At 35.6% G+C, this 72,089-nt stretch overlaps 2 protein-coding genes across 3 annotated transcripts; one reads left to right on the plus strand and one right to left on the minus strand.

The window, feature by feature from the left end:
• The first annotated feature begins 18,459 nt into the window (after nucleotides 1–18,459).
• On the plus strand, nucleotides 18,460–24,138 carry LOC142542638 (protein EXECUTER 1, chloroplastic-like). Of its 2 annotated transcripts, XM_075649385.1 has the most exons (12): nucleotides 18,461–18,880; nucleotides 19,104–19,220; nucleotides 19,338–19,403; nucleotides 19,917–20,023; nucleotides 20,346–20,427; nucleotides 21,336–22,028; nucleotides 22,119–22,239; nucleotides 22,349–22,518; nucleotides 22,895–22,969; nucleotides 23,051–23,143; nucleotides 23,253–23,396; nucleotides 23,560–24,138. In XM_075649385.1, the coding sequence occupies exons 1-11, from the start codon at nucleotides 18,503–18,505 to the stop codon at nucleotides 23,343–23,345; spliced, it is 1,995 nt and encodes a 664-aa protein (XP_075505500.1). In that variant the 5' UTR covers nucleotides 18,461–18,502; the 3' UTR covers nucleotides 23,346–23,396; nucleotides 23,560–24,138. The 2 variants fall into 2 exon arrangements, with proteins under 2 accessions (XP_075505509.1, XP_075505500.1); XM_075649394.1 differs by lacking the exons at nucleotides 23,051–23,143; nucleotides 23,253–23,396; nucleotides 23,560–24,138 and having other exon boundaries at nucleotides 18,460–18,880; nucleotides 22,798–22,925.
• A 15,089-nt stretch (nucleotides 24,139–39,227) lies between these two features.
• On the minus strand, nucleotides 39,228–41,372 carry LOC142506030 (uncharacterized). Its single transcript, XM_075619168.1, has 5 exons — nucleotides 40,781–41,372; nucleotides 40,478–40,687; nucleotides 40,028–40,312; nucleotides 39,576–39,784; nucleotides 39,228–39,236 (listed from the first exon to the last, which is right to left on the minus strand). The coding sequence occupies exons 1-5, from the start codon at nucleotides 41,370–41,372 to the stop codon at nucleotides 39,228–39,230; spliced, it is 1,305 nt and encodes a 434-aa protein (XP_075475283.1).
• Between the last annotated feature and the right edge of the window lie 30,717 nt (nucleotides 41,373–72,089).

Here is a 72,089-nt window from a genome sequence, read left to right on the forward strand (position 1 = left end):
ATGATTTTTATTAGAGATATTTTTATTCTTAATTTTATTTTTAGTTGATGATTTAGGATTTTATTTTATGCACTTGAGATTTAAATTGTTAAATTATTATGATTCATGATTATGTTGAATTATTTTATTTAGTAATTTAGAATTTACGATTTAAGATTAGAAAAAAAATCGAGGTCGTTTCAGTGGGTATCAGAGTCAAGGTTTTCCCCAAAGGGTTGTGTGCTGTTACTTCGAGAAGCTCAAGAAGTCACGCCTCAAATATGTGAGTTTTACTGCTTTATATTTTATATGTTTAAAATTCTTTTAAATGTTAATATGATGCATGATATACATGTTAGTTGCATGTTGCATAAAAAAATTTAAATGCATGTTGGTTACGTGGTTAGACGACGTGTACAGAGATGCCTCCTAGAAGGATTTTGCGTAGGACTGATGAGGTTAGACAGGAGGAGGAAGTTCCACAGCCTCAGCCTGGTCAGGATGCTAGTGCCCGTGTACTAGCCGGTATGGCCCGTTTTTTTGAGCAACATGTAGGGGATGGAGCAAGGGTTAGACCAGAGCCAGTTTATTAGCGTTTTAGGAGGATGCACCCCGATGAGTTTCATGGCACTGCTGATCCATTCGTTGTTGAGGGATGGATTCGATCCTTAGAGGTGATTTTTCTCTACATGGACATGGCGGACGCTGATCGAGTTCGCAGTACCATTTATCTGTTGAAGGGCGACGCTTCCTTATGGTGGGAGGGAGCGGAGCGAGGAGTGAATATGGCGACGTTGACTTGGGAGGAGTTCAAGAGGGTATTCTATGACAAGTACTTCACATCTGATGTTCGTTCTAGGGTTAAAAGGGAGTTTATTAGTCTCCGTCAGGGGGATTTGTCTATTGTTGAATTTGTGCAGAAGTTTGATAGGGGCTGTCACTTTGTGCCCTTGATTGCCAATGATGCTGCTGAAAAATTACGACATTTTCTAGATGGTTTGAGGACGACTATCCGACGTGATGTGATGCTCAGCGATCCTATTGATTATACTACTGCAGTTTCCAAAGCTTTTAGAGCCGAGCAGTCACTTAAAGATATAGATTGGGAGATGCAGCGAAAGAGGAACCGTGCTCAGCAAGCTAATCAGAGTAATAAGAAGCCCTACGTGGAACAACCAAAGCAACCAGAACCACCAAAACCACAAGAACAACCACCTAAGGATGATGGCCTCAAGACTGCTGTAAAACAACTTTGCAAGGAGTGCAATCGTCAACATCATGGCAAGTTCATGTGGGGCACCTCCAAATGCTTCAAGTGTTGAGAATTGAGACACAAGGCTGGGGATTGCACGAAGCCAAGGCAACCCATGACTGGAAGAGTCTATGTGATGCAATCTGCAGAGGATGAGACAGAGCCGGCACTGCACTGATTCCAAGGTAACCTAGCTGTTTATTTTTTCGATGCTTTTCTTGCATGAAATGTTAAATTGGGTTATGGGATTTGATTGGATATTGAAGAACATAGAGAAAAATGGGGTGCATGCACTACTTGAGCCGGATTTAGGAGTCGACTTTGGGAAATTTTTGGGTTAAAATTGCAATTTTCAAAATTTTGAGGACCGAATTGAAGGGTAAGAATTAAGTTAAAGGTTAAGTTTGAAATAGATTAGAGGATCTAAGCTTTGCAATCATCAAGTCACGGAAAAATTTCGAGGACGAAATTCAATTTAATTGCTTGTGTTTGGAGTGTATAGGTTAGGGTTTTTGAGTTTATAGGTTAGGGTTTTGGGATAGTTTTGATAAATAATAAGATACAAGTTTTAGGCCCAATAACATGGGTATAATAGTCCCATTAGGCCCATTAGATAGTAGATAAAATATTTCGTTTAGAGAAGTTGTTGAAAAAATTAGCCGAGTTCCCAAAAATTCCATATTTTCGTCAAAAATAGTATACCAGTTTAAAATGCAACTTGGCGCGTAAAACCACCTCAAAAAGAATCATTTTCGGAATTATCATTTAAAATATACCATATATTAAATAATTAAAATTAATCATTTATAAATTTTTCCTTTGTATGGTCCTCGATCTCCGTTCCTCGATCGCGTCTCGAATAATTTTTAAGATACAGTTTTATGTATTCTAGTGGAAAATCACATTTTAACCGTGTGAACATGTCTACCATATTCAATAAATGCAATTAAAATAATTTAATTATGCATGTTTCATTTTTCCTAAATTTACATGCAGTTGAATTACGTTATCGCATTGTGGACCTTACAATTTTATACTGGGGGGGATTACTGTGGTTATTGTTGGGCACCATGGTAAGTCAGTCAAATTGTAACGTCCGAAAAATCAGTCCACGTAAACCGCATGCATGCAAAATTATTTTAATTGCTTAATTGTTTTATTTAATTACTTTTAAACTGCTAGCATGATATTTTTTATATGATTAAATGTATGATTGCATGATTAAATGATAATATGACATGTTTTCATGAAATTAAGGATTTTACCCGAATATTCGATAATAGGCAGAGGAAAGAAGACCGGGGACGACCAAGACAAGAATATTTATTTTTAATTAAATAACGGAAAGGCTTCCTAATATGATTAAAAATGATTTAATTTTCCTAAAAATGTTGGAGTTCGAATTATTTTACGAGTCGAGCTTGATTTTTCTCGAGAAGCCGATTTTGGACAAACAAGGAGTTTTATAAGAACAAAAATATTATTTATGGAAACTAATTTTATAAACTTTTATTATTTAATTAATTAAGTGTTATTGGGCCCAATTTAATTAATTTAAGTAGGTCCAATTACCCTTAAGCATGTAAGCCCAAAATCAAAGCCCATTAGTATGTTAATTAATTTATAAATAAGGGTATTAGGTCTTCAAAACCTCACAATTCATCTCCATCAGCAGTCGTGCACTCCTCACACACACCACCATATTTTTCGAAAATATCTAGAGGAGAAAAGCTTGTGTTCTTCGTCGTCCGGTCGTCCAACGTCGCATCCTCGCCGAAGATCGTATATTCGAGCATTATAAACGCAAAGGCACGTTTTCTAAACCCTTTCAAACATCATACAAATCATAATATGTGTGTTTTAATTGATTATGCATGAAAAATATATGGATTCGATTATTTTACGGTACATTACATATTTTCAAAGTTTTTACGATTTTACGCTTGTTTCAAAAGAATCATTAAGAACCCAACGGAAACGCTGCCAAAACATGATAAAATATTATAAATTATGGACAAAAAATGACAAAATAATTGAGAAAACATGCTGAAAACCGTAGGCTAAGAATCAAAGAAGGAACCGTAGGTAATTGTGTGCATGTGTGGTTCAAGTAGCTCGTTTGTTTTGCATGGGTTGATGGGGCTCATCCAGGTCTCGTGCAAGGGAGTGGGGGGTCTCGGTCTAGGGTTAGGAAGGGTCCTAGCATGGCTAGGACCCCTCGCGCGCAGCCTTGGAGGAGTCCCATGGAGAAGGGACTCCTTGCGCGATCTGTGAAGATGACAGCAGCCAAGGGGGCTCGCTGCTGGGGCTAGGTGGTTCAGGGTAGGTTCATCGGGGTCCTAGAGTCATGAGCAAGGGTCGGGCCATGGGCTGGTGTGGCTGGGTCGCTGTGGCTAGAGCCAAAAAAGGGAGACCGTGAGGAGAAGCAAGTTGCACACCTGGTGTCTTCCGTGTACAGGTGCTTCGTGCTTGGGGTTCCAAGGCTGGGTTGGTCTGGGTAGGCAATGGGTGTGGTCCAGGGATAGTTAGGGACAGGTGGGCTCGGTGGTGGCTCGGCTGGGAGAGTCCTAGTTGGGTTAGGAGTCCTAGATTTTGCAAAGAGTCACACGCACCACACATGCAGGTTTGGGGTCCAGTTTCAGGTGAGTTTGAGCAGCTTGGGGGCTTGTTCTTTGGGCTGGGCTTGGTCAATTAGGTGCCTAGGTGGGTTGGCTATGGTTTGGCTCGAGGTGGCTCGAGCGTGGCTCGAGTAAATTGGGAGATGGCTCGAGTGGTTCAATAAGGTGTCAAATTCGAAAATTAAAAAGCTAAAATTGAATCCATGGGTTAACGGGTGTGGCTCATGACTTGGAACGGTAGAATAAATACTAAAAATATGATGTTTAAAATTTGGGATCAAAATAAAGAGTTTTGGATTTATCCGGGATTTAATTGCCGCACAAAACGCTAATTAAAGAATTAATTGAAAAGCCTAGTTTTAAGCTTTATAAAATTATGAAAAATTATATTTAAAATTAAATAATTATTTAGAATAATCTCATGTCATTAAAAGTGAGAAAAAGATAAATTCGAGAATTTTTACGTATAGGGGCAAAACGATAATTTTACACTTAGGAAAATACGTAAAAGCTTTGCAGCATCCCGAAGGTTTCATAACGCATGATAAATAATATTATATGATTTAAAATGATTATTTTGATGATAATATGTATTTTTATGATTTATGTTAAAGCTGTGCAATTTATACTGTCTAAAATGCTATTTTTTTGAAAGTTATCTTATTTTATGATTTTTAAATAAAGGAAAAATATTTTGAGGGATGTGAATTGACCGTGACCAAAGATATGATTGATGATATATGATTTTATGGGGATGTCGTGAGGGGAAAAAGCCCCACAGGGAGCTCATTTATGGGAAAAGGCCCAGAGGGAGCCCGTCTATAGGAGAAGGCCTCCGAGAGAGCCCCGACGATCGTATTTCCATGGTGGAGCCTAGTGCACACCCCCATGGGCCATGTGGAGCTAAAACTGCAGTCAACCAAAGGATCAAAGGTAGTTACTTTCAAAGATCAAACTTCACCCAAAATAATATATGATTGAAAGCTTATGATAAAAATAATTTTTATGATATATGATTCATGATGATGATTAAAGCTATTTTTAAATGATTTTTAAAATTATTTATTTATGCTCAAAACTTATTTTCAATGATTTTTAAAGGATTCATTTATGCTTAAGGTTATTTTAAAATGATTTATACGATTTATGATTTAATTATGCTAATTTATTTTAAATGTTTATTTATGTTCACAATCTATTTTAAATAAAAGTGTGATTTTAATGCATGCGATTGTATATGTATTATTTGTTATCCATGTTTAGAACGTGTTGAGTCTTTAGATTCACTGGGTTTGTATGATGCAGGATTTGATGATTTATGAGAGGTGCTGACGATTGAGTGGATTGAGTGCAGCAGTACACACCCGAGGGCCTTTATGTTTCCGCACTAGCTAGATAGATTAAAGATTTAAAGATTACGTTAATGATTTTTATTAGAGATATTTTTATTCTTAATTTTATTGTTAGTTGATGATTTAAGATTTTATTTTACGCACTTGAGATTTAAATTGTTAAATTATTATGATTCATGATTGTGTTGAATTATTTTATTTAGTAATTTATAATTTACGATTTAAGATTAGAAAAAAATCGAGGTCGTTTCACAAGTAGTTTTGCAGCACTAGACGTAAGGTCTGCCATTGGAGCTCGTGCTTGAGATAGGATTACCCTGTTGTCAGAATTGAAATTCTCAATTAGTCCACTTTATTATTTTGGAGTCTGGTCCGTTTTATGTCAGATTCTATTGAGCGGGCAGATGTCCGCGTATTTATATGGTGATTTGTAGATGTCATGGTGCATTTAAATTTATTTCATGTTGTTTTAAGCCTTGCAGACTATATTTGAACTGCAGCTATGAATTGTTGATTTGTGCCTGGTCGGCACTTATGTGTGATTATTTCTAAATATAGTAGGGTCGTCCTTGAGTTATTTTTATTTTACATGTATTTTGGAATGTCTTATTTATGGGGAGGTCATGCCGAAAATTTTCTAGGCCCTGAGGTCCATTTAAGTATTTTAAACCATTTTTCCAATGCAGATTTAAATTAAATCAATATTATTTGATAATCAATTGTAAATATAATATTTGAGCCTCACATTGAAAGAGGATGTAGCTCACGCACAACAGGAACAACAGGGAAGAGCTCGACTTTTTCTTTATGGAATGCAATCGAAGGACAGACTACGTAGGCTAGCAAATGGGAAGGTGGCGCGGTGGTTTCCGATGGCGAGAAGCGACTGAGATGGTGGTAGAAGATGGGCGAATGTGAAGAGGGAAAGGGCGATGGTTGTTCTGTTCCTTTCTTCTTTCTTCTTCTTGGCATGAATAATGTGTATATGTCGTGTATTATGTGTGTATACATATTAATTTATCTAAAAATGATCTGATCATATTACTTTCAACTCTCGTCTGCTAAATAATTCCAATTTGTATTTTTTAATCGTCTATAAAATCCAAAATTTTCTAATACATATTTTTTTAAACAATTTTATTATTTGACACAATTAGTTTTTTGTTTTAACAAATCAATAATTAACCTAAAAATTCCAAAATTACAGATAATTAATTACAGGATCTTAGATTTCTCCACCTCTTAAAAAAATTTCGTCCTCGAAATTTCTTTTTACACACATATATCTTACACACTACACGAATACAACAAGCTAATAATAAGAATCAAACATATATGATAAGATGCTCTCATCTTCTCTTCTCTCTCCCAACTTGATTTTTCTACCCGATGCCTTGACCACTGAACTCGAACAAGTGTTAAAACTTGTTACAAAGAACTTTATCATTGCGATCTAGGATACAAACATGATACTCTGTATACGACAAAGCTGGATGTAGTTCCAACTCATCAGGCTGAATCACATTAGATGAATCGGGCTCATACTTGCACAACATATATACATGAAATACATTGTGGATTATAGACAACAACTATAGCAACTCCAACCAAGAAGCGCAATTCTCAATACACAACAATCTCATAGAGCCAATGTATGTGATAACTTATCTCTCATAAAAAAATGAACCACCACCCTAAACGGTGAGATCTTTAGAAATAAAAAATCTCTAACTTGAAATTCTGAAGGTCGTCAACGCTTATTAGCATAACTCACTTGACAATAATGGGCATTTTTTGTTCTTTGACGAATCAACTGAAATTTGTAATGCATTTCTTGAACAATCTCAAGTTTAGTAAATTGATTTTCAACAAACTCATCCCAATACCGAGGTAATCAACATCTTCTATCATAAAGAGCTTCAAAAGGAAACATACCTATAGTCACATGAAAAACTGTTGTTTTAAGAAAATTCCACTAATGGCAAAGTTTTCTGCCAAATTTCATTAAAATCAACAACTATTGCTCGAAGAAAATCCTTGAATGTCTGGATCGTACACTTTTTCTACCATATTTTTTAGGATGGTAAGTAGTACTCATCACAAGTCGTGTTCCCATTTATTTTTGTAAACTAGTTCAAATTTTGAACTGAATCTAAGGTTACGATTTGAGACTATTGCAACTGGAACTCCATACAGTCTCATCACATTCTCTATATACAAACGAGTCATCTTCTTGTACAAATGATTTCTTTATAAGGGGATAAAGTAAGTCGATTTAGATAATATAACGACTTCTACCCAAATGACGAGAAGTATGTGGCAGATGAGTGACAAAATCCATAGTCACGTATTCCCAATTCCACTGAGGAACTTCAAGACTGTGAAGTAATCCTCCAGGTCTCATACGTTTTATTCTGACTTGTTGACAGACCATACAATGAGATACAAACTAAAACACATCCTTTTTCATGTTCTTCTAGAAAAACTAAGGTCTTAGAATATGTACTTCTTCCTACCTCCAGGTCGGATACTTTAACGAGCGATGAGCTTCTTAAGGATGGTTGTACGCAATTTAGTAGTGAGGCCCTTGAGCAACTAAATCATAAAACTTCTGAATTTGATCATCAGTTTTCTGAGCTGAATTGACAATATGAAACAATTCCAGTTCAACACAATCTATGACACACTGCTATTATCACTATGAAAATGAAACTCTAACCAGAGTGCGATCATCCCCACGTAATTCGAAATACGGATAGGAGATAATGTAACATTTGCAACTTTACAACTTAATCATCGGAAAATTCATTCACCTTGATTGGATGATACTAAATCTTCAGTTGAAATCTTTCGAAATATCTAAACAATACCTCTATGTCATATTCATATCAAGCTAGAAAATTATTGTTTCAACTTTTATGGTTTTAAAATAAGACCCACTGTTTTTCCCAGTATAACATCTCTAGATATTTAAAACAAAACATTAAATGTCAATTCCAAGTCACGAACTTAGTATCTATACTTGGAGTATTTACTTCAGATGATAGTCAACCCAAACTTTGAACTTAGATCTTTAATACGAAATTTATCCTATCTATGCCATTTGTTTACTCTCTAAGATTCAGTTTATGAGAAAACTACAAATCTCTTGTATTTATCTCAAATAGTACCATCATATCGTTGGAAAATAAATTTAAAGGTACGAGCATTTAGTAAGTATCTGACTCATGGCTGAGAATTTTATACAAGTCACTACCATCATTCCTCACCGCACAAGTAGAACTTAGGATGTCATCTAGTGTTGATCAAACACCAAATCCCAATGGTCAAAACATCTATATGGTTACGAGCCAAATTCACTTGATGCAAGAATCAAAACGATATATCAAAACACAATCCAGCTCAAAAGATAATAAAAAGAAATTGATACCAAGGTAATGCTACAAAATATAATAGCACAAACATTGCAGACAAGCCATTGGGCTGGAGATAGAATCTTATCGAATGAAACAATTCATTCACATTCCAATGCTAAGGGTGAGTGAATAAAAATCAAGGATCCAAGAACAATGGATACAAGCCAACAAGATTTTACGAAATATGGCGATCACCTATCCATGGGTAACAACATCATCCCCAACTAACAAGACCACCTAAACAATCAAGGGCAGCCAAAGTGACCTCCCACAAGAGGAATTCGCATGAAGGTCAACAATTCGGGAACTACAATCCCAAGGCATGATCAGATGTCAACTAGACATCATATGTAGATCACCATTAAGTTACAACAATGAAACTCACCAATAAACATATAGCTCCGAAATTGAGGAACAAGTTTAAAGATATATGAAATATGGACAACATCATATTAAAAGCTCAACCAATGCCTGAGTGGAAGGAAAGGACAATGATCGATGTCATACGAATCAATAGATTCACAAGAGATAAGCGAAAAGATTTTGGATATTCATATATAATAATATGATTCAATGGATATGAGCACAAGAATAATAAAATGATCATAATAAACTTTTTCGTTTAACCGAAAGGCTCGATCATTACCGATTTACTAAAGTAACAAATTTTCATATATTTTTTGTTCATCATGTGACAAATCAACAGCCTATACAACAAATCCTTCATGACTAAAATCTCATGACCAAGTCATTTCGATAGATAAACTAACAAAATCTTGGTTTGAGAATCTCGATCATTAAAATTCCACTTAGGAGAAAAATAGTTTGAAACAACTATTCCTCAAGAACAATCACCAATAACTCTGTTGGAAGTAAAAAAAATAAAAATATCTAACCAAACGTGCATTCGAAATTATACATCACTAGGACTATGAGGTTCAGATGCAGAACATTATATTTTAATATTGTCCTACGTACCATGATTCCATAATATTTTTGACTCATGTTAACCACAATTTGTTGTTACTATCCAAGATAAAGAATTTACTTAGGGAGCGTTTGGTACGCGTGATTAGGCGGGATTATTTTTTTTATCCTGCCTAGTCAGCTGTTTGGTACGCGTGATTATTTAACCAAGTCAATCCCTCCTATGATTGATTAGGTTATATTAGGTAGATTAAAATAATACCTCCTCACCCCCTAGGATTATTTATCCAACTCTTAATACCTTCCATTTTTCCAATTTTACCATTCTCTTATATTCAAACTCACCACCACTTCCCGCCACCGACCGCCGCCGCCGCCGACCGCCGCCGCCACGACCGCCGCCGGCCGACCGCCGGCGCCGGTCGATTTTTCCGGCCGGCCGTTTCCGGCCGCCGCCCCCGTCAGCCGTTTCCGGCCAGTCGGCCACCGCCGCGACTGTCGCCGTCGCCGCCGCCGCGTAGGGAAAGGGCAATTTTGTCTTTTCATCAAAAAATTCAAAATTATCCTACACTTAAAAATCTTACCAAACATAATATTATTTTACACCATATATTACAATCTTACCACAATCATTTTCTTTATCATTTACATACTAATCATTAGTTTATCTTATCCTTCTAACCAAACGTAGCCTTAAGATATTAACTCCTCGTGTTTGCTTTACTTAACATGTTATTTTCTCCGGAGTTAAGTAGATTAATCTGATAGAACATATCTCATACATCAACTCACGCTATCAAATCCTATTGAATTATTCCTTCGAGAACTTTTATACTGATACATAAACATTCAGTCTATTTCTTGGTATTGAGAACATTTGTCAGGACATGCAGCAGAAACGTCGAACATACCAACACTATCATATAACTAAATTGAGCACTTAGGTGTTTTCAACTTTTTGTCGACTATGCCAACAACTATCACAGTAGTTTTACTTGTACGATTCTAACCAAATCAATTAATCGGTACTGACACTTTCCGATAGTAGGTGTACAAAAATTTTTACTTTCCTTCTAGGAGGCAATATTTAATCAAGTATTCAGATAATCAACGACTCATTCAATCTTAGATAATCAATATATTCTACTATTTCAATAACTCACTAAATTTTTCAAACATAATACCCTCTAAATAGTATTCCATCCATCTACAATCTCTCGAATTGGCCTAAAAATCGATCAACTTTTAAACGAACATCATTCGCAGTGGGTTTCCATGACTGCGACTCCTGCCAGTAGTGGCTACACTTTTTCCTTTCATTCTATATAATATAACAAAATAGTAAATAGAATAAAAGTAAACAAGCCACATAAGCACATAAACATGGTGACAATTAGTATATATAAGCGCGACGAACATTTTAGTTCCAATACTCTAGTTCGAGAATATCTCGGTTTACGCTCTAATAATGAAACGTCTGATATTAGTTTTCTTAAAAAGTACTATAATATTTTTTTTAAACCTTTACTAGCATCGACCGAACACTTGCATAAAATAATTAAAATATTTTTTATTTCATTTTAAAATAACTCAACCAACTGACATTTCAAAATCCAAAGGAAATAGTTTAAAGCATAAAACCGTCAAACGTTTTACCAACCTAAAAATATTATTTGAAAAGTATAGCTCATACTATAACATTTCAAAAACCACTCATAAACATAAATAAAAGTCATAAAATATCTTTAACATAATCTTAAAATCATAATTCATAACTAGCGTCGGTCCTCGGGTTATGTGCACATTCAGTCCAGTCAGGTCAACCATCAAGACCTCCCATAATATTATTATCGTAATCACCTGCATCAATCACACCTAGTGAGTCTAAAGACTCAATACATCATATCCTTGATAACAAATAATATGTATATAAGTCACATACAACAGTGAAAAATAATTGTACTTAAAATATTCTTTTCATGAAGATGCATAAACTTTAAACATAACATTTTCGTAAATACTTTCATTATGCATAAACTTTAAATAAAAACATTTTCATAATGATGCATCAACTTTAAACATAAACATCTTCGTAAACCTTTTCATATCATCATAAACATATTCATATGAACATGCATAACTTAAACCTCAACATTTTCCTTTTCCTCATTTCACAACATAAATCCTTTTAGCATGAGGATAAACATTTTTCCTTTTTATTGAATTCAGATCGTTAATTGTGACTTTCCTCATCCTCAAAAAGTTGATGGATCCATCTACATGTAACCACAGTACTGGGCGGCGGGGACATCAGCGACACTCTCATCCGTCAACTGAGCCTTGGCCTATCCTCGTCGAATGAAAATACGATCGTCGGGCTCTCTTTGGGGCATTCTCCCATAAATGGGCTCCCTCTGGGGCCTTTTCCCTCACGATATCCCCATTCTTATCCTCGAATCCTCATATCTTCAATAGTCACAATTAGTTCACCTCCTCCAATGCTTCACATTTTCATCACTTTATAAAAATCATGCATTTAATATCATTTTCTTTTAAAAACAAGCATGCAACATATCTTTTAACGTTATCGTTTTATCATAAAAATCCATAATCGTTTAGAATAAACATTTTAACGTATTAAAAATCCATAAACATTTAAAATAACATTTTAACATCAAAACATTTTAAAATAACATTTTGACATTTTAAATCATAACATTTAAAATAACAATTTGACATATTAAATCATAAACATTTAAAATCAACATCATAAAAATTCATAAACATTTAAAACAATCATTTTAACATATAAAACAGCATTCAGAGCACTGCCATGACGTTTACTAATTTCTAGGTGTAAAATGATCGTTTTACCCCTGGACGTAAAATTTTCCGTTTTTTGACTTTTTCTTAATTTTATTGACTCTAACATGTCCCAAATAATTATTTAAGTCTACATGAATTTTCTCATATTTTTATTTAGCTTAAATCGATGACTTTTAATTTATTCTTTAAATATAGCATATTATTGCGTTTTAATTCCGAATTAAATCAAACATTAATATAAAATTTCCAAATTAAAAAATTAGACTTTTAATAATTATTTGAGCTTATATATAATTTTTCATAATTTTATTAAGCTTAAATCTAGGCGTTTCCATTAATTCTTTAATTAGCATTTCGTGCGGCGATTAAATCCCGAATATTTCCAAAACTCATTATTTTGATCCCAAATTTAAACATAGCATTTTTATTATTTATTCTATCCCTTCCAAATCATGAGCCACACCCTTGGACCCATGGATTCAATTTTAGCTTTATTATTTTCGTTTTTGACCCTTTATTGAACACACCGAGCCATCTCCCAATTTACCCGAGCCACGCCCGAGTCACCTCAAGCCAAACCCTAGCCAACCCACCTAGGGACCCTACTAACCATGCCCAGCCCATAGAACCAACCCTTAAGTCGCACAATCCCTGCTGGAACTTGACCCAATATTCTGCAGGTGTGCGTGAGTGTCTCCTAGCATGTCTTAGGACTCCTAGCTAGCCTAGGCTCTTCCAGCCGAGCCACCACTGAACCACCATGACCCTAACCGACCCTGGACGACGCCTAGACCCAGCCCAGACCAGCCCATTCCCTAGAACCCAGCAGCGAAGCTCCTGAATTCAGAAGAACCACATGCGCGACTTCTTGCTCACTCACGGTTTCCACTCTTGGTTCGAGCCAGAAGCGACCCAGCCCCTAGCCCGACCCCTGTCCATGACCCTTGGACCCAAATGGACCTACCCTGAGCCACCCAGCCCCAGCAGCAAGACCCCTTGGCTGTTGTCCCTTGAAACAGATCGCGCGAGGAGTCCCTTCTCCATGGGACTCCTCCATGGCTGCGCGTGAGGGGTCCTAGCCATGCTAGGACCCTTCCAGACCCTGAACCACATCCCTTAGGACCCATCACCTTGACCTGGTCGAGCCCCAAGACCCCATGCATAGTGATCGAACCCCTTGGCTTTGCACAACCCAGCAAACTCACGGTTTCCTCTTTGAATTGATGTCTAGGTTTCCAGCTTAATTCTATTCAGGTTTGCAGCGTTATTAGTTCATCCTAGGACCCTTTAAAATCATATAAAACATGCCCCTAACAAGTCCTAATCATGGCAGCCCCTTCAAGCATATAAAAATCATGTTTTTGGAACAAAGATCAAGCTTTAAAAATCACCTTGGATGCACAAACAAAAATATATCAAGGTGCTCTTATTTTTCATGCAATTTCAAACATAAATATATAATATGGTGTGATGATGAGTAAAGGAAGAATATAGCGTGCCTTTGCGTATTTTACGCACGAAAACGAAGCGACGATGCGAAGAACGGCGACGTACACCTTGGCCGAATTTTCCCGTGAGCTATCAAAGATTTTCCCTTGATTTTTCTTTTCTGTGTGCCGTGTAAAAGCTGGTGGAAAGTGTTTGTGTTGCACAAGGAAAAGTGGCATGAATTTTATGAGGTTTAGGGTGGGGTTTTGTACATTATATATCTTAATTAATCACTAAACAAGGCTTAGGCCCATTAATCAACTTAATTAAGTCCACTTGGCCAACTAGTGTTTAACTAAGATATTAAAAATAATTTTGTTTAATAAATTTTGTGAATTTATTAGCCGGGTTGCCAAAACATTATATTTTTGTTGAAAATCCAACACCGATAAAAATTACGTCTCGGCGTATAAAATCATCTCAAAACCACTTATTTTCAAAAATAAGAAAAGCATCACCCATATTTTAAATAATCAAAAACAATTATTTAATAAAATATTTTCCCTTATTCAGCCCTCGGTCTCCGTTCCTCAATCGCAACTCGAATAACCTTAAAAATACATTTTAATGCAACCATGTAAAAAAATATATTTTAAACATGTAAATATGCACAACATAATTAATTAATGCAATTAAAACATTTAAATAAAATACAAGAGAATTTAATAATTGCATGCATGTGGTTCGCGTGGACCTTCCAATTTTCGGGACGTTATGTGAGGCCCAGTTATTATAACAAATTAATTATCAAACATTATTTATTAAGTTCAAGGATGACGCTGCAGTATTCATAACTAATTGGGTGACCTACCATGGTGCCCGGACAGCGACCACATTGGCTCTCCCAGAAAACAGCTGAGGTTAGGATTCTAGTATGAAACAATTCAGCAATACAACAATAGCACGGGGTAACAAGAGCCAATAAACGGTATGATAACAACAAGAGTACTGCTCGAGTAACAACGTACATTGGAGATACATTGTCATGCAACTAAACTGCCCTATCAAGTATGCGAGATATGTCATGATATGTCAAATCAAACACACACGACTCGGCTTTCATACAGCTGATAACGATATAACAGGAAGGCACAATAATGAACAATGTATGATGTCAAGCTTTCAAGAGCATATTACACAAAAAATGCATCAAGATATAGACAATCATATTTTTGGTCTTAAGGATAACTAGGTACAAAATCCATCAGCTGATTCCGAAATAACAATCACATGTGCCAAGAATACAATACAACTGGACAACGAGTAACAAGAACGATAAGGTTCAACATGTATGTCATAATATCATGCCATATGCTAAATGTCATAATATGTCACATAAACAATCATACAAGTCAACGAGACATTTAAATAACATAAATCACATAAATCCATAAACAACTTAAATACAAGTAAAACATAATTTATGTTTTACCATCGTATATTACCTAATCGTAACATATCTATACATTCCATGAGGATAAAGATGATCAACTTGAACATCCATATTTATCAATTGGTCTACAAATTAAATAATATAACAAGTCAAGTAAATTTTCAATAATTTAACTATTATTTCAAAAATCTTTATAATTGAGTTATTGTTCCAAAAAATCCAAACTCAACGCATTATTATCCAAAATCTTCAACTACCCACTTACAATTAATTTTATAACTAAATAATTATATTTAAAGTCTAAAAATTTCTGTATAATCATCTTTTCATCAAAAGTTCATATTGTATTATTTTCACCTTATACCTAGGCTCAATCTTCAGGTCATAACTCATCACACACTTATCCAAAATATACTTGCAATACATGGTTGAAATTTTAACTCAACGTTTCACATTTCATCTTAAACATCAAAATGAAATTCGATAATTTCGATAGGTTAACACTCACAAAACAACAACTATACAGTAAATTCCGAAACAGAATCCAAATTTGTCACTTGATAACAAAAAATTCATATATCACTCATTATTGACTCAAATCAAGTTCCTCAAATTGAAAATGAACAAAATATTGATTTTATAAGTTTTTTTAGTTGAAAGAATATTCAAAATCATAATAGTTTGCACCCAGAATGTCCAGAACACACCGCATCAACCCAAACTTGCACATGAGCATCTTCAGTAAAATGTGAATAACTATTTTGATTCTCAATGAAATTAAAAGATTATGGTGTCGTTTCGAGAATAACACATAGTTCTACAACTTTTATTCAAACACCAATTCGTGATTCCAACTCAAAACCTTTATATAATTTAATCAAACATAGTACTAAAATTGATCATAAACCATAATTTTCGAATTTACCTCCGAGTTGCCAAACTCTTTAAACCTACAACCAACAACAAAACATATGTAAAATTGGACCAACCATTGATTTTAAGAGCATAAATTCGAAACCCTAGACTATAGAAATACCTTCAATAGCTTCATATGTACTGAAATGGAACAAGAAAACGACAAGAAGGAAGATTGAAAGAGGTTTTTTTTTTTTTTTTTTTTTCAGAAACACCGCCGGAAGCGGAGGGTTAGGCGGACCCCTACCAGTATATAAAATAAAAGAGCAAAACAAATAACACCTAATAGGAGGGGGACTAGGCCAATACCTCCGCAAAAAGGCTATACAATCATAACATCAAAGCATAAATAAAGACATACTACAACAGGACAACCCGAAACACAACAACAACATCGGGTTCTACAAGTTCTATTAATAATGATGTATTTTTAGAATAATCGATTTTCACTAATTTTAGGGAATTAAGCAAAACACCATTCATGGTAAAATTATAGGGGTTTTTTTTAAAAATAATATTAATTTAAAAAGTATATATTAAAATATAACAAAATAGGGATGTTTATCTAAATATTACAATCCGGAATACAGATTTCCGGATTCAATTAATTTTTTTAAAAAAATTAACCCGTAGCCACGGATTATTAGAATCCGTGACATAGCCACGGATTCTAATAATCCGTGGCTACTCTGTTCTTTAAAATGAGGCACCTCCGAGCTCCTCACATTCATTCAGCAATTCTGTGCTATTTTTTTCTTTCGATCATACACTCCTCCTCACTTTATTTTTTTCGGTCATACTCCTCATTTTTTTTTCTTTCGGTCATACTCCTCTCCTCAGCAAGTTCCCTTATTTTTTTTTCTTTCGGTAATCTTCCTCCTCACATTCATTAGCAAGTTCTTTCTGTGTTTTTTTTTCTTTCGGTCACCGAGCGGCGAGCACCGAGCACATCTTTTTCCAGCACCGATCTTCATAATTTTCTATTTATTCATTAGCGTAAGTTTTCGACATTTTTTCCGAATATTAAGAGGTAATGTTATTATTTTTGTTTATTATATTTATTATTGTTAGTTAATTATAGTAGTTTTAAGTAATCACAATAGTTATATTATTAATTGTCTTATTGGAATTATAATACTATAATTTAGAATTTTTGTGATACCGAGAATTTTATGACCGCATCTTAGTAGTTTTAAATAATAATAATAACTATACTTAATTTTATTACAAAAATTATAAATTATATTATTGAAATTACATGTTATAAATAAGTATTATTCCACGTAGATCATATATAATTAAGGTAAGTTAATTAGATTATGTTATATATTTATAAATATTTACAAACAAAATATTTAAAAATTACTTAAATTACCTTCTCCGACGTAATTATACGGAACTTGTAATAATATCAACGGACGGTGCTAATATCTGAAATAAATGACAAGTATTATAAAAAAATTTACACAAAAGAAAATATTAATTCTTAATATATAATTATAATATTATCAACGAAATTAAACATTACCTCTTGATATATCTTCAAATGAAAGGATGATAAAATCAACAATTAATATTAATACAAGATCAAATTAGAAAAGATGGATTTTACGCATATAAATCGGATGAATGCGAGAATTATTATGGAGAAAAAATATTTTCGGACGAAAGGAAAGGAGGAAAGGGTACGATTTTGAGGAGAGGAACATTTCTATTTATAGTGGGAATACACACGGTGTAGACACGGAGTGGACACGAATTCAGAATCCGTGACAGACTGTCACGGTGACCCACCTTTTTTTTTAAAAAAAAAAAAGTTGGAATCCGGTGCAGTGCACAGCGGATTGTAATAGATTTGTAAACCTTCTTGTTTTACAACATTTTTTTTAAATTTATAATATTTTTTTAAAAAAAGCCAAAATTATAGTGTTGGTATTTGCTAGTAATTTCTTTCATCTTAGGGAATGACAATAAATAATTAGTTCATAATTAATTAACAACAAAAATTTAAAAAATCTTGAAAATAAATTATTTTTTGGTGAGATGAAGCATCAAAAGCCAAGCCATGTGAAAGGTCTCAAGGGCATGTGAAAGATCTCAACCAAATTTGCACACGAGTCTTTTTTCTCCTACAAATCATGGGACAAACCCAACTTCCCAGAAAGCCTATAAACAAAACATGGACAGAGATATTTATTTTAATAAATAAGTATGAACGGTTGTCATATATTACACCTCCTATAACACGTCAGCGCTATAAAAATTAAATTAAAAGAAAAAAAAATCGATACCATCCTTATCCGTCGTCTTTCACGTGTTCTCCAGTAAAACTATTAATGATGGCGTCCATGTGCCCGCCCACGGTTTCATCATCTCGCCACAAGCCCAGCTTCTCCGATTCCAGATTCAGATTCAGATTCAGATTCAGCAGGCCATCGTCGATTGCTCTTCCTAGGTTTCTCGATTCTACTCTCTTTTGCCGCTGCAACAAGGTTAGTGATGGGGGGAATTCCGATTCGCCATGGTGGGATTTTGGTATGCAGCAGACGATAAGGAATGCGATTAAGCAGGTAGAAGGTTATTTTGATCGGAAAGTGGAAGCTGGTGTTGCGGTGGTGGAGGGAGGGGAAGAGGATGAGGAATGGGATTGGGAGAGATGGAGGAAGCATATCGCGGAGGTGGATGAGCAGGAGCGCATGGTCTCAGTCCTCAAGGTATTTTAGTTTGTTGATTTCTGATTAATTTGTTGTTTTTGAGATTTTTTTTTCTGGGATAAAATCTATTGCATAGGAAAGAAAGAATATTGTCTACTTGTATGGAAGAGCTCACCGGCTTTGTTCCTGTATAAGAATTCAATTTTTTCTTCGAATCAGTAGTTTCATCAAGTTAGGTTCTGTTATCAAATATGGTCACATGGATGTTCTTATTGACAACTAGTCTCAGTTAGCAAGTGCAATTAAGAGAGAGGATTATGAAGATGCTGCTACTCTTAAGGTTGCAATTGCCGCTGCTGCTACAAATGACACTGTTGGGAGAGTGATATCTCATCTGAAGGTAGGATTTCTCTGTTTTTTCTCCACAGTATACATCACCATTATGTACATGTATCTTTATTCGCATTTGATCTTCTGTTAACTGGTGCACTCGTATAATTTTTGAATGTGATTGCAGAAATGTGTAGAGGAAGAACGCTATGGTGATGCATCTGTTTTACGTGATTATGCTGGTACCGGATTGGTGAGTGACCAATATTGTATAAAGCCTTTTAGCTTTATTTTCTCTGTCTCATCACTCATGTAATCATAATCTTTTTAAGGGTCTTCTTATTATGGAATATGTAAACTACTTTTATGCTTCTAACAAATACTGCTTTGTGTGTTTGAATGAAATAGATTTTTCTGCAATCTGATCTTATCAATGACAATAACAATCATTAATTTGTCGATGATATTGCTTGTAGTTTGGTAGTTATGTCATTCAATTGCAGTGAAGAGGCGTATTCAGTATTCTATCCACGTTTTTTACCAAAAGCGCAAAAATGAACTAATAAAGATGGAGCGAAGGCAGGCTCTCTGCATGCTTTGTTCTTATTTTATAATGTTTGGTGCCGCAGCTTCTGTTGCATGTCAGATGTGATAACACAGGCTCTCTGCATGCTTGGTTCATATTTTATATTGTTTGGTGCTGCAGCTTTTGTTGTCAGATGTTAGATTAGTTTCTGATTTTTTTTCGTCTGAACCTGTTATACAGGTAGGATGGTGGACTGGAATTTCAGAAGATTCTAATGATCCTTATGGCCGTATCATTCATATACGTGCAGAATATGGAAGATATATTGCCAGAAGTTACAGTCCACGGTAAAATTACTTGCCCTGTTCAGAATTTTTATCAAAGATGAAATCTTTTCATCTATAGGCGTTCGTGCTAGCCCTTTGTAAATTTACCATTGACACGTTAATTTGAGCCAACTCTGCTGAAGCAAAAAATTTCACCCAGTTGTTTACCTTTCCATAAAGTGCTCTTGTTACTATGATTTGTCAAGAAACAATACTTTAGTAGATAGCCTAATATATTACATTCAACGGAAATGGGATAATATTTGCCATTTTAAGCTTCACTAATATGATTTAGATTAAAATGCACCAGTAACTGCTTTGATGCTATTGTGTTTCTCGGCAGTCAGCTTGCTACAGCATTGGATGGCTCCCCACTGTTTGAGGTTTATCTCACAAACACTGCGAAAGGCCATTATAAGCAGCAGGTACTCTTTTCTTCATTAAGCTTCTTTGTTATTTTCTAGTTATTGAGTCTGTGTATGGCACGCGTTCTATTCATTTGCAGCTGATGGTTTCGGTGACTTCTATGCAATTACGTGATAGAGGAATATTCTTTCCAATTCATCCTTCATTTTTTTACTTTTTTAGTATTCTTAAATTCGGTGATCATACATTCTGTAATGAACGCGTCTTCACTGTTTAGATGGTCTCATCTTCAGGTGATTAATAACATCCTGGGTGCTAGGAAGAATAAATAATTTGTTGTGGCTGTTTTGATCAGTAAGCATGTTAATATGCAGGATAGTTTTCTGCTCTATTGGTCAAAATATAACTGCATTTAAAAATTATGACAATGTTTTTATTAACACGAACCAATTTCTCATCCTTTAAATTAAAACACATGATAGCAAATTTTCCCCAAGCCAAAATTTTCCTCATTCGCACATCTTCCAACACAATCATTATTCTTTACTAAATTTTTAAAATCAATTTCCAGAAATTTTCTATTGTTATATTACATTATAATCCAAAATATACTATTAATTTCTGGCATCATTTCATACCTATGATAACATATATACTTCCGCAAAACAAAACTAACATGTATTTTATTTATCAAAAATTTCCCCCAAATTTTTTTGCCAAAAGTCTTCTCCCAAAACTGCAATAAAACCAAATTCTGAAAATATTCTTTGTCTATTTATTCGAATGAAATCAATAGTTGGGGCGGTATTGTCTTCAAGTTGTCTTTCGCTTAAGTAAGTGCGCTCATCAACATACAAAATATTTTTGTATGCATAAATGTTAAAAAAATGATTTTCTTTCCTGAAAATTACCTATGAACAAGTGTTTTTCATTGGAATGAATATTTCAATGATAAATTGGCTTTTAGGCTGTATACCTGAAGCGGAAGGGATCTCCTCAAGATCTTTATTCCCGATCCTTCAATTCATCAGGAAAAACAAAGAACCTTGGCTCTCGCGATGCGGAAGAAAACAAACGTGAGCTGTTTGATACAAGCCCTGAAAATTCTGAGGATGGTGATGATAGGGATGATGATTCTGATTTTGACAATGTCTTGCGAGACATGATTCCTGGTGTGAAAATCAAGGTTGTGAAAGTAACAGCAGAAAAGGTTGACAAGGATATGATATCTAAGGTGATTGAACAGATAATAGATGAAGAGGAAGAGAAGGATCACAACTTGGAGAATGTAGGTGCTGATGATGAAATCAACAGTGACAATGATGATGAACAGAGTGACATTGAACTTCATGCTGGTAGTGGAGTGAGCGAGGATGAAGAGCAGAATCAAATCGCAGTTGAGGTAGTTGTTGGTAGTGGTCTCATCCCTAAAATTTCTCGTGGAAGTCACATAAAAGACTTGCTCCGAGTACCAGCAAAGCTTGAGAAACATGGTGTGCGGTCATTTACATTTACAGTGGAAGAAGAGGCCAAAGAGCATGTATCTAGTGGTGGACGGTCTCCACTAACGAACAGATCTAAGGTTCATGGTCAACGCGGCATTGACCATGTTATGCTTGACCTTGTGAAGTCTATTAGGAAAGGGAAAATTCCGTTGAAGGTTAGTTCGAATTGTTATGGTACATTAATCAATTTACATGTGATATTGTTATTTTCCTTTCGGATCGTAATTTCAATATCAACTACATAGGTCCTGAAAGATGTCGGTGAATTAATAAATCTAACTCTCAGTCAGGCCCGAAATCGTCAGCCTCTCTCTGGGTCAACTGTATTCAACCGGATTGATATATCATCTTCAGATCCATTAGATGGTGATCAATTTTATTTTTCAACTGAGATTACTTAGAAGGAAACACTGCATAAATTGTTTCTTAATGTTATATGCATCTTACTGTTCTATTATGTACGTTAAATCATCAGGACTATACATCGGTGCCCATGGGCTTTACACTTCAGAAGTCATTCGTATGAAACGAAGATTTGGTCAGTGGAAAGAGGATGATAGCTCAAAGAAGCCATCAAATCTTGATTTTTATGAGTTCGTAGAAGCAGTGAAAATAACAGGGGATCCTTGTGTTCCAGCTGGCCAGGTGATCAACTCATTCGAATAATTTATCATATGATTCTGCATTATCTATCCCATGAATGTTTAAAATATTGATGGTCATGGAGTCACAACTCCAAGAAAGATGGTGGTTCCATTTATCCTAGTATATGAATTTTATATAATATATGTGGCATGTTTGGTATTGTCAAAATGTTTTAAACATGAATCAGTCATGTCAACAGTCACTATGTTCAAGTCTTCGAACTGTCCTGTTCATCTTGATGGCTCACTGATTCAGCCTCATTATCTCATTCCTGTTCAGATCACAAAACAAGGGTCGGGACATTCAAACAAATTTGTATGTCTCTCCCCCTTTTTTCGTTTCTTATCCAAAAGGTAAATAATCTATTTGTATTCAGGTGGCATTCCGGGCAAAAGTTGGGAAAAGATACCAGCTTCCGCATAAAGGGATAATCCCTGAAGAATTTGGGGTGGTATGTCATTGAGTATGACATTCAATCATTTATCTACCATTTGTTTTCCTTCAGCTTCGCATAATTTGCACCACAATGCAGATTGCTCGATACAAGGGTCAGGGAAGACTAGCTGAGCCTGGATTTAAGAATCCTCGTTGGGTTGATGGTGAAATGGTTATATTGGATGGAAAGGTTTAAACTGTTTAACGATTTTATTGTTGGTTTGATGTGACTATTTTTTATTTTTACTGGCTAGGCTCTCATTGTCACTAACTGTTGCCCTCTGAACCAATTTGTGCAGCACATCAAAGGAGGGCCAGTTGTAGGCTTTGTTTATTGGGCCCCAGAATTTCATTTCTTGGTGTTCTTCAATAGATTGAGGCTGCAGGATTGAGTTCTTGTACAGTCGGTTTCCCATACTCATTCTTAGTTGAATTTTTCTTGGGTTAGTTCTTCCTCATGGCGTATTTAATAAAGTAGCCTATACATTATCAGATTTCCTCACACACTAGTGAAAAATTTAGCGTTGGACATCTCCATTAAAGCATACCAGTTCTCATTTGTTACTGATACTAGTATCAATTCCTTTTCTCTCTCTCTTTTTGCAGCTTAGGCAGTCACTGTTGCCTTTGAGTCCTTTGAATGGAAGCCTAAATGAAGCTGAAAGATTTCAAGTTCAACGGCCAAGTCACTGGTGTTTGACTTATCTTCCGTTGTGAGCCATCCGAATATTGTGAGAAACCAACTGCAAAAATTTGAAGATGTAATGATGATAGCTTCAGATCTGTCATCTCCATAATTGTGTTGCATCAGATTTCTAATCTCCATGCATCGTATGTTCTTGTATGTAAAGGAATGACTTGTCTCTATTTGGTCATTTTATTCGAAGATGCCTGTCATTCGTGTACATCAACAGGGGACGAAACACTACGCAGAGCAGAAGATCTGGATTGAGTTCATATTGGGCACCGTTTCATTTTAAAAGTTTTTCAGTTTGTCCTCTGCTTCTTTGAGAGGGCATTTTTCCTTGATGTATATATTTTCTTCTGTATTTGCTAGTAAACTTCTTACCATGTGATAATATGAGTTGAAGGTAAAAATATTTTTTGTAAATGGTTTCACATTGCAAGCACCAATCAATTTTCGCTACAAGATGTGAAATTGCTTGATTTTGTTGTCGAACTTTACCCGTGCTGTGTCTTCCTCATTTCTTTGTTGGGTGTTTTGGTTGGACACTGATTCACTTTCAAAATAAAAAGATGGGAGCTATGTCTCAGATAAATTTGGAGATGGAAGTCTATCGTTTCGATGGTGAAGTAAGATCAAGCTCATGAGCTTATTATCCTAGGTCGCAAGTAAGTTGATAGGATCTGTTTTGTTACATTCTCTTGTCGTCACACAAATATAGAAATATATTTCTTTTGCTCAATCTCATAAACAAGACCTAAGAAATAAAATTATTTAGGAGGCTGATAGATCTGAGAATCAGTTTACGGTGAGCAATGAAGGGGTTGAAAAGTTCTTCCATCTATCTGTAACTCTAGGTTTTTTTTTTTTTTTAAATTGCTAGGCAGTCCTATTTCCGATTGGGGCAATTGACAATTGAATCTGATTTTGATCATTATTTTACTATATGTAATAGTGTGAAAAGAAGACCAGACTCTAAATTGTTTAAAAATAGTGGCGGAGAGGTTTGGTTTCAAACCCTAAATCTAGGAGTAAGTCATGCTAAGGTGCCTTGGATGATCCACATCTCATAGTCGACCATCAATGAGCACACTAACCAATCCATGTAGCTGATTGAATTGATCAAGTAATGTAAGAACATAGTTCAAGTTTACCGATATGTTAGGTGTTAGAGTAGATGCCCTGCAAGCCAACTGTTGGCCAGGGATTTTATTGACTCAGTTGTAATAAACAATCCTTATTTTAAAATAATTAATTATTTCATGGTTTGTTATTTCTTTATCTGTATACCCATGTTATCAAACATAGATAAAGACCTTGATTATACTCTAATACAAATGAATCGTAATTCGATGTTGAAACTCATTTGTAAACACTGTATGATCTAAATTCATTCCTAGTAGATTCAGCCGCCTAAAACATGGATAAAAGTCGCTCGAGCTCGAGACTAGCATCTGTGATGTTGTGTACTGCGTTTCTTGGTAAGGGCATAGAGATGTCCAAACATGCAGATGGGTAGTCATCAACTCTCCCTCGGACTTTCCAAGTGGTTATCATTCATCGAGAGGATAAGTCTGTGGTTATGATTGTACACCATTAGTCCTTACGACCCGGGACAACACTGAGGCTCTATATGCTAGGGCTGTGCTTTGACTCGTTTACCAGCTCTAAGAGAGTCATCAGGTGGCGAGGTTGGGTACAGTTGCGACACATATAGGAGCCAGTGCATTGTAGTCGGGGATTCACCGCTCACCTACGGGTGTGGATATCCTACGTGATCTGATGAAATAATAGTGCGTGGAATCTCTGGCCAGAGTATGAGATGTACATTGGAGGAGTTCTCAAATGGTACATGCGATGCCACTATTTATATGTATCACATAGTTATCGAATTATTATGCAACCCTCGATGAACCAATGGTTGCAGATTCGATCGGGATATATGAGATGAAGGGACCGTACTGTACGCTAATCATAATCGACTGGTTCTTGCTGGCACTATCAGTGATAAATAGGGGATCATGGGGCGATGCTACTAGACGCTCTACCATGATCCGATGGATGCAATCAGAAATGAGTTCTGACATTCTTGATCAAGGTGTTGATGAAAAGAATGGGGCTAACTAGGGTAAGCCCGAATAAGAATAAATGTTATTCTGAATCACAAAGAGTTGTGAACCCACGGCTAGCAGTATCCCTGAACCATTGAGGGTCCAACAAGTACTGGATCATTTGTTCCCGTAGAGAGAATAAATTCAAGTAGTTGAATTTATATATTATTATAGTAAATTCAAGGAGTTGAATTTATGATAATTAAATTTTGAGAAAATAAATTCAAGGAGTTGAATTTATGATATATTAAATTCAAGAAGTTGAATTTATGAAATATGGAGAGAATAAATTCAAATGGTTGAATTTATAAAATTTGAGAATTTAATTTATTAAACTCAAAAACTGAGTTTATTTAATATTAAATTTTGGAGGTGATAAAATTCAAGGAGTTGAATTTATAATGGATTTAATTTGTTAAGCTCAAAAGTTGAGTTAATTAAATATTAAATTATATATTGGGAGTATGTTTAATGGGCTTGTAGGAGTACAAGTCCAACATATTAAATGACTAAAGTTATTAATGGACTTTGATTAATTAATTAAACTAGTTGGACTAGCCCAATTAATTAATCAAGCCCATTAATGTTAATTATGGAATTTAGTTTAAGGCTATTGTTTTTAAAGAAATAAAAAAAGAAAAAAAGACCTAGCCTCCACCTCTCCCAATGGTGATACACGAGAATTGCATCTCCAAATCCTAAAAAAAAAAATTTTGGCCACTCTTCAAGAGAAAGATATTTTGAGTCATCTCTAAAAAAATTTTGATCTCAACGTAAAAATTTCTTTCAAATATTCTAGTGCTGTTTGAAAGAGGAACAAATCTTCTGGTCGTGGACTTGAAGGAGTTCTTGAAGAAAGTTCGTAGGGATTCACCAAGAGCTATCTCCGCTAACCCCGGAATAGTTGGAGCCGTGTGAATCGTTCACCAAAGGTATAAACTCTAACGCCCTATGAATGTTTGATTATATAAACCATACGAGTGTCCAAATATTTTGATTGTCAAAATAAAATATTTGTTTTTAAAATTTCCGCTGCATTTTGGGCATGAGAAAACCGAGATCCAACAGTGGTATCAGAGCCAAGGTTTTTCTAAATCGTTTGGTTTTGATATTGAATAATTTATTTCTAACCACACAAGAAAATTTTTCAGAAAATCGATGCACCATGAAAAGTTTATTTTTCCAGAAATTCAAAAAAAAAGGGGGGCTGCCCGGAACTGTTCCGGGCAGTGCACGCGCGCACAGTGCCGCGCGCGCAGCCTGCGCGCAACAGGCGCGCAGCGACTGCGCGCGAGCCGTGTGGAACGTCCGCACGCTGCGCGCACAGGTTGGCCGCAACCTGCTCGATACGATCGGGCAGCGGGTGGCTGCCCGGAAGTGTCTCGGGAACCGTTCTGGATAATGGGCTTGAATTGTTTGGGCCTAGGGTGCGATTTTTTGGTTTTTAAAATTTTTGGGCAAAATTGATATTTTTGAAAATTGGTTCAATTTTTCTTTTGGAAAATTAATTTTTGCAAAATTACTAATTTTCTTGTAAAATGAATAATTAGAATATGATTTTAATTATTTATGGTAAAAATGAGTTTTACAAGAAATCAATTATTATTGAATTAATTGGAAATTAAATAAAGGTGTTTATTTAATTTATTAAATTCTTTAATAATCGTGGTGGTTAGTGATAAAATTATTAGATATATGATTTATCAATTAATTAAATTGTTTAATTAAATTGATGTTAATATTTGATATTAAATGCATGAAGGATGATCGAGAGCCTTGACCAATGTGTTAGGTGTAAGTTAGGATATTAGACTGTTTAATTCGTTTTGTTAATATTTGATATCATTAAAGTGGGCCTGGTTTATGGCCCGTTCCCATCCCCATGAGATGTATCCCTTATGTACCATGGCTATTTAAATGTAATTATTAGAAATAGCGGGAGATCAAGATTGGAAGATGGTGGGCCCGATGAACAAGATGAAGACATGTAAAATATTGGAAGCTCTGTAATAGTTGCATTTGCATCCCTGCATTCACCTAGGTTTTGGACCTGGAACCATGTATGGCTCACATGGATCTAATAGTGTTGGCGATCGATCATCCTTATTTATTGTTAAATGTCATATTATGATATATGCGATATATAGTAGTATGCATGTATGTATATTATTAAATAATATAGTTGCATAAATCTGGCAAACATACAAACATGACACGCGATTTTTAAATTAAAATGATGAGACAATTTTAAAATTAAAATCCCTCATTTTGAATATGATTCAAAATTTATATCAAACCGAAAAAGTAAAAATTAAAAGAGTTTAACATTCCTTGCCTTCCATCAACCGTGGTTGCATGTTGATCGCTACCCGCGGACAGTGTCTGGCTCATATTATTGGGGAGGCCTGGACGCCGGAAAGCTGTGACTTCCACCGGACATATGATGTGAATTGAGTGGAACACCCATGACTTCGGCTTATATTATTGGGGGAACTCATGGCGACCGTCCACTACAATTCAATATTGATGGGTCGGTTTGACACGCAAAAATAAACGGCGTCATATTATTGGGCCCTTATTAAACGTGAGGCAAAACAAGCGGAGGTTGCATAGGGATGCAATTGGATTCTACCTTTTAGGAATTATAATTGACTGATATTATTCGGGATTATAATTGGCTAATTGGACTTTACGTGCTCACTAAGGAAATACGATTTCCCTTTTACATCAGAGAGTGGTGGAAATGTCAAAATAGTGGGAGGGAGATTTATAAAATAAAATCCATATTTTATATCTTAGAATTATTTTAAAATTATCAGCAACCATTATTCTGTTTCCGTATCAGTATATTTTCGATTTCGTCACGTAATCCATTTTTATTATTAACAAGCTAATCGAATCTAATTTTCAAGGTTGGTTGGGAAAATTGTTCTGAATTCGGAGAAAATGGCATACACACTATTGTCAGTCCAGCTGAACTGACAAAGCATGCAAGATGGTAGAACCATAGTATGCAAGCTAAAGTGTAACATGCTCGCTTCTATGTCAAATGAACTGTAGGGACAGTTTGAGAAAATTTTGAATGCTGCTGACATTCGAATGCACGTGCAAGAGTTGCATGGTGCATGAAACTATGCACACCACTTTCAAGGAGCTCATGACTACACGCATGCAAGACAAGAAATTATATGTGCCAGAAATATTCTTGAAATGATAAGTGAATGTCAAAGTAAACATGATTTCAACAACAAACAAAAGAAAGTTAGATGATTCAAATCCCACACAAATTTGGCACGCTAGACTATGTCACATTTCTCAAAGAAGGATGCACAAACTAGTGGGAGAAGGTGTAAGGCCCGAGAATTTGAGTACCGTAATCTGAAATGATTTGGTGATAATTGAGGTGATTATAGATGGAAAGGATTAGATCGAAAAAGACGGAAGAAAACACGAATTATGTGCGAGGACAGTACACCTCGCGCATATGCGCGGCACTGATGCACGCTATGCGCGAGATGGGCAGAGCACCTCGCGCATATGCGCGAAGAGTGGGCGCGCATATGCGCGAGTTGTGTGGAAGGACTTGTGCGTGACCAGAAGGTCTTGCGCATATGCGCGACTTGTGTGCGCGCATATGCGCGAGCAGTCCAGTGGCCAAGGTGCAAAACAGAACGTTGGGCGCATATGCGCCGAGATAGTACGCGCATGTGCGCGAAGGGATTACTTTGTCATGCCGAGACAGTAGGTCTCGCGCATATGCGCGGGGCTGAGGCGCGCATATGCGCGAGGCATGCGGAACAAAAACTCGACACTTGGTTTCATCATGCAACGTGTATATGTGTGTGTATATATATATATAGAAGAAACAAGCAATTCATTTTTCTCAGAAAAGAAAGGAAAGGAACGAGAAATCTTTCAGAAATCCTTACGCCTTTATATTTCGATCCGTCCGTCCGAATTTGTATCCGAGTACAGCACCGAGTTCCTATCGACGACAGCTACAACAGGACATTGATTTGATAGGCAGGGAGTTCGAGACTTCGACAGAGTCAGATCAACAGAACGAAACGAAAGGTATAAATTGATGTTGATGCGGTTGCACAACTCGAGTTAGATTTGACTGGAGTTTCCCAAAATCACATACTTCATCTTATTGCATTGATATCTGCAATTGATGTGATTGTTATCTTTGATCTATTGATTTATGTATTGAGTCATAGGCTGATGCGCCTAGTCGTAGGCGATTGATCTCGTGACAGAGGTGCCTGATAGTGATAGAATAGTCGCTGGGCCATTGCACATTGTCACAGAGGTTCGGCAAGATATGCCAGGGCAGATGTGCATAGTCTTGGACAGAACCGCCAAGACACCAGACGTTTGGTCATATCGATGTGACTTAGAAGAAGAACGACTTCTATTTCCGATATTCGGTATAGCTAGGACCAAAGTCCGTAATAAGAACGTACCATCACCACGACCGAGGGAGTAGGTGAGAGATTGTTACGTTCTTATTCAGATCGGGATCCCTAGATTAGGATGAGTCGAGTCAGAGTCTAAGAGTCACAGAGTGTGATTCAGAGTTTGTGTTGATTCATGTTTCTGATTTTGATGCATGTTATGAATATTTGTTTCATGCTGTTATATTTGTTTATATGAAATACATGTATACATGATTTATACTGGGAATGTAATTCTCACCGGAATTATCCGGCTGTTGTCTTGTTTGTATGTGTGCATGACAACATGTGGGACAGGATCAGGATCAGGAAGAGGATGAGAGATTTAGTTAGCGTGGAGATCCGGGCCCAGAAGCAGAATATGATTCAACACTCGATGTATAGATGTTGAACCTAGTTGAGATAGAAACTTGTAGTACATGATTTGTACTTTTATACTGACATGTATATTAAATAGATTACATTACGTTTCCGCATTTATATTTTAAAAAAAGAAAAAAATTTGTCCCACTTTTCTTAATTGTTATATTTGACATTAATAATGATTAAGACATGAATTAGCGTCCGGGTCTCCACAGCAGGCATGTTTGACTTGTCAGACATAAATTCTCTACCTACTTGTAAATCCTGTCTAAAAGGAAAAATGACAAAGACTCCATTCGATGGAAACATGAAACGTGCATGGTCTACTGAATTTGACCCACACATACGTTTGTGGCCCGCTAAGTGTTAGCACAAAATATGGGCAATCCTACTTCATTACCTTTACTGATGACCATTCGAGGTATAGGTACGTTTATATGATGAAACACAAATCTGAAGCATTTGAAAGGTTCAAAGAATTCATATCTGAAGTAGAAAACCAACTAGAAAGAATTATTAAGACACTTCGATCTGATCGATGTGGAGAATACTTGAGTGCTGAATTTTGGATTATCTAAAAGAGAATGAGATTATCTCACAGTGGACTCCACCAGCAACACCACAATTGAATGGTGTTTTTGAACGTCATAATCGAAACTTGTTGGACATGGTTCGATCCATGATGGGATTCACTGAATTGCCTACATTGTTTTAGGGCTTTGCACTGGAAACTGCGGCAATGTTGTTGAATAATGTCCATACTAAAGCAGTGTATAAAACACCATATGAGATATGGATGAGAAAAACTCTCAAATATTTTTACATGAGAATATGAGGATGTCCTGCTTACGTGAAGCAGACAATGAGAGACAAATTGGATAGTAGATCCACTTTGTGCTACTTTGTAGGATATCCAAAGAATTCTGTTGGATATTATTTCTATCATCCCAATGAAGCAAAATGTTTGTTTCAAGAAATGTCACTTTTTTGGAAAAGGAATTTCTATTAGGTAGAAAATGCAAGATGATAGAACTTGAAGAAATTCAAGATACTCCCTCAACTATAGTAGTTGAACCTAATCCTCAACAACCAGTAGTTGAAGTACAAGCTCCTAGAAGGTCTGATAGGGTTATTAGACCACCTGCAAGATATACGCTTCTTCATGAACAAGGACATGATGAGTCTTGTGTTGGATGTGATCCAATGAATTTCAAAGAAGCAATATCTGATACTGATTCAACCAAATGGCTTGAAGCCATGCAGTCAGAAATGGACTCTATGTATTCAAACCAAGTCTAGACATTAGTAGATCTACCTGAGGGAATTATTCCCATATGATGCAAATGGATCTACAAAATAAAGCTTGGGGCGAATGGTAAGGTAGTGACCTTCAAAGCAAGGCTGGTTGCAAAAGATTATACTCAAAGGCAAGGAGTTGACTATGAGGAAAATTTTTCACCAGTTGCTATGTTTAAGTCCATTAGAATACTACTAGCCATAGCATCATAGTATGACTATGAGATATGGCAAATGGATGTAAAGGATGCATTCCTCAATGGAGACATCAAAGAAGAAATTTATATGTCTAAACCTGAGGGATATACATCAGTAGGAAGTGAGCATAAGGTATGAAAACTTCAGAGATCAATATATGGTCTCAAGCAGGAGTCAAGGAGTTGGAACATCAGATTTGATAGCACTATCAAAGAGTTTGGTTTTGCTAAGAATCCTGAGGAATCATGCGTGTACAAAAAAGTAAGTGGGAGTTTAGTGACATTCCTGGTACTTTATGTTAATGATATTTTGTTCATTGGGAATGATGTAGGATATTGCAATCAACTAAAGTATGTTTAGCAAGTAAATTCTCCATGAAAGACATGGGTGAAGCATCCTATTTATTGGTAATACAAATCTATAGAGATAGATCAAAAAGGATGTTGGGGCTCACCCAAGCTACTTATATCGATACCATTATGAAGCGATTCTCTTTGGAAGAGTCCAAGAGAGGATACTTACCAATGTATCATGGTATTACTCTATCTAAAGCTATGTGTCCCATAACTGATGAAGAGATAGAGATGATGACACATATTCCATATGTGTCAGCCATTGGTAGTATCATTTATGGTATGATATCGACGCGTCCTGATATTGCTTACGCTATGAGTGTTACAAGCAGATATCAGGCGAACCCTGGTATAATGCATTGGAAGGCCGTGAAAGATATTCTTAAGTACTTGAGAAGGGCTAAGAACTTGTTCATGGTCTATGGGGGTGGAGAATTGAAATTGGAACGCTACACTGATTCTAGCTCTCAATGTGACGTAGATAATTCGAAATCGACCTTTGGCTTTGTATTCATGCTTAATGGTGCGGCTGTCTCTTGGAAAGGTTCCAAGCAAGACACCGTTGCGGATTCCACCACTGAAGCTGAATACGTTGCTGCATCTGCTGCAGCCAAAGAGGCAGTTTGGATGAGGAATTATGTCCAATTGTTGGGCGTTATTCCTAATAGAGTTGATCCAGTCCCGGTGTACTGTGACAACACTGGTGCCGTTGCGCAAGCAAAGGAACTAAGGTCTCATCAACGATCCAAACATATACTAAGGAAGTTCCACATCATCCGGGAGATTATGGGAAGAAGAGATATATCAGTCGAAAGAGTCCCCTCTGCAGATAATGTTGCTGATCCACTTACAAAGCCCTTGCCAGGACCATCGTTTGAAAAGCATCACGAAACAATGGGATTATGGGTAGTTGGCTCTAGGGCAAGTGGGAGATTGTTAGATTAGATGCCCTGCAAGCCAACTGTTGGCCAGAGATTTTATTGGCCCAGTTGTAATAAACAATCTTTATTTTAAAATAATTCATTATTTCATGGTTTGTTATTTCTTTATCTGTATATCATGTTATCAAACATAGATAAAGACCTTGATTATAATTTAATACAAATGAATCATAATTCGATGTTGAAAGTCATTTGTAAACACTGTATGATCTAAATTCATTCCTAGTCGATTCAGCCGCCTAAAACATGGATAAAGGTCGTTCGAGCTCGAGACTAGCATCTGTGATGTTGTGTACTGCGTTTCTTGGTAAGGGCATAGAGATGTCCAAATATGCAGATGGGTAGTCATATGATGATTATACCGAACAACCCTCCCTCGGACTTTCCAAGTGGTTATCATTCATCGAGAGGATAAGTCCATAGTTATGATTGTACACCATTAGTCCTTACGACCCGGGACAACACTGAGGCTCTATATGCTAGGGCTGTGCTTTGACTCGTTTACCGGCTCTAGGAGAGTCATCAGGTGGCGAGGTTGGGTACAGTTGCGACACATATAGGAGCCAGTGCATTGTAGTCGGGGATTCACCGCTCACCTACGGGTGTGGATATCCTACGTGATCTGATGAAATAATAGTGCGTGGAATCTCTGGCCAGAGTATGAGATGTACATTGGAGGAGTTCTCAAATGGTACATGCGATGCCACTATTTATATGTATCACATAGTTATCGAATTATTATGCAACCCTCGATGAACCAATGGTTGCAGATTCGATCGGGATATATGAGATGAAGGGACCGTACTGTACGCTAATAATAATCGACTGGTTCTTGCTGGCACTATCAGTGATAAATAGGGGATCATGGGGTGATGCTACTAGACGCTCTACCATGATCGGATGGATGCAATCAGAAATGAGTTCTGACATTCTTGATCAAGGTGTTGATGAAAAGAATGAGGCTAACTAGGGTAATCCCGAATAAGAATAAATGTTATTCTGAATCACAAAGAGTTGTGAACCCACGGCTAGCTGTATCCCTGAACCATTGAGGGTCCAACAAGTACTGGATCATTTGTTCCCGTAGAGAGATTAAATTCAAGTAGTTGAATTTATATATTATTATAGTAAATTCAAGGAGTTGAATTTATAATAATTAAATTTTGAGAAAATAAATTCAAGGAGTTGAATTTATGAAATATTGTTGCGTGTTTTCACTACCGCAGGTGTACGGTGTAAAGTTTTAGTACTGGTTTGAGTACAAATATCGATCCCACGAAGATTTATTATTTAAAATTATATATTAATTACCATGATTGACATAGCTCAACTTTATTTAGACAAATCAAATGGTTGGTTTATTATCAATTCAAAGAAAATAACAAATCCCGTAATTCTAACATGCAGTAGAAATTCATTGAGTAAATAAATCTAGAGATATGACTTCGTCTGGTTTCCCCTATGCTAAATTAAAATTAACTAACATGTTATTTAATTGCATCGTGTTTACTAACCAAGAACTCGCAAGTTTCCTATTTTCTTTTTCAAGTGTTAAATAGAAATGTATTACCTATCACCAATTTTAATATGTCTATTCAAAATCAAGTAACACGTAATAAATGCAACCAAGGTTCTCTTATGGATTCGTCAGAGTTATACGTCTTTTGCACGTTATAAATATCTAACGATGTGATGTCTCCTATCCTGATTTCAATCCCCTCTCTCGAGTGTTAGATCTTAATTATTGTATCAATCGAATTATGGCCAGTAATTCAAAAGCATTAATGACAAGACATCACAAATAAACACGATAAATTAATTAGATGAACAGTCAAAACGTCAATAACATAGGGTAAACCAAGACTACATCAATCTCTAGAAAATAGAATTAGTTCATACTCGAATTTAAATCAATACAGAACCTGTTTGTAATCATTAAAAACGTAAAAGTAAGAAACCGAATTAAGAACGTGTTGGCGAGAGATGAAAGTGCGTCTCCGTTTCCGGATCCAACGTCTTCTATCTCTGTTCTTCGCGCTCCGTCGTTGGCTCTCGCTTTTCCCTTTCACTCTCTGATGTCGGCTGCGTGTATATTATTTTCCGAACCCTTCAAAACCCACGCCGAAACCTATTTAATTCCGAAAACTCGTGCCGCGCGCATATGCGCGACAAAGACTCGCACATATGCGCGGGTCCTTCTGTGCGTTGGCCTTCTTCTCGTGCCGCGCCGCGCGCCTTAAGACGGCGCATATGCGCGCCCATTTCTGTCTTGGGAGTCTTCTTGCGCGCACATGCGCGCCATTGCTCCGCGCATATGCGCAAAACTCACTGCCATAGTCGCGCATTAGCGCGAAAATAAGTCGCGCATGTGCGCCAATGCATTGCCCTCAACTCTTGCTTTGCTCACACTTCTTCTCATAGGCGCCATTTTAATTCATTTTCACGTCCATGTCGTAGTCGTACCTAAATGCCTGCAATCACACCAAAAATAACAAAAACGCATAATTCTGCCCAAGAAAACTAACAATTTATAAGAATTGTAAGGATAATTTAAGTGCACAAAATGCACTTATCAAACCCCCCCAAACTTAAAGTTTTGCTAGTCCCGAACAAAATAAAATAAATAAAACATTAACTAGACTAAACATTTCCTAAACTTTGACAACTCTTCTCCACTAGTATATTGGGTACGTGTGACTCGGTTAATAGGTCTTTTAAACTTATAACGTTAGGCTATGGCTAGCGGCTACCAATGAAAATAGGGAATCAAAAGTGATAGAAACAAACCAAGTTATTTTTCACACGCTTCTCCTTCTTCCTCTTGTTTCACATCCAGTTGCTTTGCCACAACATATTCACCAATTTGCCCTCTTTGTCACATCAATACGTCATACTCTTTTATTCTTTATTCAACTTTTTCTTTCTCCCTTTTCTCAACATCTCTTTTTTTCTTTTTTTTTTCTTCGATGATATTCTTATACGCGCAAAAGGGAGAAGAACTTTTGTAGTGATACACAGGTTCGTTTTCTCTCAGTTTTCGGTAGGTACTAGTGTCTATGCTCAAAAGTTGGTAGTTAACGTAGGGATTTAGAATTGATACGAATGGGGGCTTTTGTGTGCCTTGACACACTCCATTCGATTTTCATTAAGCTAAAACATGGGACACTAGGGTATAATGTGATGTTATGGGTAGGCTTGAAAGGCTCAAACATTCCAAAAATCACCTAAATCATCCCTAAGTCACACAATACCCGTATCTCGCCTCGAAGAGTGCCAAACCAAGTTCTAGACTACTTTCAATTTACCAATCAACAAACACGGACAGATCATGTTTTCGGGTATTTTAACAGAACAAATCACACATCTCATTCTCATTCAGGCTCAAAGGGCTAACAATTGACAAATTATTCAAGGAAAAACAGGCCCAACATAAATCAAAGACTACCTGAATCATTTTTGTGTTAGTGAACATGCAACTCAATAACAAGTAATCGACATGCAGGTTTTAGAGTCCATCCATACACCAAATCCCAAATCACATGAACACTCTCTTAGCATCGGATGTATCAACAATCATAGTAATCGTGAGTTAATGTGTAAACGGTTAAGTAAAGATAGCATGCATTTAGATTCGTAATCAAGGAACAACATGTGTTTCGGGTCAACTCTCTTCATTGTTTGGTTATCACCTTAATTCCACAACTCTAAAAAAATTTAACGACTAAAATGGACATAAAGACTAAATTAAATATATATATATATTTTTTTTTTAAATAAATAAACATCAAAATTAAAACACTAAAGCATCAAAATTAAATCATCATCAAATCAAGTCAAATCACCCCCCCTCCCCCAAACTTAAAGCATTCATTGTCCTCAATGTATAAACAAGAAAGAGCGGGACAATTATACCTCCCACGCCGAGCGTCAGTGCTCGCCGTCATCATCATCGACATCTTCATCCATGTGCTGGGGTGGGGCCTGTGGAGGAGGTCCTGGATACTGTGGTGGCCATGCAGGTGGCTGGGGAAATATCGGATCCTCTGGACCTATAGGTGGTAACCGCTGAGCAAGCACGGACGTGACGTCCATCATGTATCCCATGAAATGGTCGGTGCGGTGCTGAAGCGAATCCAGCACCTGGCGCTGCTCAACTAGTAGCCTCTTCTTGTCCTCCATCTCTATCTCAAGTCTACGAAATCAGTCTCCCCTGCGCTGTCGGGCTGCCCCAGGTGGTGGTGGTGGTGGTGGTGGAAGCTGTGCCTGTGGTAGCTCCTCGTCATCTGGATTCTCGTGGGCCATATAAGAGGCAGCGCCAACGAAGGCAACAATGGGAGCCTTCGGCTTAAGCACTTGCTCATCAGGCGACCAGGAGACGCCGGCCTGTCTGCATAGCTCGATAACAATGTGAAGGCATGGAAGGGCGACCGTGGCTAATCATGTGCCGGCTCTCATGATCGATCCATATATTATTTTTCCCAAGTCAACAGATTTGCCCATCAAAATAGAAAAGACAAGTGCAACTTTGTCTTTAGTTACATCGTGGTAATGCGAGGATGGGAGAACCCGAGCCAACACGAACGATGTCCACGCACTTGCATTGGGGCTCATATCGGATTTCTTCAGAGATATTGGACCACTCGAGCTCATTTTTCATACGGCACCTGCCTGACACACGGTTCGAATGACCTCTGAATAATTTATCCCCTCTTCTAGAAATTCACTGTACTCGTCTTCGTCGAGGCTTGGCATCTGATAGATCCTGTTTATCGTTTGAGAGTCAAACGATACCAATTTACCTCGCACTAGTACTTTCGACTCGTCATGCCGTATCCGCAGATTAGCATAGAACTCTCGCACAACTGAGATCACAGCATCTAGAGGAGGGTGAGCAAATTCAACCCATTGTCTTCGCTCCAGTTCACGCACAATCATACCACATATTATCGATAAATTAAATCCCCTCTCCGGGATTATGGACCGGGTCATCGAGCTCTCATAAACTTGTTGGGCTTCCTCATTCCAAAATCGGTGCGAATCAAAGCTCGCAGAAGAAAAAGCAGCCTTCTTTGATTTCTTCTTCGATGCCATCTCAATTAACAATGCTTACACCACACTTTAAACTCAACCAACAGACAAGCCAAAATCAACGCTAATCGGACCCCAAACTTGAGCGATAATATTTTCACCACACCAATTAATCCAGTAAGCAATGCAGTGCAGACCCAGTAATCACAAACTAATTTAGACAAATTTAAGCACCCGGTTCACTGTATCAAAGGTTCCCCAAGTTGCTTGAACCAATTTTTAACAAATCCTAAAATTTTAACAAAGTCTGGAGAAAACCCCTTACTTGAACGAGAAGATGACCGGAATTATGAGTGCGGTCGTAAATCACGGCGGTGATTGGAGGCGGCAATCGGCTTTCAGAGAAAGGGCAGGCGGCGGCGTGCGGTGGAGAGTGGCGCGGCGGTGTGCGATGAAGGCAAGGGTTCAGAAAAGAGGGAGGACGGCTGTTGTGTTTGGTTCTGGGAATAATCGTGATGCCCCCTTTTTTTTATTCACTGATGTCGCGCGCATATGCGCGTCCTATAGTGGCGCATATGCGCCGCAGCTACTGTCTCGCTTGTGGTGTTTCGCGCATATGCGCGTTCATGAGTGGCGCATATGCGCCAATGTCTTTGCCATAGTGGCGCATGTGCGCGCCTTGATTGGCGCATATGCGTCGAACCTTCTGCCATAGGGGCGCATGTGCGCAAAAATAAATCGCACTTATGCGCCGAGTCCACTGCCTAAAGCGCGCATGTGCGCGAAAATAAATCGCGCATGTGCGCCGAGCTTCCTGTTCATAAGCTTTTCGAATTTTTTTTTTAAATGACCTGCAAAAATAAAACGATTCAAATTAATACTTTAATAGAAAAAAATTAAAATTAATAAATAAGAAATTGAAATAAATTAATAAAAACAGAACGAATGCAAAAATAAATAAATGTGGGTTGCCGCCCACACAGCGCTTGGTTTAACGTCATCAGCCTGACTGTCACAAATTCTGATCATGGTTGGTTTTATGATTTCTTGGATGCCCTTATTTCCACCAGCTGACTTTCAACTTCCATGGTCATCTTTCCTCGTTTCACGTCAATGATAGCTCCAACAGCAGCCAATAATGGTCGTCATAGAATGACGTGAACGTTCTGACAATTCCCCATGTCAAGTACCACGAACTCTGCAAGAACTTTCAATTTGTCAATCTTAAGTTCAACATCTTCCACAATGCCCAATGGTACCTTCACCGATTTATCTGCCAGCTGCAAGCTTAATTCGGTGGGTTTTATCCTGCTTAATCCAATTATCTCGTAGATAGAACTTGGCATTATATTTATGCTCGCTCCTGAATCACAGATAGTTTTTTCCACTAAATGACCCCCTGTTTCACATGGTACAATAAATTCACCGGGATCTAGCAATTTCTGAGGGAGATTTCTTCGTGTTCCTTCGGTAACTTCACCTTCCACCTGATCTACAAACTCATTATTAGTGTGTAGGTTCTTGAGATCTTCAAGACCTTTTTTCTTTTGAAATTCAGCTTGTAATTGTAAAAATCGCTGGGGGTAGGGAAGTAAAGAAATATCAATGCATTGATTTAAATCATACCTCTCAGATTTCTTACCTCGGGCTCTTTTGGTTGGACTTAACTTTTCATCCCGAACAGGTGTGAGTTCAACCTCCTTCTCTTCTCTGTCTACCACATCAATCTCTTCATGATGTATAAAAATGGCATTCACTTCTCTTAGGTTTGGGTCTGCACTCTTTTGAACTGCGCCTGACGGTTGAGACATTAGTTGCTTCGTTATCTGCCCCACCTGCGATTCAAGGATTTTCAAGGTCGCACCAATACTCGCCATGTGTGTCTCAAGGTTGTCCAGTCCAGACTCAGTTCTAGACATCCTTTTACCTGATTCAACAACAAATGTTCCAACTAAATCTTCAAATGATGGCTTCCCTCTCCCATTTGATGTATTGAACCCCGGTGGAGGATTCAACACATTCTTATTGTTTGCATAAGAAAAATTTTCATGGTTTCTCAACCCAGGATGATAAGTATTAGGGGGAGGGTTACCTCGATATCCGCCAAACCCTCCAACATTTCTGTTGTTGATATACTGAGCTTCTTCAAGAAAATGTGGTCCTTCAATGACAAGCAATGGTCCCTCAGTATTAGATGTACTCACTTTATTCATGGTTGCTATCTGTGTAGTCAATGCTGATACTTGTGCAGTGAGTGATGTGATAGGATCCACAACATAAACTCCAGCAGTCCTCTGTACTCCTGACCTCTCAGACGGCCATTGGTAGCTATTAATAGTCATCTGCTCAAGCAAGTCGTAGGCTTGAGCAGGAGATTTGGCAAAGATCGTGCCACCTGCCGCTGCATCCACTGTTGTCCGTGTCTGGCCATTCAACCCGTTATAGAAAAGCTCAATCTGTACCCAGTCTTCAAAACCATGATTCGGGCACCTCCGCAACAACTCTTTGTACCTTTTCCATGCCTCATAAAGCTGCTCAAAGTCATTTTGCCTGAAAGTACTGATCTCAATCTTCAATTGTGCAGACTTTGCAGGGGGAAAATATTTAGACAGAAATTTCGTTGCCAACTCTTGCCACGTTGTGATGCTCCCCAGCGGCAATGATTGGAGCCATTCTCTCGCCTGGTCCCTGAGAGAAAATGGAAACAAGCGCAATCTAATAATATCATCAGAAACATTATTAATTTTTACTATGTCCGTGATCTCCAGGAAAGTCCTTAAATGAATGTGAGGATCAGCAGTGGCAGTTCCTGCAAATTGGTTCTGTTGAACCATATTTATCAGTGCAGGCTTCATCTCGAAATTGTTGGCGTTGATGGTCCCTCTTGCAATACCAGAATAATGCGTGTTGATCACTGGTCTGAAGTGGTCTCTGATAGGTATGGCGTCTGGCGGGTTATATCTCGCGTCCTCTCTGTTTTCAGCCATTGTTTGGATTTCTTCCCTTCTCGCTTTTCTTAGTCTCCTGGCAGTCCTTTCGATTTCCGGATAAAAAATCAGCAAGTTTGGATTTTGATATTTTCGCATGCACTGCAAAACAGAGAAGACTATCAATTAACAAAATAAATAAATAAAAAAAAATAAAGTCTAAATTAAAGTAAAGACTACTTAGTAATGATATCAATATGCAATTAAATAGTTTACTCCCCGGCAACGGCGCCAAAAATTTGTTGCGTGTTTTCACTACCACAAGTGTACGGTGTCAAGTTTTAGTACTGGTTTGAGTACAGATATCGATCCCATGAAGAGTAATTATATAAAATTGTATATTAATTACCATGATTGACATAGCTCAACTTTATTTAGACAAAACAAATGGTTGGTTTATGATCAATTAAAAGCAAATAACAAATCCTGTAATTCTAACATGCAGTAGAAATTCACTGAGTAAATAAGTCTAGAAATATGACTTCGTCTTGTTTCCCCTATGCTAAATTAAAATTAACTAACATGTTATTTAATTGCTTCGTGTTTACTAACCAAGAACTCGCAAGTTTCCTATTTCCTTTTTCAAGTGTTAAATAGAATTGTATTACATATCACCGATTTTAATATGTCTATTCAAAATCAAGTAACACGTAATAAATGCAACCAAGGTTCTCTTATGGATTCGTCAAAGTTATAGGTCTTTTGCACGTTATAAATATCTAACGATGTGATGTCTCCTATCCTGATTTCAATCCCGTCTCTCGAGTGTTAGATCTTAATTATTGTATCAATCAAATTATGGCCAATAATTCAAAAGCATTAATGACAAGACATCACAAATAAACACGATAAATTAATTAGATGAACAGTCAAAACGTCAATAACATAGGGTAAACCAAGACTACATCAATCTCTAGAAAATAGAATTAGTTCATACTCGAATTTAAATCAATACAGAACCTGTTTGTAATCATTAAAAACGTAAAAGTAAGAAACCGAATTAAGAACGTGTTGGCGAGATATGAAAGTGTGTCTCCGTGTCCGGATCCAACGTCTTCTATCTCTGTTCTTCGCGCTCCGTCGTTGGCTCTCGCTTTTCCCTTTCACTCTCTGATGTCGGATGCGTGTAAATTATTTTCCGAACCCTTCAAAACCCACGCCGAAACCTATTTAATTCCGAAAACTCGCGCCGCGCGCATATTTGCGACAAAGACTCGCACATATGCGCGGGTCCTTCTGTGCGTTGGCCTTCTTCTAGTGCCGCGCGCATATGCGCGCCTTAAGACGGCGCATATGCGCGCCCATTTCTGTCTTGGGAGTCTTCTTGCGCGCACATGCGCGTCATTGCTCCGTGCATATGCGCAAAACTCACTGCCATAGTCGCGCATTAGCGCGAAAATAAGTCACGCATGTGCGCCAATGCATTGCCCTCAACTCTTGCTTTGCTCACACTTCTTCTCATAGGCGCCATTTTAATTCATTTTCACGTCCATGTCGTAGTCGTACCTAAATGCCTGCAATCACACCAAAAATAACAAAAACGCATAATTCTGCCCAAGAAAACTAACAATCTATAAGAATTGTAAGGATAATTTAAGTGCACAAAATGCACTTATCAAATATGGAGAGAATAAATTTAAAGGGTTGAATTTATAAAATTTGAGAATTTAATTTATTAAACTCAAAAGTTGGGTTTATTAAATATTAAATTTTTGAGGTGATAAAATTCAAGGAGTTGAATTTATAATGGATTTAATTTGTTAAGCTCAAAAGTTGAGTTAATTAAATATTAAATTAAATATATTGGGAGTATGTTTAATAGGCTTGTAGGAGTACAAGTCCAACATATTAAATAATTAAAGTTATTAATGGACTTTGATTAATTAATTAAACTAGTTGGACTAGCCCAATTAATTAATCAAGCCCATTAATGTTAATTATGGAATTTAGGTTAAGGCTATTGTTTTTAAAGAAATAAAAAAAGGAAAAAAGACCTAGTCTCCACCTCTCCCAATGGTGATACACGAGAATTGCATCTCCAAATCCTAAAAAAAAAAAATTTGGCCACTCTTCAAGAGAAAGATATTTTGAGTCATCTCTCAAAAAATTTTGATCTCAACGTGAAAACTTCTTTCAAATATTCTAGTATTGTTTGAAAGAGGAACAAATCTTCTGGTCATGGACTTAATAGAAGGAGTTCTTGAAGAAAGTTGGTAGGGATTCAACAAGAGCTATCTCCGCTAACCCCGGAATAGTTGAAGCCGTGTGAATCGTTCACCAAAGATATAAACTTTAACGCCCTATGAATGTTTGATTATATAAACCATACTAGTGTCCAAATATTTTGATTGTCAAAATAAAATATTTGTTTTTAAAACTTCCGTTACGTTTTGGTCATGAAAAAACCGAGATCCAATATTAGGATGTATCAGCAACATACATCACTGCACTTCCACTTACATCTATCGTCATGATAAATGACCCTTCTCCCTCTTTTTTCCATTGAACCGCAATGTTTTTCCAAATGTTCGATAAATTTGTTTATATAGCATTCGCTCCTATAATTGTGGAAAATCTTTCTCATTTCTGTTGGCTTGGACCTTAACCTCTGCCCCTCCGGTGCCACAGCAACCAGTCTAATTGAACTTGCTACAGTTTCACGACTAAATGAACCATCTTCGTTTCTTGTTACCTCATAGCCTACTTCTTTTTCCAAGAACAGCTTTGCATTGAATCCTTGATCAGCGTCATTGGAAGAAGAATCAAAGGGTGTGCAAGGCCAAGAGAGACAACGATGGTGCCCCGTCCAGATTGGAAGAGACATCCTCCAACTGCAGAATGAGCAAGAATTTCCAGTTGAGGCACCCATCCTTGAATAACGATGCCTTGGCTTAAGGTACGGTTAGCAAATCCAGGCGGGAGCAAGTCTGAGCTGTTTACTTCTTGTGGCTTCCTCTGTATCCAGACAAAAGGTAATCTTGAAAGCTCGATTCCAAATGCAATTTCATGTATCTGCTGGATGGGCATCTTGTATTCACTGCCGAACCCAACAAACACTACAGACTTATCCTTCTGTCCATCCAACGATTTGAAGGATCGAACCAGTTTGAGTTAACTTCACTCTCTTTCTTGTTTTCTTCAGGTACCGGGGGAAGTACCCCTATTTGCAAAACTGGCTTTTGATAGAGTTCTCGTACAACACTCAAGTACTCTCCCTCGAACTCGTCACAGCTTCTGAGCGAAGCTGCTTTCTTCTGTGCTTTTTATCATACCACTGGACATACCTGATGCATCAGGGAAATTAAGGCTAGTCCACATCCTTGTTGCGTAATCTGGTCTGCTTGTTATAAGACTTGGGAAAGAGATCCAATCAGGTGGCATGGTGAAATGTTCTGGACTTGGACGTCTATTACCAGTCTTGAGCTCCTCCGATGGCTCTATAAAAGCCATTGCAGCAACTGTGTATACACTGAAAAACACTGTTGGGACGCCAAATTTTGTACCAATCTCTGGTATCCAATATGGAGCAAAGTCGAAAAGTATCAAGTCTGGAACAATATTCTGCACGACATTTTCAAATGGTTGAGCTAATTTGTCGTATGCTTTTTTCAAGAACTGTATTTCGTTTAACAGCAGAACAATGGTTGCTTCACAATTTTCGGGCAAGCCTTCAACTTGTGGCAATGGGATCTCCACAAGATTTATTTTTGACCGCAAATTTGATGGAATCGGAGGTAATCTTTCGGAGGTAATCAAGATCCCTTTTGCGGTGATAACTCTAGGTATGGTATCATATGACCGAATGCTAACTGATGTGATCTCGTTAAAATAGGTGAGCCGGGTACGAGGCTCCAACGGACCAAATCAATAATTTATAATGTTTGGGAATTTGAGTGAAGATAATGGCTTGGATCAACACCTGTAAACAAGAAAGTAACTCGTGAATGGGCGCCGGAGGGATGTCCGGCGTGGCCACTCCGATGCTTAAGTCAGCAGGCTTTTTTATGAACACAAGCAATATTTGAAGGGAAATATGTAAGTGCTTTTAGTTCAAAGATTTTCGAATGTTTAAATGACATTAATACCTGCTATTTATAGTAGAAAATGGGGTAGGTACCTCGATTCTTGTGCCACCTACTAAGTATGGCAAGTCGGCTGCCCATACTTGTAGCTTCTGATGACTTTCTAGGACACTCCAAGCCCAAGTGGTTTTGACGGATTAGGCTGCCTGTATCGATCACACTCGAGTGTGGTGCAATTCTCGAGGTGGCCTGGGTAGTTGGTTACCTGGGTACCTGTATGAGAAACCATGTGGAGAAGAAGTGCCCGGGCAGCTGTCTTCTGATCCGGGCTATTCAACCGATAACCCGGGTCATCATTAACCCGGAAATGGGTCACCATTATCCCGGATCTTTACAGGGGTATCACTAACCATGGAAACATCACTATATGGTATTGTTTGCTTGCTATGTTTTACTCAGGAGAGAATGTAAGCTTAGAGATTATAACTTTCAAATGATCGTTATATAGGGAACCGACATGGTTCTGCTTAGAAAATTAGGCCGTTTGGAGTGTGTACAGCTGGGAATGATAATGGACCCGACCCCGAATTTGCCGGGTGGGTTTAAACCTGTTAAAATGGGTCTCAAGCGGGTCGTGGACAGGTCCTTGCTTTAAGCCAGACCGGCCCGCATGTTAAATCCGTCTCAGACTCGTCGAGTTCGCAAGACGAAGCGGGCATTCAGTTTGATCAAATTGGTCCCATTACCATCTCTATATAGCAAGTAGCTCTCAGTAAATGGGACTAAAACATCAAGAAAATACATATGAATAAATAGTACATGTGATTCATTAGTTTTTTTTTTTTAAATAATATAAAAACAACTTTTAATAAAAATATTGCACTTTCAAAACATTTACTAAAGTAGTACAATTCCGAAAAATCCATTTCGGACATTCCGGATTTTTATTAGTTATTTTTTAAAAAATATATATTTTATAAAAATAATAATTAAAAATAATGATTCGGTCAAAAAGACCGGATTCATTACTTTTTTACATACACCCGTGAATTAATTCCACGTGTGCTCTTCCCATCAACACAAATGTGCTGTATAAATTTCACATGTTCTCATCCCATCAGAGATTTTTTTCTGAGGGTAATCAACACCCAATTTTTTATTATTTATTTATTTAAAGTTGCAATAATTATTAAAATTGTATTAACATTAAAATAATTTAATTTTTTTAATTTTATGATAATCTTTTTAAATATTTTCAGATGATCATATTGTTTGTTTATAGATGTCGTTTTTGCATAATTTCATTATGTTAATTTTAATGTATTATCACATAAGTTTAGGCATCGAGTCTGCATTTTTTTATTTTAGTCATAATTTATGTATATTGTTTGATCCTCACATGTTTCGTTGATTTGTTGGTGGACTTGCTAAAAGGAAGAGAATTATTGGCAAAAGTGCGAGCAAAAACCCGTCTGAGCGCGATCTGCAAGGACAGCGCGTTGGGGTGGGTGATTTCACTTGCCCCAGCGCGCATGCCTGAAAAATTATTCGAAGATCTCGCGCTAGGTCGTGTGTTTTTGCCCCGCATAGCACGATGCAATAATGAAACAACATTTGGACAATTTTATTTTTTTTGTGGTGGATTTTTGGACCGAAATAAATGATAGCAGCCCATATACACATTTTTTTAGAGGTGGATTTGGAGGATTAATAGAAAAGAGGCGTAGGAAAGGAGCCAAAAGTGAGGAGATAGAGGAGAGCAAGAGAACTCAACCAAAGAACAATATTTATAAGCGTTTTTTTATTTTCTCCTTTCTTTGGTTGGGATTAAGGGGAGCGTATCCCCAAATATTTATGTTGTTAATTTTTTTTTTGAAGATTGAATTTGATTTAAATATACTTGATTTTGTTATTGATTTTTCTTGCAACTTTGGAGTAAGATCAACTTCAAAGGATTTTATGTGTCATAATTGAAATCGAGAGGAGATTTTATAACATTATATAATAATATATAATAACATAATTCATGGATCTACAACTTGCATAGATATATGAGGTTGGATACATGTTGATAGTCATAGTCCAATAAGTCGAAAGCTAGAAGGTTTCACGGTTCGTTATTGCATTGCAATTATTAATAAATAACACAAGGACACCTGGTTACTACATTTTGTTAATTAGATCAATATAGCTCGGCAGAGTATATTGATAGACTAGGAAATCCTATCAAAAGCATGACTTAATAATTGAAATTCAATCGTTAGAAGAGATTCAGGGGTAGGTGAATCAAGATCCTAACAATTTTTTGTTTGTTTATTTATTTGATTTATATCGTGTTTGCCAAATTATTTTATTTGACCTTCAAGTTAATTCATTAATCCAATTTTCATTTTAGTTAACTAAAGAATTATGTTTAAGTTAAATTTGTCTAATCAATCTATGTGGGAACAATAATCGTACTCCGTACACTATACTATAACTTGATTCATGCACTTGTGATTCATTCGAGCATAACTTTTTTTTTTTTTATTTTCATTGAGGATTTACTGTGCAAGAAAAGCTCGATCAAGTTTTTGGGGGCGCTGCCGCGGATTGAAATTGGCAAAATTTTCTTTTACTTAAAATTTTTAATTAATTTTACTTATGTATTTATTATACTTTATTCCTTTGTGATTTCTCGTTTTCTAGTATATCTTTGTAGGAAATTGCAAGAATTTCGTTTTTGGGGTAGGGTGTTTGTTAATTAACTTGTTAAGAGTGTTTATTTAGTTTTCGTTTCACATTTCATTGTTATATATGTGTGTCACATGAGAAGTAGCTTATGGTTTGGTGCTAGATTGGTAATTAGTAGCCAATGATGATGTGAATTGATAACATACATGCATGTCTGTTGGTGTCACTCTGTTAGTTTAAAGCATACATGTTGTTGACACATGAAAATCTTGATTGGAAAATGAAATATCTTGCATGTATGTTGGCTTAGAAAATTGCATGACGTAGAAAAATTTAAAATTGCATGTGGGGAATTTGAGATTCATTAGGTGTGAATTGAACTTGAACACATTCCTTGACACAAACAATGACCAACAACACGAGGGCGAGTTAGGCAAATTTCTTTTGAACCAACGCATAATTGAGCCTACTCAGATTTATGTTGTTTGATGCTTGTCACCTTTAGACCATGCCTTATATATGCACCCCTGAGATTTAATTAAAACCATATCTATATTTGCATACCTCTTGTTCATATCTAAGAGAGTACAGAAAAAGAAAAGAATTGTGCTGCACTTGTGAAAATAACAAAATTCTTGCAAAAAGAACTTTGAGGAAAAAAAGAGATGTAAGATATGAGGGAGCCAAATAAAAGAATGAAATTTTATTCTTAGGCTAAAAAGATGGAGATGTATGGAGTCGAATAAAATCAATTGCAAAATTTGAAAGTGCACGAATTGATATATTAATGTACTCCTTTCTTTTTATCTATTTCATCATGTCCAAGGTAATCCTGACTCAAATTTTGATCTATTCCTGACAAGTCCTAACTTTCTGTGTTGTGGGTTGGAAATTAGTGAAAAAGGATGTGAGAGAGGAATGGTTACACTAACACGGTGATTAAAGTCTCTCGCAACTTTGAAAATTGAACTGTTGAAATGGACGATTCTCGAACCAACATTACACACACACATTTAAAATCCATGAAATATTGTAGTGTGTCAACTTCGGGGTGATATGCGAAAACTATTGTTGTGCATTGATTGATGAAGATAATGTTGGATATTTGCTGAGACAAATCAGAACCATGAATGCACCGTTGAGATACTTGTTGTGTTGTTATGTCTTGTAACATATTTTGCTTGGAGCGAGCAAATGGTTAGTATGGAGAGGTTGATAGGTGTCGTTTTTGTATATTTTATTATGTTAATTTTAATCAATTTTCGCATAAGTTTAGGGTATCGAGTCTACATTTTTCTATTATTCATAATTTATGCATATTGTTTGCTCCTCACATATTTCGATTGATTTTTAGGTGGACTTGTGAAAAAGAATTGAATTATCGAGGACCTGGAAAATAATTTGAGGACCTCGCGCTAGGGCAGGTGTTTTTACCCGCCCCAGTGCGAGCAATATGGAAATAGCAACTAGATGATTTATTTCCTTTTGTTGTGGATTTTTGGACCAAAATAAACGATAGCAGCCCATATACATGTTTTTGAGAGGTGGATTTGGAGGATTCATAGAAAAGAGGCACAGGAAAGGAGCTGGAAGCGAGGAGACGGAGGAGAGAAAGAGAACACAACCGAAGTAAAAGATTTATATAAGCATTTTTCCTCTTTTCTCTTTTCTTTAGTTGGGATTAAGATAATCCTTTCCCCAAATATTTATGTTGTGAATTCTTTTTGAAGTTTGAATTTGGTTTAAGTATATTTGATTTTGTTATTGATTTTTCTTGCAACTTTCGAGTATGATCAACTTCGAAGGATTTTATGTGTTATAATTGAAATCGATAGGAGATTTTATAACAAGATATAATAACATAATTCATGGATCTACAAATTGCATAGATATATGAGGTTGGATACATGTTGATAGTCATAGTCCAATAGGTCGAAAGCTAGAAGGTTTCACGGTTCGTTATTGTGATTGCAATTATTAAATAACACAAGGACACCTAGTTAATACATTTGTTAATTAGATCAATATAGTTCGACAGAGTATATTGATAGACTAAGAAATTCTGTCAAAAACATGACTTAATAATTGAAATTCAATTGTCAGAAGAGATTCAGGGGTAGGTGAATCAAGATGCTAACAATTATTTGTTTATTTATTTGATTTATATTATTTATATCGTGTTTGTTAAATTATTTTATTTGGCCTTCAAGTTAATTCATTAATCCAATTTTTGTTTTAGTTAACTAAAGAATTGTGTTTAACTTAAAATTTTCTAATCAATTTATGTTGGAACGATACTCGTACTCCGTACACTATATTATAACTTGACTAGTGCACTTGCGATTCGTTCGATCATAAAATTTTATTTTATTTCATTGGGGATTTTTTGAGCAAGAAAAGCTCGATTATTTGTTGATTTTATAGGACTTAACGCTTTCCGCTTTACTAAAAGTTATAACTGGTGGTAATAGAGTAACTCAAATATTTTAAACCGCATAATAACCCAAGTGTCATGGTTCAATCGCTCTGCCCAGCAAGGACAATTATCGCTCATCAACAATCTCCCTCCCAAAAATTGCACTGCTTGCCATCGATGGGAATCAAACACACGACCTTGACTCTAATACCAATTGTAGGACTGAACACTTGTTACTTTATCAAAATCTATAGTTAGTGGCAGTAGTGCAACTCAAATATTTTAAACCTTATAGCTGCCCAAGCATCATGGTTCGATCGATCTATCTAGTAGTTGTACATTAATAATTGATATCAGAGCGAGGTCATGTGCTCAACTCTTCCAAGAATCTTATTTCTATACTTCTTGCATGGGGATGTTGGGTTAAGCGTGCATGAGTAAAAGTAGTATTGTGTTGGGTGACCTCCTAGGAAGTTCTCGTGCGTCAAGCTGCTGACGTTGTGGCGCTTGATTTGGTTAGCTAGGTGGGTCATAACGGGTAATAATGTCTCTGCTCGGGACATGGTCAACATGCACCTCCCCAGACTCATGAGCCTAACAGCCCGACCTATTAACACTCAAGTATGTACATTCTACGCTGTCATAAGTATAAGAAAATAAAATTGTGTCTTGGCTAACAACTATAACTTTTGGCTTAGTAATAAGCGTCTTTTTTCTCTCCTAGGTAGAGAAATCGAACCATGGCGTTTGGGCTGCTATGCAATTTAAAAGATTTGAGTTGTACCATTACTACCAGCTATAGCTTTTGGCAAAGCGAAAAACGCTCGGTTTTACAATTTGTATCAGAGCCAAGATGTTTGATTCTCATTGATTGCAAAAATTTCAATTATTATGAGGGAGATTGTTGATGTGCAATAATTTTTTCAGCTGGGTAGAGTGATCGAACCTTGTAGTTTTAGATGCTATATGATTTAAAAGATTGGAGTTGCACCAATACCACCAGCTATAGCTTTTGGTGAAGCGACAAACGTTCAATCTTACAATTGGTATTAGAGCCAATGTCACAAGTTCGATTCACATTTACTATAAGGAGTGAAATTATTTGGAGGGAGATAGTTGGGTGAAATAATTGTCCTTGCTGGGTTCAAAGTGTCGTGCTTGAGCTACTGTACATGAAATGTCTACTACATATTTTTCTTTAAAATGTACTAGAAATTTTTTTCTTTTAAAAATCTCGGACGAAACATACTTATACATATATAGACACACACACACACATATATATATATGTCTATATATAATTTTTTCACAATTTAAAAATAAACCAACCAACTTATTATTTGAAAATCCAAAAGAACGCAGTGCAAAACATAAAAGCGTAAACCGTTGAACCAAACCTAAAACCAACATTTTCAAAATAATGCATAAACTCTTAAATCCTCTAAAAAACCACACAAAAGTATGAAAGTCATCAAAATCTTTAAAAATCGTACTAATGTGGAAAACTAGCAAAGGCCCTCGGGTTATGTGCACCATCAGCCCAGCCAGTTCAACCATCAATTCGTCCATCCTCATCAAAATTATTCTCACATTCATCATTCACACCAGTGAGTCTATTGACTCAGCAAACCTTAACCGCTATAACAAGTAATAGATATACATCCATAAGCAACAATAAAAAATACTTTTAATAAAATAGCTTTTCACGAACATGCATAACTTTAAACATTTTACCTTTCACAATATCCTTTCTCTTTCATCATGTACGTATAGGTTTCCTTTTGTTGAATTCAGATCATTAATTGTGACTTTCGTATTAGCTATAGGTCGATGGATCCATCTACGTATAACCATGGTACTAGGCGGCGGGAACATTAGTGATACTCTCACCCGTCAATTGAGCCTTGGCCTTACATATCATCATATCCTTTCGTATTCATTTCGTATTAGTCACAATCAAGTCGCCTCCTTCAATCCTTTCATTATATCCATCACTTATAAAAATTCTTACATATAACATTTTTCTTTTAAACCAAGCACGCAACACGTTTTTTAGCATTATCGTTTTTCATCATAAAATTCAATAATCTTTCAAAATAAATATTTTAACATTAATTTCAGCATTCATGGCAATGTCAGGACGTCTAACATTTTTCCGGTGTAAAATGACCATTTTGCCCTGAAACCATAACTTTTTCAATTTACCCTTGGACCTTTAAACAATGACCCGAATCCATCCAAATTTATCATGACACCTTAAAATAAACCCATAAATGTTTCTTAGTCATAAACTTAAGCTCATCGACTAATTTTTTAATTCGTTTTAAAACTTAAAACTATATCCCAGTTTTAACTCGAATTAACTCGAAAGTTAACAAAAATTTACCAAATTTAAACCATTGGTTATTAACACCTAATTATTCCTATTTAAACCCAATTCAAGCCACTTAAGACCCTCGTAGATGTCTAGACAGCTGCTGGAATTTTCTCCCCTTTCTTTTCGAAACCCTAGCTTCCACCATCTTCCACCCTTCGAAGATAGACCCTAACCACCATATCCAGACCCTAAAAAACCATCCTGGGACCTAGAAGGAACCCTTTGCTAGCTGCTGGACCAAGCTCTACAGGCCCCACGCGAATAGCCCTTAACCCGTGCATCTACAAGACTTTCGTGTCCCACTTTCACGACTTCAACCCTAGCCCCTGCACCAGCCTTCCCTCAATCTATCTAGGACCATGACTCGACACACTTAGGACCCCTGGACGTGCCCCAACAACAGCCCATAGCCTGCCCCTTCAAGAGCCCTAAAACCGAAACCCTAGTTCTCCTCAACCCAAAAAGCGTGAAGCCCTAGCTTTGCCTCAACCAGCCTTGAACCATGGCCTCTAAGGAATCTTAAACACACTAAAATTTGTCCTTTTTGATGTCCCTACCATGTCAGCCCTTTGTGCATCATTAACATGAATTTAAAAGCATGAAAACTCAAGTTTTATCGTGTATATGTCATAAAAACGAAAATAAAAGGAAGGGTATCATATTTTATATGCAATCATGTATAAATATACATAATATGGTATGAACGATGAGGGAAGGAATATTAAAGCGTGCCTTTGCGTATTTCACGCACGAAAAATAATTTGAGATGCGAAGAACGTTGGCGGAAAGACGAGGGAGTCTTGCTGCATTTCCTTCTTCAATATTCACGTGAGTTGCTTGAAAATGTGTGTGTGTGTGCATGTGCTGATGGAGGAGAGAAATTAGGGTTTGAAAGCTTCAATTTTGATAAAAATAATTGGGTAGGAGTTTAGGCATAATAACCTTAGTATAATAGGCCCATTAGAAAGTAGGTAAAATATTTCATTTAGGAAAGTTTTTGAAAATATTAGCCATGTTCCCAAAAAGTCCTTATTTTCGTCAAAAATCGATTACCGATATAAAATACGACTCGACGTGTAAAAATACCTCCAAAAATATCATTTTCGAAAATACCATATAGCATATACCATATATTAAATAATTAAAAATAGTTATTTAATAAAAATATTTTTCCTTTATGGTCATCGGTCTCCGTTACTCGATCGTGTCTCGAAAAGTTCTTAAAACACTATTTACGCATTCTAATAGAAAACCATATTTTAAACATGTAAACTTGTCTTCCACATTTAATTAATGCAATCAAAATAATTTAATTAAGTATTTTTCATTTTTTCTAGATTTTCATGCAGTTGGATTACACTATCACATTTTGGACCTTACAATACGGTTTAAAGATTTGAATTATACCATTATCACAAGCTATAACTTTTGGTAAAACGACAAGCGCTCGGTCTTACAATTAGTATGAGAACCAAGGTCAAGGGTTCGATTCTCATTGATGGCAAGAAGTGCAATTATTGGAAGGAATATTGTTGATGTGCAATAATTGTCCCTGCTGGGTAGAATGATCGAACCATGGCGCTTATGCTACTATGCAGTTTAAAATATTTGAGTTGCACCATTATCACCAGGTATATCTTTTAGTAAAATAGCAAGCACTCGACCCCACAATTTGTATTAGAGCAAAGGTCACGGGTTCGATTCTCGCGATTTAAATATTTGAGTTGCACCATTATCATCAACTATAGTTTTGGTTAAAACGGCAAGCGCTGGATCTTACTGATTTTTCATCAATTACATAAGAATAAGTTTGAAAAGGTTATTGTACTATTTTTTTTATAATTGTATTATTTGATGTGAAAATATTAAAAATATTTTTTGTATTTTGTTTTATTACTCTTATCATGAATGTATTTATTTTTAATATTGTCATTTTTGCTTTTTTTTTTTAAAAATTCATTGGCGATTGTATGTGGTTGTGATGAAGGAAAGTGGAAGAGTAAAATATAACAAATTAAGAATGTTAATGGGCCATTATCCCTTAGATTTTAGTATTTAATAAACTTTTGGCACTAACTCTTATTTTATCTTTTTTTTATAAAAAAACTCTTTTATACTGGCCGGCCATTATCCTTTATATTTTGGTAATTAAATTATAGAAAGTAGAAGAGTAACACAAAAAAATATGACAAAATTAAGATATTACAATCGATTATTGGTAAGTAATGTGGTTATTATACTTATAATAAAAATCATTATTACCTTTGCACTACAAAAATAATTATTATAATAACAATCATCATTACTATTTATATTAGTAGTTCTTTGAACTTTATTTATTTTTAATCAAAAAATAGCACTAATATTGATAATTAATGTATAATAATATTATTTGTGCTATTATAATGTTAATAATATTTCCATTAATTACAAATCCAACACTTGGTTTGTGACGTTTCGAAAAAATGTTTTGTTTTCTATGGTTGATATAATAAAATACAACTAATTAAATTAGTATATTAATTATGTTAATTTCCAAATATGTTAATTAACTTTTTATCTTTTTTACATTATTTTTATGAACACAATTAGAAGATTATAGTTTATACTGCACTATCAAAATATTATATCATAATTATACATTAATTTAAATAACATTTCACAATTTTTATTCAAATTATTCTTTAAGAATGTAAAATTTATACAATGGAAATTTATTTCTTATAAAACTTATTATTTTGTGTATAGTAGCATTTTTATTATTAACGCAAATATTTTTATATATTAATAATTTGTAAAATGTCAAAGAGTGAGCTACAATAATTAAATTCTCTTTAAAAAATAACTTTTAAAATATTTGTTGGTACTTGTTTGCTGATTCGAAGGATAATTACATAACCTAATTGAACTGAACGCAAAGATGAAAAATGAACTAAGAAGACTAACTGGTTACACATCCTGATTGATAAAACATAAAAAAGAAACTGATGGCCAAATTGATTCTAAGTCGACTGATGAAGCTCAACTGACATTCTATCTAGTTGATCAGCTAGACCAAATCCATATCTCCCTGAAAAATCATAATGAGGATTAGAGCCCAGCTGAATATCAGATAAAGATTTCCGTACTGATAGTCACAGAACCTTAAACAAGATGTCAAGCTTTGGCGCACTACGAGAACATTTCATGACAACAACGACGTCTTATTGCTCAAAATATTTAGATTGAAGTTTTATTAAAAGTTTCAGTTAGATATTGTTAAGTCCTACTGAAGTTGGTGATTTCAAATTACTCGTAATTACTAAAGTCCTTTAATGCAAACCTTCCGTGAGGAACAAATGGTGACATAGGAGTTTTTGAAATCTTCGAATATCCAAAAACAACTTTGTTCTTGTTTACTTTTCAGTCTACCCTCCTTACTGATTTTCTTAACAAGTCATTTGTTCAGCCAGTTTCAGTAAGCATACTTCTGTCAATTTATACATATTGACTTACTGAGAACTCAACTGACAAGAACAAAATTTCAGTGTTGCTAACCCAACCAAATATTTTTTGAGATAAATTTGTTCACCCCGCTCTAAATTTATTTTCGATCTTAACAAGTGGTATCATAAAGGTTTATTCTTGTCTCCAAACAAAATATTCTAAATGACATCATTCAGTAAGATCTCATTGTCATCTGAAGAAGATTTTGATGACTAAAGATTAGGAAGCAGGCTTATCTAGCTTCAAGACGATGATATGTCATAACAGACATACCAATGAGAATCATGAAATCGAGCATTGCTATTGCTATTTTTGATGGTGCTCTTAAGATAATCGAAAAATCAAAGATGAAATGGAATAGTGAGGAAAAAAACAAGGAAAATCTGGACAATGTATCCAAGGATATATTATACAAAACCTTGGATAAGAATACTTTCAACAAGATCAAAATGTGTCTCACTGCCAAAGATATTTAGGATAAACTAATACAATTATGCGAAAGTAATGATCTAACAAAGGAAATAAATTTTTTTTGGCAATCCAAAAATTTGACACTATCAAGATGAAAGATGGAGAATCCATGTCGAACTTCGATGAAAGAATGAGAGGTATTATTATTGAAATGGTTGCTCTTGGGAAGGAATATGGAAATGGAGAAATAGCCTTGAAAAGCATATGAGTACTCCCAAGATAATGAGATGTAAAAACAATGGCTATACGAGAATCAAAGGACCTCAAAAAGATTGAACTCCACGATCTGTTTGCGGATCTTAAAGCATATGAATTTGAATTAAAAACAAGAACTGCTGGTCAATTCTTCAATCAAACTGACAAAGGCTTTGACTGCTTTAACTACTGAACAAAGAGCCTCAAAAGAGAAGTCAACCGAACAATTAAGCAGTGATGCAATGTCACTATTTGTAAAGAAATTTGGAAAGTTCTTAAGAAAGAATCATGGTAACTTTCAAAGCCCAAGTAGATGAAGTCATCCTAAGAAAAAGTTCATCAGTGAGGACAACGCATGCTTCAACCGTGGGAAATTTGGGCATTTCATAGCCGACTATCCCAAGACAAAAAAGGATGAGAGGAGGCCAATTGACAAAGAAGACGGACTTCATGACAAGAATAAAAAATCCAAGGATGACAGAAGGAATGAAATCAGAAGGTACTTGTTGCTAAAGACAGCAAAGACAAGTGGGGTGGCTCTGAGACTGACTCATCCTAGTTAGACTGCTCCACCAGTGAAAGTGATGAAGAGGTGGTACAGTGTCTCATGGTTGATGCTGAGATATAATCTACCTATGATGAAGTATTTGATTTTAGCTCAAATAATTTTACATGAAATGATCTCATCACTGAAACTTTCTCAATCATTCAAGTAAGTAAAAGCAAAGGAAGCAAGCCAAATGGACAATGATTTTGAGCCTAACTGGGAACAATCAAGTGAAATATTAGGTTTTAAGGTAGAAATTGCAAAGTTGAAAACTAAGAATGAAATGGTACTGAATGAGCATCAACAACTTATTTTTGATTATAAGAGACTAGATAAGCTTCTTAGCATTTGTAATAAGTCGTTAGTAAGTATTGAGAAAATGCAAGAGATGCAAAAGCACTTAGGAGACAAAACTTGTGATACTCTTGTCCCACATCTTAAAAATTAAAGATTTAAAATGAGTTTATAATGGGCTAAGATGGACTTCTATAGCAACTTGGGTTAATCATTTTAGTAAAGCAAGGACGAATACGAAGTAGTTGCTCTAGGGACCTATTGTGCAGTCACACAAGCGCAGGCCCAGGCTCGGGGCGTGACAGAATGGTATCAGAGCTGGTCACCGACATGGAACACCGAGAAATAAGTGCTATGCGAGGCAAAGTGCTACGTGCATGAGAGCCACCTCTTGAACCTGCGGGGCAAAGTGCTACATGACGGGAGCCACCTCTTGAACATGTAAAAGCCACCTCTAGATTCTCAGCGCTGGTGGATCGAGTGGTCAGGGCGTGACGAGGACGTCGCGTTCTGAAATAGGGATGATTGTGATACCCTTGTCCCAAATCTTAAAAATAAATATTTAAAATGAGTTTATAATGGGCTACAATGGACTTCTATAGCAATTTGGGTTAATCATTTTCGTAAAGCGATGACGAATACGGAGTAATTGCTATAGGGGCCCATTGTGCAGTCACGCAAGCACGGGCCTGGGCTCGGGGCATGACAAAACTGGTCTTGGCTTCAGCAATAATGATATAATCCTACTGACTGCAATACTCAATCGAAACTAAATATGTGCAAAGAGAAATATATTGACTTTGTAAATTCCAATAAGATTTATGAACATCAAGTTGGCTGATCAAGTTGATAAACCCGTCGAACTAATGAACAAAGACAAAAAATTTGTATATGGTATACAACAGAGAGTTCATATGTCAAACCCAACCGGTCTGAGCACAGATTCAGTAAAGCAAGATCCAACTCAAGAATGGCTAAACTCTATCAATACTACAATTGCAAGCCTGTTCAAAAGAGATACATGCAAACCAATGATGATAGAAATACTAAACAACATTCCTTTTTACACGCACCAAGCATTGCACACACATGTTTCTACACAACCCTTCCAGAACAAACAACGAGGTTATGTTGTCAAATAGATCCAAGTATGAGTTCCTAAGGGACTAATCCCGGTTGGACCCAAATAAAATTGAGTAAAATTTGATTTAATTTGTGTATATGTATAACTATGAATGAGAAAAACTAAAAAATTCAGTTTGGTACATGGACATTGGATGTTCAAGGCATATGACTAGACAAACCAAACTGCCGTCAAACGTAATATACTGTGAAGGACCCATGATCACTTTTGGAGATAATGCTAAGGGTAAGACCATGGGTAAGGGTAACATTACTCATGAAAATGTGCTAATTAATGAGGTTTTAGTTGTTGAGATTATGTTTTCTAATTTGATTAGCATAAGTCAAATTTGTGATAATGGCTATTTTGTTGAATTTCATAAATGCAATTTCTTAATAAAAAATGCTAATAATCAAATATTGTTAACTGGATTTATAAATGGTAACACTTATAAAATTGATTGGAATAATTATTATTTATTCTTACTAAGCTGTTTTGCAACAAGTAAAAATGATAAATGGTGGCTATGGTATAAAATACTTAATCGTCTCAATTTCAGATTCATTAATAATCTGTGTAAATTGAACCTAGCAAATGATATACCTAGCATTGAATTTGTTAAAAATCATGTGTGCTCAAAATGTCAGTTAGGTAATCAGATTCGATCTAGCTTTAAAATAAATGTAACAAACCGACTAATATATAGATTCTTAAAATTGTTACATATGGATTTGTTTAGATCGATACCTGTAATCAGCTTAGGAAAAATGAGATATACACTTGTGATTATTGACGATTTATCTTTATTTACTTGAGTGATATTTCTTAGTGGAAAATTATAGTATTACCCAACTGATTAAATTTCTTAAGGGTGATAAAAATGAGAAATCAACCTCAATATCAGCATCAGGAGTGATCAATGTACTGAGTTCACTAACAAACATATGGATGAGCATTTATCAGATCAAAGAATTCAACATGAATATTCTGCAACAAGAACACCTCAACAAAATGGAGTTGATGAAAAAATGAATAGAACGATGAAGGAAGCTGCACGCACAATGCTTATTGATTATGATGTGTCACAAAGATTTTGAGCAAAAGCAATCAATACATTATGTTATACGCATAACATAACTATGATAAACAAAAGGGCTGGTAAAACTTCATATAAAATATGAAACGGGAGTAAGCCTAACTTATCATACTTTCAAGCCTCCGGTTGTAAATGTCACATTAATAGTAATGGAAAAATTGATCTTTCTGCTTTTGATGTTGAATATGATGTTGAAATATTTTTTGGCTATTCATATGTTAGTAAGGCTTTCCATGTATTTAATAAAAAAAAACTTTTAAATGTTAAAGAAACTGTTAATGTTTTTTTTTTGTGAAACCGAGTTTTTGTAATATTTCTTGTAACAAATTTCATTTATTTCAGGTTTTAATATTGTTCATTGATTTTATTACAAATTTCATATCAATTTTGAAAAGATAATTTCGGTAATTAATTTTTCATAATTTTATTATTTGTAATTACGGTATAACAATAGTAATTGTTATATAAATAATAGTTGCATGTATTAATATAATTATAATGTTGTTGGCTTGCATTATACTAATAATTATAATTTTGTTAAATATTATATATTTAATAATACTCATGATATATATAACAACAACAATAATAATAAATAGACAACTAATAATTAACAGAAGTTTGTGATTTTTAAATTTTTTCAATTTAAAAATAATTATATTATTTAAATATACAAAATTATATTTAATATTACAGATGGATTAATATTAACGTAATTAACACATATGAAAAATTAAAATATTTAATCACTTTTGAAAAAAATCTATAAATAAGACAACTAATTGAAATTATTTTGTTCTTGTAATATTTCTTATAATAATTTTCATTTATTTCAGGTTTTAATAATGATCATTAATTTTATCACAAATTTCATACCAATTTTGAAAAGATAATTTCAGTTATTAATTTTTCGTAATTGTATTATTTGTAATTATGGTATAACAATAGTAATTGTTATATAAATAATAGTTGCAAGCATTAATATATTACTATTATTAAGAATCTCTATAATAAAGACAAAAATGGTGTCTTGGTCTCTTTTTTGCTCTTTCAATTTTGTCCTTATGTTATACTAATATTACACTTTTGTTTTTATTTTTATTTTCAGTTTCAACAAAAACTTTTGTTTTTATTTTTTTAATTACAGCAATTCAAATAACACTTTAGTCCCTTGGTAATTTGTTAAATTTCACTTTAATCTCTCGATAATTATAAAAAAATTGTACACACACACCGCGTGTGAAAAGTAGCTAGTATAATTATAATGTTGTTGGCTTGCATTATACTAATAATTATAATTTTGTTAAATATTATATATTTAATAATAATCATGATATAACAACAACAACAACAACAACAACAACAACAATAATAATAATAATAATTAGACAACTAATAATAAACAGAAGTTTGTGATTTTTAAAATGTTTTCAATATTATTATTTAAAAATAATTATATTATTTAAATATTCAAAATTGTATTTAATATGACAGATGAGTTAATATTAGAGTAATTAATACATATGAAAAATTAAAATATTTAATCACTTTGGTAAAAAAAATCTATAAATAAGACAACTAATAATAAGTACCTTACACTTATATTAGAAAAACAAATAAAGAAAGAAAAAGTAATGTTGAAACCGTGAGAATTTAGAAGATGCTTGTTACTTAAAAAAATGCTAAAACAATTTTCTCCGTAGTTCTGAATTACATATCAAAATATTTAAAAAAAACAAAACATATATTTAAAATAAAATTATTTTAATAATAAGAAAAATATATAATTGCTTGCATGCACGTAAATTAGAGCAACAAAAAACCAACGCTGCTTCCGCAATGCAACTAAATAAGCTCTCCAACGCTACTTCTTCAAAAGAGCAACGTGAATTATTTCAAATTAAGTTCCGTAATTTATAACACACAAAAAAAGTGAATTCGGGATGGACCGTCACAGATTCATGTTGCACCTGATTCAAAAAATTCCTTTTAATTTTTAAAATAAAAATTATATTTAAAATTTAATTAAAAAATTATTAAATTTACGAGCACTTCAAAAAAATAAAATGGCTTCCTTACTAGCATGCTCGCTTTTTAGATGTCTAAGAATCAACTCGTGTAGTGATATGTTCCTTTATGTCTAAACACAAAAACTTCAATAAAATCGTTTTACATGTCAAATTTATGAGACAAAACTTCGACCCGACCCATGAAAGTATTATGTTTTATTCTAAAAATAGAGTAAGTCTTCTATGAGACTGTATCAATAATATATGTCCGTCAGACGAGTCAACCCGATCTATATTTGGAGCAAAAAGTAATACTTTTGACATAAAAAGTAAATTTTTTTATGGGTTATATAGGTGTAAGGCCCTGGGCCTACCACTTATGGGCCCCGCAATCAAAATACTAGGGCCTGGCCCAACTTGCACTTAGCTCAATTGGTACCAGGTTTCAATGATCCATGTACTTAGCCTGGAGGTCATGAGATCGAAACCTGGGTACATGGACTGTGATTGCAGGGCCCATAAGTGGCAGGCCCAGGGCTTTACAATAAAAGGATCACAATTTCTAGACCCGGCCCAGCTTACTTTATGCACAGAACTCACCACCCCTGATAGTGATATACGTGCCTCCCCAGGTTTCGATCCCATTACCACAAGGCTAAGTACATGGATCATGAAACCTGGTACGAATCGAGATACTCAGACTTCCCTGCATGGGAAGAAGTACTGTGAGTAAGTGCAAGCTGGACCGGGTCCAGGCACTGTGATTGCAGGGCCCATAAGTGGCAGCCCAGGGCCTTACAACAAAAAGCCCATAAGTGGCAGCCCAAGGCCTTACAACAAAAAGCCCATAAGTGGCAAGCCCAGGGCCTTACAATAGGAGATCTGTCTTGCAAAATTGACCCGTAAAATAATTTCATAGGAGTTCTGTGCTAAAAATATTATTTTTCATTATATATATGAACCCTATCTTCTCATCATATAAATTCGTTATACCATATCACATTATAGTTATTCAGGTTCAGACCTTCAACGAGGCAAGATAGGCCATCGCATCAGGCACCAACCTTGACAAGGACCCAAAAAAAATCATTGGCCACATGTTGTTGAGGCCTGCAACTAAATAGTATAGCATTGGATATTAAAAAAAATGGACATTGACCCAATGAGAACATGACTAAATAAAATGATTGCATTCATTGGGATTTAATCCAATTGTATAAAGTTCAAATAATAAAACTACACAGCTCATTAATTAATTTTTAAAGAATTTGTATGCGTTAAATTGTAATGTTGGTCCAATATATTTATCATTTTATATTGGACCAACTCATGGGTTGGACTTTTCTACTCCACTTTATTATTTGACCTCTTTTCTTGAATTTATGTAGTTGGCTCCATTTCAAAAAAAAAAAAATGTGATACTTACATATTTTTATGTATCTCTGTTGGAAAAATTTTAGTTTTGAAGATTGAACAAGATATTGATCCAATGGATAATTACATTACCTGACCGAATTGAATTCAAGAAAGTAAAATGAAATGTCATAAAAAGAAGTATCCTAAGAAGCGTAATTGATTTTAAAGCCAAACTGATAATAGATAAGAAAAATGCTGATAGCCAAAACAAATCAAAGTCGACTGATGAAGGCCAACTGAAAATCTATAAGGCGATCAGTCGGTCAAAAACCATATATTCCCTGAAGAATCAGTATTATCAATAATTAAGGATCAAATCCTAGCTGAAATAGCGGATAAAACTTTCTATACTAACATTCTCTAAACCTCAACAGGATGTCAGGTTTCGGTGCACTACCAGAAAATGTTAGAAATGACGATGACATAACAACAACGACATCCGCATTTGGAAACAAATATATTTTGAAAAGATTACTGTTGCATATTAAAGCATAAATAGATCAGTTGAACAAGCTCAAAAATGAGACGGTCATAATCTATCTCTGAATTTTTTTGTTAACTCATCTCCTCTGAAAGAAGCTTTCTACGAGCCAAAATGAAATAGCTAGTACACACTAATAATTCATCATCTGATCATTTTGAGGATAAAATTTGTGCTCAAAATTTCTCTGAGAAATCTATGTAATTGAGAGTAAGAAGTCTTAATGCTCAAAGTATTTAGATTAAATTTTACTAAAAGTTTTAGTTAGGCATTGTTAAGTTCTACTGAAATGGGTGATTTCAAATTACTTGTAAGTGCAAATCTCTGAGCATCTAGAAACAACCTTGTACTTATTTATTTTTCATTCTACCTACCTTACTACTCTTCATACAATACCAATTGATTTTTTTGATAAGCCATTTGTTCAATCATTTTCAGTAAGCCTATTTTGGAACATTTCACACTGACTGATTTACTGGGAACGCAAAAGACAAAAATAAAATTTCAATGTTGCTAATACAATCGAAATATTTCGAGATAAATATATTTAGACCCCTCTAAATTTATTTTTGATCCTAATAAGTGGTATCGGAGAGGTTTATTCTTGTCTCTGAACAAAATATTCTGAATGAAACATTCAGTAAGATCCCAATGTTCTCTAAAAAAGATTTTAATGACTGGAAGATCAAGATGCAGGCTCATGTAGCTGTGCAAGACGATGATATGTGGTAAGTCATCATAGACACACCAATGAGAATCATGAAAGCAAACACTGCTATTGCCATCTCTGATTGTGCTCCTAGGATAATTGAAAAACAAATGATGGAATGGAATAATGAGGACAAGAAGAAGGCAAATTTGGACAATGTAGCCAAAGACATATTATACAAACTATGGAAAATAAAATTTTCAGCAAGATCAAAAAGTGTCTCACTGCCAAAGCTATCTGAGATAAACTGATACAATTATGTGAAGGTAATGATCAAACAAAGAAAAAAAACTTTCTGTGGCAATATAAAATTTTACAGTATAAAGATGAAAGCCGGAGAATCCATGTCATATTTTGATGAAAGAGTGAGAATTATTATTATTGAATTAGCTGCTCTTGACAAGGAATACAAAAATGGAGAAATAGTCTTTAGGACACTATTAAGAGAATGAGATGTTAAAAATATGGTTATATGAGAATCAAAGGATCTTAATAACTTTGAACTCCATGATCTGTTCGTAGATCTCAAAAATGAACTTGAACTATGAACAGAGCTGATAGTGAATTTTCAATCAAACTGACAAAGGCTCTGGCTGCTGCAACTCCTGAAAAAAATGCCTTGAAAGAAAAGTCATCTGATCAATTGAGCAGTGATTCAATGTCATTTTCTTAAAGATATTTGGGAAATTCTAAGGAAAAAATCGGGGCAACTTCCAAGATCCAAGCAAATGCAATCATTATAAGAAAGAAGTCACGAGTGAGGACAATGCATGCTTCAATTGTTGGAAAGTCGAGCACTTCATAGCTGATTGTCTCAAACCAAAGAAGGATGAGAGGAGGCCAACTGACAAAGAATACAGACTTCACGAAAAGAAGGAAAAGTCCAAGGATGACAGGAGCTCATTGAGAAAGAAAGGAAATCAAAAGGTGATTGCTACTGACGACAACAAAGACAAGTGGGCTGACTCTGAAACTAACTCATCCGAATCAGACTGCTCCTCCAGTGAAAGTGATGCAGAGGTGGTACAGAGTCTCATGGCTGATGCGCAACTGAAATCTACTTATGATGATTTATTTGACTTTAGCTCAAATAATTTTACACGAGATGATCTCATCACTGCACTCAATGACATGGTAATAGAGTACAAGAGACTTTCTCGATCATTTGAGGAAGTGAAATCAAAGCAAGAAAGCCAAACTGACAATGTTGTTGAGCCTAACTGGGAACAGTAAGGTGAAGCATTGTCTTAAGGCACAAATTTCAAAGCAGAAAAATGAGAATGAAAGAGTACTGAATAAACATCAGCTGCTTATTTTTAGAACAAGAAGCTAGTTGAACTGATTAACATTTGAAATAAGTCATCAGCAAGTCTTGAAAAAATGTAAGAGCTGTAGAAGCACTCATAAATCAAAACTGATCTTGGATTTAGCGGTAATGACAACAATCCTACTGACTACAGTACTCAATCAAAACTGAACATGTGCAAATGAAAATACATTCACTTTGTAAAGTCCAGTACGATATATGAGCATTATAAGTCGAGTGATCAAGTTAATAGGATTGGTATTTGTTATGTAACAGAGAGTTCATCTGTCAAGCTTAACTGGTCTGATCGCATAGTCAGTCAGGTAAGATACAACTCAAAAATGGCTAAGCCCTATGGATATTACAACTACAAGCTAGTTTAAAATAGGCACAAGTAAATCAATGATGATGGAAAACTAAACTACATTTCATTTCACACACACCAAGTATTACACACATATGTGTTTTCACAACCCTTCCATAACAAACGACGATGTAAGGCTGTCTAACTGATCCAAGTATGGCTTCCCAATGGACTAATCTTGTTTGGACTCAAATAGGATTTGGTACCGGCTGATTTAATTTGTGTATGCAGAATAATGAACGAGAATAACTTGAAAAATCTATTTAGTATCTAGATAGTGGATTTTCAAGACACATGATGTGATGCTCGGTTATTATAATTACAATTAGTTATCAAAAAATATTGATTCATTTAAATCTGTAGTGGAAAAATGGTTTATAATATTTTGAAATAGATCTCAGAGCCTGGAAAAATTTTGGCATGTCCTCCACGTAAATATGAACAAAGCTCAATAATAACAGGAGAATATGAGCCAATAAACGATAGGTTAACAACGAGAGTAATGCTCGAGCAACAACACAAATGGGAGCTATATCGTCATGCAGCTAAACCACCCTGCCAAGTATGCGAGATATGTCATGATGTGCCTAATAAACACTCACGAATGGCCTCCATACAGTTGATAACTATACAAAAGGAAGGCAAAATAATGAACAACGTATGATGTCAATATTTTAAGTGAATATCACACAGAAAATGCATCAAGAAATAGACAATTATAATTTTGGTAAATGGGGTAACTCAACTCAAAATTCGTCAGCTAATTCTGAAATAACTACGTGAGCCAGGAATACAATAAAACAAACGAAACGGGTAACAAGAATGATGGGGATCAACATGAATGTCATCATATCATGCCATAAACTAAATGTCATAAAATATGTCAGATAATTGAACATATAATTAAACAAGACATTTAATTCACATAAATGACATAAATAACTTAAATACGAGTAAAACATAATTTATAATTTATCATTGTATGTTACCGAGCTGTAACATACCTAAGCCAACTTTGAACCACAACAAGCTCAACTTCGATATCCTCGGCTTAAAAAATAAAATAATATGACAAGTCAAGTAAATTTCAAATTCATCAACAATAACTCCATAAATTCAACTATTCTTTCAAAAATCCATATAGTTGAATTATTTTTCAAAAAATCCAAACTCGACACATTATTATTCAAAATCTTCAAATTTTCATTTACAATTGATTTTCTAACTCAATAATCGCATTTAAAGTGTAAGAAATTCCGTATAATCAACTTTTCATCAAAAGTTTATATTTCACCATTTTCATCTTGTACATAAGCTTGGTTTTAAGATCATAACTCATCACATACTTATCTAAAATATACTTACAATACATGGTTGGAATCCTAACTTAATTCCCACCTTTCATCTGGAGACATCAAAATGAGATTCTATAATTTATTTAGGCCAATATTGACCAAAACAGAACCCATGAGCAACAGGTTCTGATAGAGATTTTGGGTTTGACACTAAATAGAATAAAATCTATATCTCATTCATTTTGCTTACTCAAAACGGGTTCCGTCAATTGGATATGAAAGAAAGATTGAAAAAATCAGTCATTCACAACCACTGATCGTAATTATCTAAGTTTTTTCAGTTGAAACCAAATTCAAAATATCAGGCATTTACTCCCAGAATTCAATTTAATACACTAGATTCATTCTGTTCACGGACAAATTTCCAGCAACAGTGCATCTTCAGAAAAATACGCATAACTATCCTGATTCATGATGGAATTAAACGATTTTGGTCTTATTTCAAAAATAACTCATAGATCTACAACTTTCATTGGAATCAAAAGTCCAGACTCCTACTGCATGCAACTCATAACCTCAAAATTCAGTAGATTTTCTTCTAGTCTAACTCACATAATACAGTTTTGATACATTCACATTCCAGTAAAAAATTCATATCAAATCCATTACTAACTGAAATCTGATTATTTCAGCGACCAATGACAGCCAACACAAAGCCTACAAGTTCTATTTGAACCAAAATTACAAGTTCCTAATGCACAAATAGCAGTGACTGAAAATCACACAAAATAAATCACAAATCTCATACCAGAACCAAAACCGATTTTGTTAACAAATTTGAAACCCTAGGCTTATAGATTACCTTCAATAGCTTCATGTAAACTGAAATGAAGCTAGAATCGACATCTAAACTCTCTAAGGAACTAAGAGAATGTTGAGAAAGTAGCTTGAAAAATCACGTAGAACAGGACTCGATCCAGTAGCTTTGATCTTTTATTCTTTTCTCGTTTTCTTGGGTTTAAGGCCATAAACGAGTTACTGAGGTCAAGGGCTATTTGTTGCAGTGGTCGGAGCTCCGTTCTCGATGACGTGGCGGTAGCTAGCTGGAGTAAGGAGGAAGTTCGATGGTACATGAGTTAGGTTTGGGTTTCTTTATTTTCTCATTTCCTTTTTTTTAAGTAAGGGTGAGTATATGTAATGCCAGAATTTTAAAAAAAAAATTGAAAAAAAAGTTACAGTTCATAGTTACTATTCAAGCGCTGAGACGCTGAAAAATGGCGCTGCGGCGCGACAGACACAAAAATTGACTATGTAAGCTCATCTTCACATCCTACAATCATTTTTCTCCTTCTCCTCCATCGAAAACCTTCTTCGCCTTCCATTTCCACATTTCTTCTTCAATCTAAGGGAGATTTGTTCAAGAAAATTTTGAAATGAAGGTAGATTTGTGATCCTCTCATCACGGGCTTCACGAGGACGTAAGTATTTCCCAATTTTATTCAAGTTTGGAAATGGATTGAAGTTTAGAATTTATATTTGAGTTGATATTGAGATATTAAGATGTTGAAGATTTTGTATTTGAGTTGGTTTGAATTTAAAATGGATATGAGCATGATTTCTTGTTTCTGTGCAAGATCAGTTTTTATGCCTATTGAATTTCGGGTATATGGGACGGTTCTATTTGGATATTTGGATTTTGATGTTATGCTCTTCATCAAACTTGTAGAACATCAAGTTATCTTCGATTTGGTTCAAGAATCACTCAGGTCCATGAAGCAATGAAAGAGATATGCTATGTTTACTAAACCTGGTGTAGAATCCCGAGTTTGTGTCCATGTCTTCTGTTTATTCGAATTCTAGTATTAATCGATTGGGATTCGGGATTTGATGTTCAAATGAAAGTTATAGAACATTGTCTTGTCTTCGAAATGGTACCAAATTAGCCTGATTCCTTTGAGTATTGAGGGAGTTACGCTCAAAATACGAAAATGTGCTACAAATGCATTGAAGCATAATTCGCGGGATTGATTTTGTATGTTTCAGATTATGAACGACTGAGTAAATTACTTTTTTTGACAAAACTTTGTGAAGAATAATTGTTGGTCTTTGAGTTTTCTTGCATATCCAATTTGCGGATCTTGATTTGAAGTAGTATTGAATTAATTATGAATTTTAAACATAAACTGCTATGTTATGATAAATGATCAAAGTTCTTGAGTTATAGTAGAATTCAGAGGTTCAAGACTTCTCAACTACACATTTTGATCTTATTTTGGTAATATTTGAAAGGTATGTTACGGTCGGTAACATACGAGGTAAAATTATCATTTTTATTTTAAATTGAAAATTCTATGGCTCGATGAATTACTTGTGATTTGATGATGATTGTTGTCTTGAGATGAGTTTATTGTGATATCGAAATGATGATATTGATTTGCATCATTACATTGCATATTGAGCCACTTGTCGATTCAGATTTGATATGGCGGAGGTCGCCTTGATTTATTGATTTGTTAGACGTATGGGGCTATAGTTGAGTTGGCATAGTGTATGCGGAGGTCGCTGCTATGGCCTGAACACTCTTTATAGGCACACCATACGTTGGAACATTTCATGTTCGCAATCTTGTTTTTTATGTTAACAAAAACTTGTTATTATGTTTCTAATGAGTTACCGAGTGTGCAGATGTTGTAACTGATCGAACTGATCAATTATCGAGCCTAAACTGAAGCTATCGAAGACGTAAACTGAAAAGTGCCAACTGATTGATCGAACTGAACCAATACAAATAAAGTATCAAGAGCAGTTCAACTGATTGTCCAGTTGATAGGTGGTTCAGAAGAAGACCTTCAAAAGCCCAGCCAGCTGATGAAGTGTTCAACTGATGAAGAGCCCAACTGACCAGTTCAACTGAATCAGTGAAATCAGTTCAGCTGACGAGTCAACTGATTTCACCTCACCAATTCAAGACCAGTTCAGAACATTAGTTAGGAACGAACCAGTTTGCAGATACGACAAGCTTAATCCAGCTGTGCACAAAGGTACAAAAGCTATTGTACGATCATAATACAATAAGAGACGTTGCAGCAGCACTTAAAGTCAAATGTTCCAGATAACTATTTGAGGGAACAAATTCAAACTGCAATGGACTCATTCAATGAGTCTCACTGTACGTTCAGCCAAACACCTATAAATAGAAGCCGAAGTTCAGTGAAGACGATGATGAGAATTCATGGAAAATACAGAGAGAGCACGCTTATTGCATATCAGCTTTGAAGAAAAAATCAGCCCTGTTTTCTGAGGGAACACTTCAACGTGTTATCAGCTTAAATTAGAAGCATATTTCTCTCAGTGTGTGAGAACACTTTCGGGTAGTTCACATAGATCAGTTCTCACACACGCACACACACCACTCAAATTCCGTCTTGCACAATGACGTAAAACATGTGTATGTAGTCTTTCTCATATAGATATTAAAGAAGTGTTGGCTGGAAGGTGATGCCTTCAGTCTAGACTAGGATTTCAATAAGGCAGTGGGTAAGTCCTAAGTTGGGTGGGTTATTACAGTTGATGTAATTAATCAAGTCTTCTAGTGGATCCTACCCGAGGTGGTAGAACGGGTGACGTAGGAGCAGTTGAAGTCTCCGAACATCCATAAACATATCTTGTGTTATTTCTATTTAACTGCTTGTTTTTGTTCTTAACTGATTTGATCAGTTCAGTTTTGTCCATAACTGAACTGATATAAGCCATAACTGATCCCTAACTATTTTCAGTCATTCAATTACACAAGATATAAAATATATCAGTGTTTCTTAACGAAGGATTATTTTGAGTGTTTTTCGTTTGGTTTAATACCAAACTCGATCTAATTCATCGGTGTATATTTTCTTAGAACACGAGCTATTGCAGCTCATCAACATTTTTAGAGGATTTTCCAGATCCAACAATTGGTATCATAGCTAGCTGTTCTAAGAAAGACATTTGAAAACTGATTTTTTTCTTTAAAAATGTTTTAAAAAGGTTTTCAAAACCCTCTTATGATGTTATATATGTTTGCCGTGCTATTTTGTTGTTTAGCTGTGTGCAGGATTTTTGAGTTCAACTGACTGCAGGCTAACTAAACTGACCAGCGGACAAGATTTTAGTTGACATCTTACCAGTTAAACTGATCAACAGACGAAAGCCAACTACCAGCTGAAACTGATGAGTTAAATGGAGCTTAATCATCATGAGTTCCGCCGCTTCATTGCCATATTAGATCAGAGTAGATGATCAATGCGGTTCAGCATCAGTTGAGTTCAGTTTGCATCAGCTAGACCAGTTAATCAGCACAGAGATCAACTCCAAGGCAATTAGTTGTTCTTATGGCAAAAGAAACTCAAAATCGATGCAGCATTCTAAGCATTCTAGGCGACCAATTGTTGGTACACTCAG

The sequence above is a fragment of the Primulina tabacum genome, chromosome 1 (assembly GCF_025594145.1).
Source record: "Primulina tabacum isolate GXHZ01 chromosome 1, ASM2559414v2, whole genome shotgun sequence".
Taxonomy (NCBI): domain Eukaryota; kingdom Viridiplantae; phylum Streptophyta; class Magnoliopsida; order Lamiales; family Gesneriaceae; genus Primulina; species Primulina tabacum.

What these genes read in the sequence shown, in the direction of transcription:
- LOC142542638 (XM_075649385.1), top strand. Translation starts at nt 18,503, where the DNA reads ATGATGGCGTCCATGTGCCCGCCCACGGTTTCATCATCTCGCCACAAG. An exon ending in GAGTGATATCTCATCTGAAG is followed by an intron (nt 19,221 to 19,337) that starts GTAGGATTTCTC and finishes ATGTGATTGCAG; the next exon opens with AAATGTGTAGAGGAAGAACG. An exon ending in GCCAGAAGTTACAGTCCACG is followed by an intron (nt 20,024 to 20,345) that starts GTAAAATTACTT and finishes GTTTCTCGGCAG; the next exon opens with TCAGCTTGCTACAGCATTGG.
- LOC142506030 (XM_075619168.1), bottom strand. Translation starts at nt 41,372, where the DNA reads ATGGCTGAAAACAGAGAGGACGCGAGATATAACCCGCCAGACGCCATA. An exon ending in AGGGTTTGGCGGATATCGAG is followed by an intron (nt 40,313 to 40,477) that starts GTAACCCTCCCC and finishes TTGTTGAATCAG; the next exon opens with GTAAAAGGATGTCTAGAACT. An exon ending in TCCAACCAAAAGAGCCCGAG is followed by an intron (nt 39,785 to 40,027) that starts GTAAGAAATCTG and finishes CATGTGAAACAG; the next exon opens with GGGGTCATTTAGTGGAAAAA.